Source organism: Taudactylus pleione, unplaced genomic scaffold, assembly GCF_031769625.1.
Source record: "Taudactylus pleione unplaced genomic scaffold, aTauple2 ptg000162l, whole genome shotgun sequence".
Lineage (NCBI taxonomy): Eukaryota > Metazoa > Chordata > Amphibia > Anura > Myobatrachidae > Taudactylus > Taudactylus pleione.
In genome coordinates this window covers 13,174,528-13,246,616 of record NW_028284564.1, presented here as the reverse complement: position 1 = coordinate 13,246,616, position 72,089 = coordinate 13,174,528, and the positions used below count along the sequence as shown (strand labels likewise).

General features: G+C 44.4%; 2 protein-coding genes across 2 annotated transcripts; one reads left to right on the top strand and one right to left on the bottom strand.

Annotated features, from left to right (window-relative positions):
* Window positions 1–16,654: 16,654 nt before the first annotated feature.
* On the bottom strand, window positions 16,655–25,991 carry LYRM7 (LYR motif containing 7). Its single transcript, XM_088475175.1, has 5 exons — window positions 25,766–25,991; window positions 23,958–24,030; window positions 22,590–22,660; window positions 21,717–21,798; window positions 16,655–17,008 (listed from the first exon to the last, which is right to left on the bottom strand). Exons 1-5 carry the CDS (start codon window positions 25,778–25,780, stop codon window positions 16,944–16,946), a joined length of 306 nt encoding a protein of 101 aa, XP_088331301.1. The 5' UTR covers window positions 25,781–25,991; the 3' UTR covers window positions 16,655–16,943.
* An 84-nt stretch (window positions 25,992–26,075) lies between these two features.
* On the top strand, window positions 26,076–40,338 carry HINT1 (histidine triad nucleotide binding protein 1). The gene is made up of 3 exons (XM_088475173.1): window positions 26,076–26,278; window positions 36,551–36,655; window positions 40,007–40,338. Exons 1-3 carry the CDS (start codon window positions 26,168–26,170, stop codon window positions 40,169–40,171), a joined length of 381 nt encoding a protein of 126 aa, XP_088331299.1. The 5' UTR covers window positions 26,076–26,167; the 3' UTR covers window positions 40,172–40,338.
* The last annotated feature ends 31,751 nt before the right edge of the window (window positions 40,339–72,089 follow it).

Here is a 72,089-nt window from a genome sequence, read left to right as displayed (position 1 = left end):
ACTGTGTGGCAAAATGTGTAAGGGGGGAATTTTACTGTGTAGCATAATGTGTACGGGGGGAATTTTACTGTGTGGCAAAATGTGTACGGGGGGAATTTTTCTGTGTGGCATACTATTTATGGAGCGTTACTACTATGGTCATAATGTGTAAGAGGCACTACTACTGTGTGGAGTAATGTGTAAGGGATACTACTACTGTGTAGCTTAAAGATTATAAGGGACACTACTGAGTAGTGTAATGTGAATAAGGGGCACTACTGTGTAGCTGACTGTGAATGGAGGGTACCAGAGTGTGACCAAGCCCCTTCCCCATGAGACCACTCCAATTTTTGTTGAGTGTGTCTGCAGTGCGCACTGTCCCTGTTTACTATATGGGGGGGGCACCAATGCTTTTTCTGGCACAGGGCACCAAAATGTCTAGTTATGGGTCTGGTCTACACAGTGAGGAAATGTTCACTAGTGAGACTGTGGTATGATCTGCTTAATCCTTTGTGATATGTACTTACAATGTCTAGGCAGCATCAACTGTAGATATGGCCCTGGTAATGAGTAATGAGTGAATGTGATGTGGGGAAATAAATGCAGGAGTCAAGAAAAGCTGGATGCAGGACTGAGGAATTTGCTGCCTACATATCTCAGCCTTATTTTTCACAGGACAATTTAATTTAAGCCAGAGGTTCCCAAACTAGGGGGCATATTCAATCGGGCGTGAGGTTTAGTGAGGAAAAAAATGTGCCCCCACGTGCCCAATTTTGGATTACTGTGGGTATGTGCACTCCCGATACCTACGGTATCCTATTTTAAAAAGTGGTTGCGGGCTTTTCAGAGCTGAAAACCCAGTGCCACGTAAAAAACCCAACCAAAAAAAAACCACTTACAAGCCCGGGGGTCTCCGGTGGTCTCTACAGCTCCCAGTGCCCTCCCCTCCATCTTTTCACTGGGGAGGGGGCTGCTGGGAGACTGCAGGGAGGCACAAGGGTTGCTGGGAGATGTAGTTCTCCCAGCGCCCATTACGGGGTGGGGCAGGCATACTTACACTGGGGACGATGACACACACATCAGGGGTCATGCACACACACACTCACTCATAAACACTCACACCCACTGACATACTCACCACAGCTGCAGGAGACCGGGTTCCTATGCTGGATGCAGAAGACATCACTTCGGAAGGTGAATATTACTGACTAAGCTAATTGGAAACCTCCAATTGCTTAATTAGTAATTAGGAGGGGTGCCGCTGGGGTCCCCGAGCATTTCCCGACCTTTTTTCCTAAAATTGTGGATTTTAGGAAAAACTAATCGTGCTCTGGAGGTGCGCAAAAAAAAACCTCCTGGAGCTCAAAAAACCCTGCACCTAATTGAATAGCAAAAATTCTGCAGCTGCAGGAAAACCCAGCTGGTGCGGGATTTTTGCTATTCTCGCCCCCAACTGAATATGCCCCTAGGTCTTCAAGGCACCCAAAGAGTCTAGGGCCCTCATTCAGAGCCGTACGCTCTGAGCAGAGCGCACGCTCTGAATGAGGGCCGCCCTCCATAATTATGGAGCGTCCTCCTGGACGCTCGTATAGCTGTGGGTCACCACCCACAGCCTATACGAGCGTGCAGTTTGATGGCCGCGATGTTCGTTACCATCGCGACCATCGCCACTGCGAGCCGGAGCCTGCGGTTGAGGTTTTCAACCGCAAGGCCCGGAGTGATTTTGGCTCTATCAGAGCCAAAATCACTCCCACTGACATCACTAGTGATGTCAGTGGGCCGGCTTCTGACGGTAGGCGTTCCCTTGGGAACGCCCCCGTCAGGGAGGCACGCCCCCAGCACGCCCACCAAAGGGGGGGTGCTGTCAATCAACATCGACAGCACGCCCCCTTTGATCAGACACAACGAGCGAAGGAAAGTCCTTCGCTCGTCGCGTCTGGCGCATGCGCACAACGGAGCTCCCTCCGTCGTGCGCATGCTCAGTGCAGACCATCGACCCACTTGCGAGCGGACAGCCGCTCGCGAGTGTGTCTGAATCAGGCCCTAGGTTTTAAGGATATCCATGCTTGACCACAGGTGACTTAATTAGTACTTCAGTCAATTTGATTTAACCAACTGTGTCTAAAACCTGAACTGTTGGGGAGCCTTGAGGAACCTCTGATGTAAACATTTCCTCTGCAAATTTGAGGGTGTGGTTTGTTTTGTGGAAGTGGTCTAGGTGGATTAGTCAGTTTTATCCTGATTTTCTTTATTAGGTAATGTTGGGAAGTATGCTCATATATGCTCCTATTGCTGCTACTTCAGAGTCTGTCTTTTTTAAATGAGCACCCAGGATTTCAGGGCACCATGGGAAATGGCAGCTGCAGAGAGATCTTTCAGGACTGATCAAAATAACTCTAGCACTGTAAAGCTGAAGGTCATCTTATCTTATATAAGCAGCTGGTCATAATATAATGTGGGAAAAAATAGAAAACTGGGAATGGAGAAACATTTCAAAGGCTGGTGCATTAATAATAAAGCACCTTTGATGTTGTCTTCTCTATATTTATTAAAACAAACAAACAAAACAAGAGTTTTTAGGGTTAGATGTATCAAACCATCTAAAGAAGAAGAGTGCAGAAGTTGCCCATAGCAACCAATCAAACGATAGCTATAATTTTAAAGAATGTACTAAGTAAATGATAAATAGAAGCTGATTGTTTGGTATGAGCAACTTCTCCACTAGTCTTCTTTGTAAGGTCCAATACATCTCTAACCCTTAACCACTTGCATACAGTATGTCAGATGTTCCCAAACGCAGTCCTCAAGGCTCCCCAACAGTTCAGGTTTTAGAGATATCCATGGGTGAGCACAGGTGGTTAAATCAAATTAAGGTACTAATTAAGAGGCCTATTCATCATTACTTAAATGGCCCGGTAACCAGTGCTCGAAGTGAGAATATTGAAGTGGGGGTATGGATGTTTTAGTTGAAATCCCCCACCCACCCCCTGCATATCACACTAAATACTTCCCTCTCTTACCCCCTGTATCTGTTCCATGTCCGGAGTCAGCGCTGACAGAGTCTGGCTTCTCCTCCCATCCCCCGGCTGGCAGAGGAGCTCTGTGGGCAGATCAGCATCCTCCTTCCAGGCATTAGACATTGTGCCGGCTGTGAACCAATCACGGCACGGACCAGCAGCCAATCAGATGCAGACGCGTGGCTGCTTCTGATTGGCTGCCGGTCAGCAAGCCGTTATCGGCTAGTGGCCGGCACCAAATTAAAATGACCACCTCCGATGATTTTTGAGTCCTTAATTGGACACCGGTCCGTGATTGGTTCACGACTGGCGCCGAGTTTGATGTACTGTGGCCGCATCTGTCATGGTGGCGGGACTCTCACTTCATGCTCGGTCAGGCTAGCGCTGTTTGGAGATGTGTCCCCAGCGAGACACATCTCCACATTATGCTGCAGCTGCTCTTTAGTTCCCAGCGCCGACTAAGTTGGGGCACTGGCTGAAGTAGCGATATGGCATACCGCTGTATACCGACTCACCTCGAGCCCTGCCGGTAACCATGCATATTTAATTTACCGCGCCACTCATCATCAGGGGTATTCGGCAAACTCCAAAAAGTGAAAGTTTTGGAGTTTACCTTCGAGAACAAGCGCCATCTTCAGATGGGGCTTATTCTCATAGCCCTGCTCCTTCCTATGGGATGGAGTTTTGGGGATGCGAAGAGGGATCCGAGTGGATCCCTCCGCCACTTCCTCACTGACTCCCCAATGGCTTTGTGCATGTGTGACCTCAGGAAACCGTCCATGGTGACAAGTAAGTAACGCTGCTATTTCTATAGCTGCGCTACTAATCGCAGTAGTCCCCGCACCAGAGCAATGATGAATTCAGTCACCTGTGGTCAAGCATGACTGTCCTTAAAACCTGTACTGTTAGGGTGCCTTGAGGACCAAGTTTGGGAACCCCTGGCATATTAAACAATGGCACGTTAAACAATGGAGTCTAACCTGGAAACAGAAGCTGAATGACCAGATGGGATGCATTACGAAATCTACAGTCACTATGTGGACAAGAGAAATCCAGCGCCAGGATCCCAACACGGTTAAAATGCTACTTAAAGTATATTAACTGTGCAGGCATTATAACTTTACACATGCTGCTAAAGCTTTCTACTATCTACATAGTTACTATTGACATAGTAAATGTAGACTTATCGTATGTATTCTGATCAGATGTAATCTGCACATTTGAATGAAAATTTAAGGAGCACTATTACAAACTATGGGGTCTAGTTACTAAGCAGTGTTAGGAGACAGAGTGAAAAGTGATGTCTGTGATAAGGTGATAGCCAATCAGCTCCCAACTGCCATCTCATAGGCTGTGTTTGCAAAATGACAATTGGGAGCTGATTGGCTGGCACCTTATCACAGACATCACTTTTCACTCTGTCTCCTAACACTGCTTAGTAACTAGACCCCTATATTTGATTTATTTTTCTTCTTGAAAAGCTTTTATGATAAAAAAAAAAATCCCAGCTGAAAAACTGCAAAGATGTAATATAAATACTGAAAACCTTTTAGAACCTTGAACGTGTGGAGTTATTATTCCAAGCTGGTAACATTTGGTGCTGCTGTGAGCAGGGTTTTGAATCTTTAATGATTTCATAAATCAGAGACTCATGTCGCACATTGTAATGTAATCTGTTTGCTGTCGATGTTAATGTGGTAATTGGTATTTCATTTTCACTTTGCTGGAGAACAGTTTCTAAAAGATCCTCATTCTGATGCAGCTGAAATCTTGAAGGTGAAACAGGACTCTGAGTCATTGTCATTTTAGATAATTGCCTTTTTGTCTGAATATTGTTTATTATTTTGTTACTGGATTACAGTGTTTCTTGTGAACTTGTGTGTAACTATCAAGGAACAAGGCTCCTGTGGTGGGGGAGGGGGGGTTGTCAAATGGCTTCCATCTGTCTGTTTGTCTATCTATCTATCTATCTATCTATCTATCTATCTATCTATCTATCTATCTATCTATCTATCTATCTATCTATCTATCTATCTATCTATCTATCTATCTATCTAAAATTATACTTGCCTACTATCCAGGAACGGTCAGGAGAGTCTCCCGGCTGGAGATATTGTTATGTAGAGTAGTGTTCTGAGCACATGCACAAATGCAAGGAAAAGGCTTACACAGAGACTGCACACGGGTCCTCTCCTCTCATAAAACACATATGCATTATGTATATCTATCTACAGTATATATAGTGAGGGAAATAGTAAGTGGTACATACGCATACTTATTAACTCTCCCGGAGCAGTCAGAGGAGGCCTGAACTTAAAGGGGCTTTCCTGACCTCAATGACATACTGTAGTTGGCCCATTCTCCAAATTCACATTGACATCATATCGTCTTATCCCTGCCCCCTGTAATAAAATGCAGTGAAGCTCAGCTTTGGGGATAGGTACATGATGACGCATAGCCCCGGCTAAAAACTAAAATTATAGTGAATCGTGGCTTATTTAATATATGACACATTCGCTGTGCCACACCCTCTTGCTCACCTCAATGGATGCCTACTCTGGCACTCTCCCAGAGGGGCCCAGAAAATATTGCCAAGTATAAGCATATGTGGGTTCTAGGTTTTTATATTTTGTCTTTTAAACCTCAGGGAAATGCTGCCGAGTGCTGGAAGGTAGCTTACCAATATGTTTGGCTCAAGAAGAAGAACTAAAGGATTGATATAAGAATGATGTGGGTTAAACCTCAAGGCTGGGGGCTGGCTTGTGTGCCAGGCTAGTACGTGGAACTTCTCCACTTTATCTCTCTCAAAGGTTTGATACATCTCCCCTATAGTGAGAGTTTACATACGCTTGGTGTTTTTTTGTCCTGCATTAAGAACTTTGGCCCTCATTCAGAGCCACTCGCTAGCGGCAGTACGCTCGTTCCGAGCGATGTTCGCACATCTGCGCATGCGTACGGATCGTTATACGCATGCGCGAACCAGTCAGTGCGGCCGAAATTCATGTGCTCGCAAAATAGCGAATGCCTGATAATTTGAGTGACAGGATGAGGCGTATGTGGGTGGTAACAGGGGAAGGTGCTTGAAAACGGGGAGTGGAAATCAGAACGCAGGCGTGCTTAAAGGTCAAAACGGGCGTTTTATGGGTGTGCATATTTAAAACAGCAGCGTCATTGACCACGTCACTGGGTTTTTTTTAAGCCAGAACTGTTCGCAAAATTGTGGTAGCAAAAACCAACCACAAGAATAGCGAGCAGTTCATACGCTGGTCGATGTACTCGATTAATCTAATAAATAGCGGACATGACGTATGGTGCGAGCGGCCAGGGGGCGTTTTTAACAAATAAACGAGCGTATGTTTTGCTCGCTCGTTCAGACTTAGAGGTGTGAACAGACTGCAATTTGCGAACGGATCATTTGAATAGCCACCCCTTGTTTTTGAACGAACGACCGCAAATAGCGAACGGCTCTGAATCAGGCCCTTAGTTATGTAATGTTTGATTTACCAAGCCTTTTTGTTATTTTTGATTTTTCTTTCTATCTACTGTACCTGATCTATCTATTAAATTCTACCCGCTTTATTTTAGCTTGCCTTTATTCTCTTTTCTTCTGTCATAGTTACAACCTTTTCTTTTAATTTCCCTTCCTTACTTTTCCTTGCCAAGCCACTGTGTACCCACCCCTGCCAAATTTCTTGACTTGGCCAGCCTCCTGCCAGCTGCACCGTTGGGATGCGGTCATAATCCCGGCAAGTGGGATGCCGGCATTTAGAATACCGGCAACGGAATCCCGACGACTGTCAAACTCCAGCACCCTGACCGGCAGCATCCCGACCGGCGGCATCCCAAAAGGTAAGTAGTGGGGTTAGGGGGAGGGTTAGGGTTAGGCACTGGGGGGGCGGGGTTAGGTTTAGGGTGTGGGGAGTTTAGGCACTAGGGGGGATTTAGGCACTAGGGGGAGGTTAACTTTAGGTCCCTGGGAGGGAGGGTTAGGTTAGGTTAGGTTAGGATGCCTACTGTCAGGTATCAGTATCCTAAGGCTGGGTACACACGTAAAGATTTTCTGTCCAACCATCCAACTAGTTGATTGGTTGGAATGAAAATCAGGTAAGGTATGAAAGCAAATGACAATCTGCAATTTTCTCCCAACGCCGGAAAATGGACAAAAACTGTTGTTTGAACAAATTGTTTAGATCAAACATTTAACAAACTTGTCTGACGACTAGTTTCATCTGTTTTCTGGCATTTAGGAGCAAATTGCTGATCATCATTTACTCCCATACGTTACCAGATTTTCATTCCAACCAATCAACTAGTTGGATGGTTGGACAGAAAATCTTTAGGTGTGTGCCCAGCCTAACCCTATCGGGATGCCAGCATCAGGATTTTGACCACTGGGTTGCCGAGCGCCAGTATCCCGTACCCAACCCGCACCACTAGCCTCAGCATCTGTGACTCCTACATCGGCATCTGACCATGATTTTACTCCGGCTGACTCATCACCAGCTTCGCCATTAGGCCCTTCAGTGTATGTGCAGTACGGTGCACCCATGGCCGATCTCGGGCACCTATCCCCCTGCAGGCTTTGGTCTTATCATTAATAATGCAGTGTTACCACCCACAGCTTATGCGAGCGTCCATGATGGGCTTGCGACGAGACCCTGCGGTAGGGTCTCGCTGCCGCAAGCCCTGGAGTGATTTTGGCTCTATCAGAGCCAAAATCACTCCCACTGACATCACTAGTGATGTCAGTGGGGCTGGACGCCTCCGTCTGGCAGCCACGCCCCCGGCACGCCCACCAAAGGGGGCGTGCTGTCACTCACCATCGACAGCACACCCCCTTTGGTGCGAGACCCCGAGCGACAGCTACCCCGTCGCTCACCGGGTCTCGCGCATGCGCACGACGGAGCTCCCTCCGTCATGCGCATGCGCATTTGGGTACCATCGACCCGCTTGCGAGCGTCCTACGCTCGCGAGCGGGTCTGAATGAGACCCTGTGTCAGCATCAGATGCAGTGCAGGGAACAATACAAGTTCCAGATTGTTCAACTAATTTGAAGCATAACCAACACAGTTGCGGGGTAGCTCATTTAGGGGGATCAGACGAGTGCATGGTGCTCCTGCTGTGGGAGAGGAATTTGTCTCCAGCTCGTAACCTGCAGGTCTGAATCAATTGCGCAGCTTGAACCAATGGCATTTATGGGTTTTGCGTCATCTATAGCGAACAAGGATCTTACATTGATGTATTTGCACTTATGAACCAAGCTAAGAAGGCTTTGAAAGCTGCCACAGCTAAAAGGGGCATGGGGATTGAAGCATCAAATCATACTCAAATTGGTTGGTTGGATTTTATGTGTTTATCTGCATACTATTTATAAACCCATCTTTCCTCAAAGATGTCTAATACAGTCTTTGACTTTAACAATGCGTCTTGCTCACAAGGTCAGAGGTGTTGCTTTTTGTCATCTCTGTTTATGCTGTGGAGGGGCTCACCCTGCTTCCAATTTCTTTTGATTCAGGGCCTGATTCACTACCAATCGCAACTGCGATTGCAATTATGCACGCAGTCTGACTGCGATAGTATGCTATTCCATTGCGATCCCTATGCCATCGCAGCACCAGGGCCTCCATCAGTGGGGGACCGCCGGGCCTCAAGTCCAGGGCCCGGAGGGAAGGGAGAGAGAGGGGGGCCCAGGTTGCAGTGGTGCTACACCACACCAGAAGACAGGGGTGCAGGGAGAATTCAAACAATCATGCCTGTGGCAACAAGCCAGCCTGAGATCGCGGAACAGCAGCCAATCAGGAGTAGCCGCTCCTGATTGGCTGCCGGTCCGCGAACTGTGAGTGGCTCGCGGTCGGCTTTTGAAATGCAGTCAGAGCTGCTGTCTATGAATTCTCCTGGTCTGCCGTTCCTAGCTGCCGGTGCAGCACTGCTGCCACCCGGGCCCCCAATTCTGTAATAGAGTCAGCGCTAATTCTACATTGCACGGTCCTCTCCCCCCTGTTCGAGCCAGCCTTCCCTGCCTTGCCCCCCCTGTTACAACCTTCCCTGCCCTGCCCAAGTCCAGCCAGCCTTCTTTGTACCCACCCTCCCTAGTCAGCCAGCCTTCCCTGCCCTGTGCCTCCCCCCTAGTGTCCAGCCAGCCTGCCCTGTCCCCCCATAGTCAGCCAGCCTTCCCTGCCCTGTGCCTCCCCCCCTAGTCCAGCCAGCCTTCCCTGCCCAGTCCCCCCAGTCCAGTCAGTCTTCTCTGCCCTGTGCCTACCCCCCCAGTCCAGCGAGCCTTCACTGCCCCCCCCCCCCCCCCCCGTCCTGCCAGCCTTCCCTGCCCTGGCTTTTTCTGTGGATCCAGCAGTTTCAGAGTTATATATATATAAAATATATGATCTAGCATGTCAATCTAAAATCAACCACAGCGCACCACCGTCTCTGGAGGGGGAGGGGGGGTTTGCTGCCTATCTTGTCAGTATCGGGTTCCACAATTTCTGATGGTAGCCCTGTGCAGCACTACACTTTACCTTACACACATCCGTAATCCTTAGCAAGACTGCGAAGCCATCGGTAACATCGAGTACCATCGCAGCCTCACGCACACTTGTACAAGCTCTGACCTTACTCAGAAATTGCTAACTTCATTGCATGCTACATAATTTATGCATGCCTATGCAACGGTGTTCGAACACACTGGCACGCCTGCATTACGCAGACCACCCCCCCATCACCACCCACAAATGGCACTTCCTGTCAACCATTCTGCGCAGGGCCGGCTCCAAGGGTCGGAGAACCCTGTGCCAACTCTTTACAGTGCGTCCCAACCACGACCGAAAATGGGAGTGTGGCCTAATTACCATAGGCCATGCCCCCTATGTGACGTAATTTGGAGGCGTGCCCGAACGGCACGCCTCCAAATAACATCAGGCTGGGGAGAGCCTCACTAGCTGGGCTTCCCCCAGCCCTCTCCCGTCACTGAATGGATGCCGTGCGCATGCGCGCAGCATCCATTCATTCTCCGGGTCTGGCACCGCCGCACAGCTGTGGCGGTCTATAACCTCCCGATTTGAGCACCCGCGGGCCACTTCGGCTCACGGGTGCAACAGCGGGACAGTACTGTCCTGCTGAAACTGGGATGTTAGAGAAGGGTGCGCCCTCTATGGGTGGCACCCCTGTTCGACCACACTGGTAGAACACCCCTAGAGCCGGCCCTGGGTCTGCATAGTCACTGCAGTCCCAATCGCAGTGGCCGGTTTGTGCACACGCACTGTGATGCATACGCATGCGCCTGATGCAACAATCGGCTGATTGCATACGTAATTTCAGTTGCGATCGGTAGTGAATCAGGTCCTCAGAGTGGTGCTAAAAAAGGCCCCTTCTCTCATTCATTTGGATGCCTGAATTTTTGTTTTCTGGTTTTCAGTTCAGTTCTGTATTTTTATATGCTTAATGCTGGTTCTCCAAGGAACCTCACATTGGTTATGGAATTTCCTGTTATAGAAAAAGTTGATAAGGAAGTGTGGTTAGATCATGTGTGTCACGCCTGAGGGTTTGTGTTGACTGGAACAGGCGTGGAGCCTGAAGAGGCGTGTATGAAGCTGGGAGATTTGAGCCAGCTCTTCCTCATACTGTATATTGCGAGAAAAGAGGGTGCAGTGTAGCAGTTGATAGTGGTTGCCCGAAGGCGGGAACTGGAATGGAATAACTTTATTATACTGGAACAGTAGCAGATGTTGAACATATCGGACTAGGGGCCCGATTCAGACCCGCTCGCTAGATACGTTTGCACGCAGCCGTCAGCTGCCAAAGTATACAAATCCTGCGATCGCATGCCAAGACATTAGCTCGCCCAGTATGTCTTGGCGTGTGATCGCGGTATGTATTTAGATGCCCACCAGCCTGTCTTAAGACACCCACTTTCCCTTAGTTATACATTTCCTCTCCAGGAAGTGTATTCAACAATCGGTAACATCGGAACCATACGCAGCACTTGTGGCTGACCATACCCTACCGCAAGCACTGCGAGTGCTTCAGTGTGTAATTCAGCCATGTGACGTGTATTATGACACTGCGTCTTAATTATGCACGCCTCTGAAACGGCGTCAGGACGTACAGACAGGCCTGCGTTTGCACCACACCCCCGTTACCATCGACCATCCCCTGTCACCACCAACAAATGGCACTACCTGTCACTCATTCTAGCGGAGCGTCTATGTACAGGGTGCAATTGTTTCCCGATCGCATGGCCTAGTTCATGCACGCGCACTGTGTCTTATACGCATGCGCAGATTACAAACATCGGCAGGCTACATGCAAACGCAGCCTAGCGAGCGGGTCTGAATCGGGCTCTAGGATTGATGATGCAGAATTGAATTGGAACCAATGATGTAGACTTGAATTGGAACTGATGATGCAGAATCGGATTGGGATCGATTGTAGAATCAGTTTGGGACCGGTGATGTAGAATCGGATTGGAACTGATGATGTAAAATTGAATTGGAACTGATGATGCAGAATCGGATTGGGACCAATGATGTAGAATCTGTTTGAGACCAATTATATAAAATCGGTTTGGAACCGATGATGTACAATTGAATTGGAACTGATGTTGGAGATATCGGATTGGACCGCTGTAGGAGATATCAGACTGGGACCGATGTTGGAGATATTGGATTGGGACCGATGTTGGAGATATTGGATTGGGACCGATGTTGGAGATATTGGATTGGGACCGATGTTGGAGATTTTGGATTGGGACCGATGTTGGAGATATAGAATTGGGACCGATGTTGGAGATATCGGATTGGGACCAATGTTTGAGATATTGGATTGGGAACAATGTTGGAGTTATCGGATAGGAACCGCTGTTTGGAGATAGGAGAAAGTTTCTTGGAAATCCAGACTGGAATACAGATGGTAATGGAGACTTGGAAATACCAGCCTTGGAACTGGATAAGACGGACTGGAACCGTGCAGATACAAAGTACCTTGGAGCTCAGCACATAGCTGTAACCTCAGCAGAAGCGACATTATACTGGCATTGTGGGCCAGTCAGGAAATGGAAATATAGAACATAGGGCCTCATTTATCAACGAGTTTATCACTCAAAACAAGAGATAAAACTTGCTGTGTATGATAAATGGTGCCCCAGCCACTCAGCTCCCAATTGTCATTTTTAATACAGGAAACACCATTGGAGCACCATTTATCATACACAGCGAGTTTTATCTCTTGTTTTGAGTGATAAAACTCGTTGATAAATGAGGCCCTCAGAACCTCATTCAGAGTCGGTCGTTGCGGCCGCACGGTCGTATGGGAAAAGGGGCTCGATATGCAAATGATGCACTCGCATGTTGCGTCCTTAAGATCGGATCGTTAGCTGGCCGACCAAGGGGAGGAAGCGGCCGGAAGACAAAAAATACGCCCCCTTCTCGTACGCATTAAGCGTCATCTCCGGGCATATAAGGATTAATCGAGACCATCGGAACTGGTCGTAGAGCTTAAGGTTGACCATACCCTCTCTTAAGCACTACGATCAGGTCAGTGTACAAACCACCCATGTCACGTGTGCCATGACACTACTTTGTGCACTCCCATAAAACGCCGTTCGCATAATTAGGCACGCCTGCGTTCGGATCTCCACTCCCCCGTTTTCAAGCACCTTCCCGTTACCACCCACAAACGCTTCATTCTGTCACTCAAACTACCGACCTGGCTGTGTTCAAGGAGAGAGAAATGTCTGATCGTAGCGGCTAGTTTGCGTACGCGCATTGCGAACTTTACGCATGCGCAGTTCAGCGAACATCGGTGGCGTACGACCGTGCGGCTGCAACGACCGACTCTGAATGAGGTCCTCAGTCTCAAGGGATTGGATGCTGCGATCAGATGGTCTGGGAATAGTGCTCTAAGTGGTGGAGGAGCGTCAGAACCGAGTCCAACATGGCTGCGCCCATTCTGGTGTTCTGGAGGCACAGGGGGCAGTTTCCCCCCCCCATGAGTTTTGTTAGGTGGGTAAAGACTGTATTTTGTCCCCCCAATGATCTTCTACACAAAAGCGAATGTTGATGAATGAAATTAAAATGGGGATGAAGCATTAATAGCTTTATTTGAACTGTTGTCGTTTCTGTTTACCAAAAATGAAGTTATCTTCATGTTTGTTCTGTGTATATTTTCTCCTTGCAAACACTTTTTTTTAACTCTTAGAAGCCTCACTCATTTTGCTATCACAATTTGCAGTAAGTATAAGCAGACACACGAGACCGGGAAGCTGCACTTCCCATGGACTGTTCTTGTAAGTTGTACGACAACAGAACAGAGAGAGCAAATTATTGCGGCCTGTGGGCAGTTTAAAATGTTAGCAGCAATCTCATTGTCGCCAGATGGTAGCACATACCAGATATTATAGCACATGCCATGACAAGTGAGGCAGTGACTATACATTTAACAATACTCCCAATCATATGAGAATAAAAACTAGGTTAATGACTATGAAAAATGTAAATTTTTAAGATGAACAATTGAATTTCTCTGTCTTTCTAACAGCTATTGTACTAATTGGTAGTTAATATGAATAATAATATTTATTTATTAATGTATAAATACATCTTGATAGTAAAATAAACTATGAAACTAGGGTTGGCCAGAAATTAACATAAGATTGGGAGTCTCTGTATATCTACAGTCACTGGGCTTGATTCAGAGCCGCTCGTAAGCGGCCGCTTGTTCGCTCTGAGCGATGTTCGCACATCTGCGCATGTGTATGGGTTGTAATGCGCATGCGCCAACCAGTCAGTGCGGTCGGAAATCGTGTGCTCGCAAAATAGCGAGTGCCTGCTAATTTGAGTGACAGGATGAGGCGTCTGTGGGTGGTAACAGGGGAAGGTGCTTGAAAACGGGGAGTGGAGATCCGAACGCTGGCGTGCCAAACGGTCAAAACGGGCGTTTTAAGGGTGTGCATAATTAACAAAGCAGCGTTATCCACCACGTCACTTGGTTGTCTTTTAGTCTGAACTGCTCGCATGATTGCGGTAGGAAAATGCTACCACAAGAATAGCGAGCAGTTCATACGCCTTTCGATGTACTCCATTAATCTAATAAATAGCGGAGATGACGTATGATGCGAGCGGCCAAGGGGAGTCTTTACAAAATAGCGAGCGCATGTTTCGGACGCTCATTCAGACATAGAGGCGTCAACAGACCGCAAAGAGCGAGCGCTCAATTTATATAGCCAGTCCCTTTTTCTGAACGAGCGTCCGCAAATAGCGTCCGGCTCTGAATCAGGCCCACTGTTACAACGGTCGTGAAATGAGATCCCAAACGTGAGAAAAAGGGACTCCAGGCCCTATAGTAGTCCTTGGCCTTTTGCCCCCCCCCCCCATGAAAATGTTCGTTCCTACTCCCCTGGCAGCTGATAGGAGATGGTCTATGGATTTAAATTCACTTTCTTATTCGGTCATGGCAGTTGCGGTTGTGGTGGTCTCCATATTGAGACAATCTAGTTTCAACTTACCTTGTCGAAGACCTTCCATGGTGCCTTTCAGATTTTGGAGCTGGCCGCTTCAATCAAGTGTGTGGAATAGAAATGCTCATTGTGTAGAGGTCGGTACTTTGCAGGGAGGGGGTTGCTATATTTCATTGATTGCCTGTGAAGACTTCATGATTTGTCCAGTGACTCATTCTCATAATAATGTTGCCATCTGACTGGAGGTGACTGATTCTTGGCTACTTCAAAAAAATGGCACTCCCTCAACCAAATACCAGAATAGTTGAGTTTTGAAGCATTGTGTATATTGTATTGGCCTCTGGCCTCGAGACTCCAACACGCACTTGTTCAGAATTAGTGACGTGATTTCAGTAGCTGCAGTGGGTTTTTCTGTTCCCGAAATCAAATCCTTAGGCTGGTGAAAGTAGGCTAGTTACAGGCATTCCATTCTGTTCGTTCTTTAAATTCTTCTATGTTGCATTTCTGATTTTGTATGTATTACATTTGTTATATTTGTTTTACTTCTGTGACTGTTGTGGGTAATATTCTGTTTGTGCTCTCACTATTTTGTCAGTTTTTTTTAACACCCCTTGTTCAAACCTATTCGGGGCTTTGCTGCTCACCACTGTCAACTTTTAATGGGAGTTTTCAGTAATATTCATTATTTGCTTGACTAGATGGACATAATTTGGCTAATTCAGAAAATGATAATTAAAGTTTTATTCAAAATATCGCAAATGTTCTTTTTGGCTGATCCTCTATTATTCAATTTGGTTCATTTAAATTACATTATATTTTATTTGAATTTAATGAATTCTCTCAATTTTTTCCCCCTCCTCATTTTACGGAACAGGCCTGATTATTTGTATGTTTTGGTCGTTGGCCATTCTTATACTTTTTAGACAGCTAGGTTTATGGCCACAACTGGAGCACCTGTCATTCCCGAGTTTGCCAAAGTGCGTTGGATTCGTTTTAGTGCTAATCTCTGGAATTTCCTTAGGACAAGTTTATTGGAGTTTGTTAGACAGTTTGGACTACCTCATGTTTTTACTATTCATTTGGGTGTAAATTACACTGGAGAAAGAGCTGCTTTAGACTTGACGTGCTCTATTGCCATTCCTGCCATATATTATATATATATATATAGAGAGAGAAGAATTTGGAGCACATACAGTAACAGGTCTCTAACAATTTAAACCTACTCAGGGATATACAGATGTGTCCACAAACATCTCACTTCCTTGTGCATTAAACAGCCCTTCTAGTTGTGCCATGACACGGTAGCGCCTAGCGATTTTTCGTGGAACTTTTTCCCTTAAAACGTCTCTTGTTTGCAAAACAGCTTTTGCTGATTAAAGTGATATGGGGCGTGCCTATATTCTGTGTGCAACTGCGGGTGTATCTGCATGTGCCGCTGACACTGTAATGTGGCATTTTGCATGCAGATACACCCATAGTTGCACACAGAATAAAGGCATATAGGCCGCATATCATTTTAATCAGCAGAAGCTGCTTGTGCGTCCTATTCGCAAAACTTTGCGAATTAGATGCCTTTTAAGAGTAAAACGCAAAAAAAGACGCTTGGCGCTACCAAGTCGCACGGCGCTTACACATTATGTTTAACGCGACTTGTAGTGCACAGAGGTATAATGTATGTAACACATCTGTAGCAGCTACCTAATAGGAATAAGGAAATATATGGGTCTATTTATCATTGGTGGCCAGTAACAACTATAATTATTTATTGTTCATATCGTAGCACTGCATAATAATAAAGTATGTATCCTTCCTTTTGACCCCAAAATAATAGCAGCAGCCATTGTGCAGTTCCTGCTCCTCCGCCTTGTGACATCACACACTTTGCAGTGCGCACCCTAAGAGAAACTATGTGCAGGCAGGCGGCACAGCAGAGGCACTAATGGTGCGTACACACGTAGCGAATTTAAAGAACAATTTGAACAATATCGATACAGTTATCGTTCAAATCGCTCATTTAAAAGGACCCTACCAACTTGCCATCGACCAGCGATGCGCGGCCATGTATGGACGATAGCGATATCGTCCATCGGCCATGCATGCCGGTCAACTTGCTCGATATCGAGCAAGTTACTATAGGGACCCGTGATCCGTTAAGTATGTGGTGTGCTGGGTGATCAATATCAATCACTATATTGGATTTAGAGGCGCGCCATATCAGAAAATCAACCTTTATTCTTCACTAAACATATATTAATAATATCAGTAAACCATAGATTAAGGCAAAGAAAAAAATCTGGAACAAAAAAATTAAATCACAGCATAACACCCAATTTACAAACAATATCCCAGGGATCAATAATAGAAAAAAATTTAACTAGTACATGGACATAATAACATATCAACAAAACACTTTTAAAAAGTTTTTCCTTGTGCATTTATGATAATGTCTCTCAAATGGAAACAAAAATAATGTTGACAAAATGGTTTCAAACATTTGTATGTTATTTCTCTGGTGAATCACAGTATGGTACGTTGTCTAGAAGGACCTCTTGTCTTGGTTGCAGAACTGAAATGGAATGCAAACAAGCATTACTTCTTTTTTATTGTCAAATTTATTTATAGAAAATGTTAAAATAATACAAAAGAAAAAAACAAAATCAACATAAAAGTGATCAAGCAAATCACAGAGGGACAATGAAAAGCAAAACGTCAGGGGGTTCAGGGCCTGATTCAGACCCGTTCGCGAGCGCTGGCAAGCGGGTCGATGTTGGCCAAGTGCGCATGTGCACGACGGAGGCGGCTCCGTCGTGCGCATGCGCGAGACCCGAATAACGACGGCCAAGCCGTCGTTATGGATCTCGCACCAAAGGGGGCGTGCTGTCGATGGTGATTGGCAGCACGCCCCCTTTGGTGGGCGTGCCTGGGGCATGGCTGCCCAGACGGAGGCGTTCCCATGGGAACGCCTACCGTCTGGTGCCGGCCCCACTGACATCACTAGTGATTTCAGTGGGAGTGCTTTTGGCTCTGATAGAGCCAAAAGCACTCCAGGGCTTGCGGCAGACGAGACCCTACCACAAGGGTCTCGTCGCAAGCCCGATGGTCGCGATGGTCTTGACCATCGCGACCATCATTTTGGCCACTCACTATAGCTGTGGGTGGTCACCCGCAGCTATGCGAGCGGCCAGGAGGCCGCTCTTGAATTCAGAGGGACGGCCCTGATTCAGAGCGAGCGCTCTGTCAGAGCATCCGGCTCTGAATCAGAGCCTTGCATGCTAATGGGGAAGAGAGGGACCTTTGTGCAGTTATAGGGGGACGATTCAATGAAATCGCCCTGAGAGCCGGTGTAAGTCTGGCTAAAGGCTACATTTACAGTAACTCCAGACTGTTTTTTTGTTAAAAAAATCAGTGAGTCTGGGTGAGATTGGGCACACTGTGGCAAGATCAGCCTGCGAGAGGAGGTGCTGTTGCCGGCGTTTCCATGCATTTGCAACATCAATTCGCCTCCCCTTGTGGCTAACTTAATTGACTCCATGGTGCTTGCTTGCTGGAATGTAGGGTTCAAATAAAACACATATCATACTACTGCACTTTCAGGTTAACATCCCTGAAGCACCTTGCTGAGCACAAATGACTGCACGTGCAAGACATCAACTACAGACGCAAGTTGTGCACATTATGTCAATTTTCCACCAAGCTATATTATCAATGTTATTATTATCTTTTAGTTTTATCATTTTCTTGGTTCTAGAGACTGTATATGAACCACAACGCAACTTGGAATAAAAAAAAGCTGCGGCCGCTACATTATAGCACTTTGTATACTGATTCAGAGACTCAGTCGCTCACAGTTATACAAGTGTCACATATCAAATTAAGTAGCACAGGTCTGCTTGATGCATCCTAGTTGCATCGCGCCTTAGACGCATTTTTGGAAAAAAAGACGCAGAAAAGACACCAGGGGCTAGCAGAGTCTCACGGGACACATCTGTACAGACTAATACAGACAGTATATAAATTCACATAGATACATAGGGGAAATCTATTACGCTGCCCCTTTTCTTAGCGCTAAGAGACATCCTGCATCTCCGCAGGAGTGTTACGATAACTCACCCCTCTGGCGACCTCTGTCCTGGCTGTATCGCATAAGCCTATTGCTGATGCAATACAGCACTGCTCTCAGCGGACATGCCAAGATGCTGGGAAGCGGTGGCGGTAATGCTAAGTAACACATAGCGCCATCTTCTAATGTTAGAGGACAAGCAACAAAAGCTCAGATTTTCATAGCTTAGTAAGTTCTCTATAATGCTATGATGGCGGTAGCCAGTTGCCAGTTGATAAATTTACAAAATAATTACAGTCTACAGTTATCATAATTACGTAGCAAAAACAAAGGGAAGAGTGTTCTGCTTATACGAGTTTACAATCTCTGGGGCATCTAGGAGAAGAGCGCAGAGACTGCAAAGTTAGGTGGAGGGGTGGTAAACTAGAACGAATAAATTAGATGAAAGTCTAATGGAGTGAGGGAGAGCATTAACCCAGAATTTTAGAATGGGAAGTAATAATCAGGGAGGAGATGGCAATCATCAGCAAAGCGAGGGGGCAGGAAGAAGTGTGTAAGAAAATGAGTCTGGAGAGGAAAGAGGAGAGGTGAGATTGAGAGCTTTTATAGGGGAATAAGGAGTATAATTTTAATTCTCAGTGGTATAGTGAGCCAGTGGAGTGACTCTCAAAGAGGGGCAGCATAGGTAGAGTGACAAGAGAGCAAAATGAGATGGGCAGCAGAGTTGAGGGCACATGGAGAAGGCGTTAGGAAGGCCAGGCAAGTGAGAAAGCGGATCTATAGGATTAGAGAAAGAACATGAAGTTGAGGAAGTCTGCGCAATTTCCTCCAGGGAAGCCCAGCAGGGAGAGAGCACGTTAGGGGAAAGCGGGTTAGTGTAGAGTGCCAAAGTTGGGGAGAGGACCGTCGCAGACTAATGGTAACAGCTGGGGCAGCAGAGTTAAGTCAGTAGCAAGGGCATGGTCCTAGAACAGTGGTTCCCAAGCTATCGTAAATCAGTGTATCAGCCAAAGTTTTTATTAAGTAATGTTTAAAAAAATCTTATTACATTAAGTATATGTTACATGTCATCCTTACATGTCATACAGGCTAAGTTATGTGGTGGTGGACAGGGCTGCACTTCTGCTGTATGTCCACATATTTTATGTTTGGCAGCCACCAGCTGTGGTTTAGGCTATCAGATGGACAATAATTTGATTTGGTCAAGTATCACCCACCCATCCAGATTTGGAACCACTGTCATAGAAGTAAACAGCTTGGTCAGGGCAAGTGAGGGTAACAATGGGACAAAGAAGGGAGTCTAGATAGGAGGAGAAACTGGTTGGGTCAAGGGTGTCAGGAGTCTACTAGTACAATTAGCCTTAGAAGAGGGGAGTGGAATGAAGGGAAGGGTGATGCTGAAGGAAAGTAGGTGTTTGTCAGAGAGAGAGAGAGAGAGGGGGAGCGTTGTTGACGAAGTACAGAGATGAAAGAATATAGTACTAGGTCAAGCGAATGACCATTGATGTGAGACAGGGAGGACCACCATTGGGAATGACCAAACAATAAAGAGAGGAAGAGAAGTTTGAAAGAAGCAGAAATAGAGAGATCGTTTAATGTTAAGGTCCCCCAGGGTGAGGGTGAAAGTGGGACAGGGCAGGAAATAAAGATGTGTAGTCATGATGAGGAAGTAAAAAGGCCAAAAGGTGTAAGTATTTTATTTTGCAAATGCACTTTAATGCAGCTCTTAATTAGATCCTTAGTGTGCAGAATGGGAACTGCTCTATCTGTTAGTAGATATGACCTCATTAGTGACTTATGAGAGACATGGGGGTCTATGTATTAAGCCTTCAAGAGAGATAAAGTGGACGGAGATAAAGTAACAACAAATCAGCTCCTAACTGTAATTTTTCAAACACAGCCTGTAAAGTGACAGGAGCTGATTGGTTGGTACTTTATCTCTCTCCAGGCTTAGTACCCCACAATCACTGCTCTGTCAGTAGACTAGTATATATTGCAGGAAAAATTGTCACTTAACTCAGATTTTCCCAAAACTGGGTTCTCAGAGATCCCTAAAAGTGCATATTTTCCATGTCTCCTTGCTGAACCATAGGATTGTTCCTTACTGGCCAACACATTTTGGGGCCAATTTATCAATGAGCTTTATCATATGCAATGAGCTTTAAAACTTATTGTATATGATAATGGTGCTCCAACCAATCAGCTCCCAACTGTCATCTGTTTGAAAAATGACAGTTGAAAGCTGATTGGCTTTAGCACCATTTATCATATGCAACAAGTTTTAGATTTTGTTGCGTATGATAAAATTTGTTGACAACTGGGCCCCTTTGGTCCAAAGGTCGCACTAATTACTTCACTTTATTTCACATGATTCTGTGCTGATACCAGGAAAACATACATTATTGGATTTGGGAAACACTGACTTAAGCTGCATACACATGTAAAGATTTTCTGTCCAACCATCCAACTAGTTGATTGGTTGGAATGAAAATCTGGTAAGGTATGAAAGCAAATGACAATCTGCAATTTGCTCCCAAACGCCGGAAAATGGACAAAAACTGTTGTTTGAACAAATTGTTTAATCAAACATTTAACAAACTTGTCTGACGACTATTTTCATCTGTTTTCTGGCATATAAGAGCAAATTGCTGATCATCAGTTACTCCCATACGTTACCAGATTTTCATTCCAACCAATCAACTAGTTGGATGGTTGGACAGAAACTCTTTACGTGTGTATGCAGCTTTAACGTTAAACTCACCTGTATACAGATATATAAATTATTTAAACAAATTAGCTGAAAATAGTTAGATAAGAAGCGGTTCTATATTTTATTTGCTTTATGGCTAAATACAAATGTATATATTTTATTGTTATCCACTGTGATGGCATATACGCTATACACCTCACTGGACAGATAAAAATATAATAAATGGCAACTAATAAGACAAACATTTTTTTATCCTGAAAGGAAAATCTCATTATAGTGTGACTAGGTAGGAAAGTATCCCCTGTAATGTATATATTCTTACCTGGAGAGGCAATTTTACACAATCTTCTCTAAGTGCTAGGAACACTATACACTGACATGTTATTATAGGTTTTGTTGTAGCCACTGTTCTCTATAATAATTATAGTTTAGTTATTTCCTCTTTGGTCGCTACAGAGTGGGCACCTTGTTTCTATTCCCTGATGATTGGAAAGTGACTCTTACCTATCCTGTTGGAATCTGTGTGAACGCCCTGGATAATGGTTGTCCTGAGCAGGATATCAACATCGTGCCCTATTTTTAGCAACTAGTAGAAGAAAACAAAAAATCATATAAATATTACCTAATCATTAAAAATATTCAACAGTTGATTTACCTCTACAATAACTGCAAGTTGTAATTGTTCTGTCCTCTCCAGTACAATCTTCCCAACATATTTATATATGTTTTAACATGTGTTATGGATGTACAGCCCAGTACACAGCAACAAGGGGGGCGGGTACTAGTTATCCGGGACTCTCCGACAAGCCCGGGTAACTAGTACCTGACCCGCTCCCCTCCTCAGCGCCCCTGGTTAGGACCTTGAAACATTAAGGTCAGATATGTCCAAACAGTACCAGCTCATTATGACTGCAGCAAACTCTCTATGCGCCCTCACACTAATATAGTGGATAGTAAGCAGTGTTCTCCCCAGAAACATTTCCAGCCGGGTGGGGGCCTTTGCAATAATAAAATGTTTTAAACCCTGACCTAAAAATGATTTAAACTTGAAATAACATTTTATATGTTACTTCTCCTGTTCTTATTAGAGGCCCAGTCATCTGATTATGAAAAAGCTGCAAAGTCTGTAGGATCTGGTCCTTTTTATACAGCTCCCAGATACCGTCCCCACTTGCAGGCTCCCAAAGTGCTGGGTGGTAGGCTGTTTCTTGCCAGGTGGTGCACCCGCAAAAAACACCCTGGGGAGAACACTGGTAAGTTTAATCCGCTAAGTACAGCAACGTCACCAGGTGATAGATAACTACTGCCCTAAACCACTTACATTCAGCATTTGCTAAACTTTATTTCATAGAACAACTTAATAGAGTTGCTTCTTACCTCTGATATTTTTTCATGGGAATTTTCACTTTTGCCTTTCTGGAATTCTTCATTGATTTTCTGTCTTGCAGCTAAAATTAAATAACAAACAAAAATTAAACTCCTCTGTCAGTATTGGTGATATATATATATATATATATATTTTTTTTTTTTTTTAAAGACGTACGTCCAGCACTCCGGACCAAGGAAAACTCACAGGGGTAAATTACTAAAGTGAGAGTTTTTAGAAATGAGTTTTAAACGTGATGTTGCCCATAGTAACCAATCAGATTCTAGCTATTATCTTCTAGAAGGTGCTAGTTAAATGTTAAGTAGAATCTGATTGGTTGCTATGGGCAACATCACTTTTAAAACTCACTTCTAAAAACTCTCACTTTAGTAAATTTACCCCACAGTCTCATGGAGGCATAATAGTCAACGTTTCAGTGCTTTAATCTAAACGGTAGCACTTTCTTCAGGACCAAGGTCCTGATGAAAGTGCTACCGTTTAGCTTAAAGCACTGAAATGTTGAATATTATGCCGCCATGAGACTGTGAGTTTTTCTTGGTCCGGAGTGCTGCACGTATGTCTTTACTATGCATTGTCCCCTGCTCATGCGGGCACCCGACCAATATCTTCTACTTCCAGGGAGAGCCGGACTGTTTCTAAGGAATATTATATATATATATATAAAATCTATATCTCAATTGTATTACTACTAAGTTTACAGTATATATCATAGTGTTACTTAGTTTACAGTATAAAGTCTATATCACACACAGGGGTAAATTTTTCAGCTGTCAATTAAACCTACAAAAAACTGTTTTTAAGCTGTGGGATAAAGCCGAACAACTCGGAATAAACCAACACAAAACACAGATCTTCAAGTGCAACAAATGGGGTTTGCATGGGCAGCAGCTGGCACTGGGACTACTGCCACAAGCTACAGCTCCTCATTTTATTAACGATTAGCCCATATATGATTAGATAGGTCGCCATGGCCTACAGAAGTTCAAACCATCCTGTACCGAAGCTATGAGAAAAGAGAAAGCACAGGTATACAAGTACACTAAACTCAAGATTTAACTTTGCAAAAGCCTTCATGGAACCTTTCAATGCATTATTTGGCTTAAACTTGTGCATTATATGTTAATAATATATGTGTGTGATTCACACTCCATGTATCTTTACTTGTAATATTCCCCCTGCCTGGTAGCTGCCATATTACTGTATATCTAATTTACTCCCCTAAACCAGAAAGACATAAATAGGCAATAGGTCGGCTATGTTTAGTACACAGCCATTACAGCTACTGCTTGTTTGTCTACTATAATAAAGCCCTAAATTTGACATACAGTATATCAGAATGTTAATGTACTGAGGCTTACCTTCCAGGGCCCTGGGGTCATTTTGGAAAACGTGTTGTCTTGTTCTGTGCAATGTTTTGAAAAGTTTCAGAACCTATAAATAAAACAATTACACAACAGATCAAAACTGACTTGCAAGGTAGGATAGTGATACCGTTAAAGGCTGAGGGCCATATTCAATTTCAGGTGAAAAGTCCGTTGCCAGACTTTTCGCCATCATTGGAGGTTTTGGAAGTGAAAACTTATCGCGCTCGTCCCTGCGATTCCCCGTATTCAATTTAATTTTGGTGAAACCGGGACCCGGTGAAAAGGAAATCGCCAGAAAGTCCTGTCATTTTAGGGGAAATCAGCCTGACACCCCCCAAAAGATGCTCTGACATGGGGACCACTATGGGTACCCCCGAATAGCCCTGCTAAAGGTATGTGGGATCTTTAAACAGTCTCAATAGGTGCTGTATAGCGTGTTTGGGAAAGTGGTGAAGAATAGCATTTAGCAACTTTTTTGGGGAAAAATAAGGTGTCCCATCAAATTTGGGGTACATGAAAATGTGTACTAGCATATTTTAAAGTGGCTAATGTGAAGTTTTAAAAATCGTGAAAAATCCACCTGCTGCAACCACCTGCAATCAAAAAAACACCTGGGGCATAATTGGGGACCCCCCATGACTCTATTTCACTAGTTTAGAAGTTTGTCCCCAATTTTTTTCCCGCCCCCAAAATGAAAGTACCTTTTTTGAGGTGTCCTGTGTCCGGCGAAAAGTCGGGAAAATTTAATACGGGGATAAGTCAAACCTGGCGAAAATTATGTAATCGGCGGTAACGGGTTTTCACAGCCTAATTGAATAAGGCCCAGATTGTTTATAAGGAAGAGTAGAAACTGAAATCTCATTCGACCAGTACCTAAGTGACACCTAGCGCACTGCCCGGCTCTCAGACCATCATCCCATATCCCCGTTGAGCACAACACTGCAGACCACCATTTACAAATAATAAGGAAACAGGTGTGTGTGTGTGGCTACTATACTATACGTATAGCAGTCAGATGACACATTATCAAGTAACCATCGTTTTTTTATTATTTTTAAATGAAAACAATTAGTATACGTTTTTGAATAGAATATGTCTGTCTAGCAATGTGCTGCCTTTTATTGGGATATTGGTTCGGGATCATGTGTTGTGGGGCTGCAGCACCATTGACTTTAAATGGTAGTGTAATGTACATTATACTGATGTTAAATGCAAAGTGTACACCATACTTACCTACTTTTAAGCATTTCAGGGAGATTGTGAAAGCAACAAATGAGTGCAGCGGTAAAGTGGGCGTGTACTGCTACATCTGAGAGGCGTGTCATAAAATTGATTTACATCCAAATGTAAATGAGCCCCAAAGCAGTTAGTAAGATCTATGTGTTGATGAAAACACACTGATACTTTTCATAAAATACCAGTAGCCATAGGGATCATTGTTCATTATAACCAATGCAGGGAAATTATACTAATGATCCCATTTAAAAGTACATATCTCTGCTTTAATGGGGGTAAGGTGCAATCAGGGAGATTGTTAGACCCTTCAGGGAGTCTTGGAGATTGTTGCTATGTCAGGGAATCTCCCTGACAATCAGGGAGAGTTAGCATGTATAGTGTACACACTAACTGGAATCTGCATAGAGCTTTGTGACAAGTCCCTACATAAAAGTATCGAGGCTGCAATATGAAAAGGGCTGATGTGAATGAGTACACTGATAGAGCGGTCACCTGGCAGCCTGCACAAGGCAGATATCTCAGTTGGTGTACACTGAGGTCTGGTGCTGCTGCAGCCTCACACTCACCTTCATCTTGTCCATTCCTCACTGTCATCCTCCTCCCCAGGGTCACACCAATCACTACTGCATCAGCGGCTCCCGTGCGGCTGGGCCAATTACAGCACAGCGTGGCAGTTACGCCCACAATGACGGCATGACTCTCTTTTAATTTAGTCTTAACACTTCACCACACACCTAATACCCCTATACCAGTGCAGCTTTCCAGCTAGTGACTGGAGTGCTCAATTGTGCTTTAGTGGCTTGCCCGGCTGTGCCCAAATCCAAGATGGCCGACAGAAGAGCACTCTTAACGGCACTGACATGCGTCGTTTTTGTCGCCGGGCTATGACGTCAGGCCACCCCATAGTCTCCGGTTACAGTCTCTACTCTCCTCCCTAGTGCTCTGCCTGCCATCGGGCTGCTGCAGCCATGGCTGATGAGATCAGCAAAGCCCAGACAGCCCGGCCCGGGGGCGATACCATATTCGGGAAAATCATCCGTAAGGAAATTCCTGCCAATATTTTCTATGAGGATGATCTGGTAGGTGGCGGTGTCATCCTGTCCCTACTAACACATGCTGGGCAGATGTAGCAGTGTGCAGCCATGCAGTGAGACATACGGGGCAGATGTAGTAGTGTGCAGCCATGCAGTGAGACATGCGGGGCAGATGTAGCAGTGTGCAGCCATGCAGTGAGCCATGCAGTGATACATGCGGGGCAGATGTAGCATTAGTAGCAGAGCTATGTAATAATACTGGCCGGACAGATGTAGGAGTGTGCAGCCATGCAGTGATACATGCGGGGCAGATGTAGCATTAGTAGCAGAGCTATGTAATAATACTGGCCGGACAGATGTAGTAGTGTGCAGCGCTGTGTGGTTTATCCCTGTGTGATGTACATACAGCGCCTGTAATGTGCAGAATAACCTTTGCACATGGCTACAGACAGTGATTGGAATAGGCCCAGCTGTATCACCTGTCACTGGGGATGAGCACACATGCCAGGCACTGACAGCTGACAAAGTTTATCAACCTCTTGCTGCTTTTTACACCTCGAATGAGCAGTTCTCACACTTTTCCAGCCCTTAATACGTGTTGCATTCATGCCTCTACCTTCCCAGAGCACCGGTTTCCTCAAAGTAAATCTTGTATATCAGTTATATAGCCTATCCATGATATTGTAATCTACACAATCTTCCTGTAAATTTTGGTCGCAAATAAATGTAATTAAAAGATTTATATTATATTTTGTGATCTCCTCATGTCAGCTGTTTTTTTTTCATCACTACAATAAGGGGCAGGGTCTGCCTCCTATGTGTTAGTGCACAGGTTCTCAAACTCTGTCCTCAGGACCCCAAACAGGTCACGTTTTCCAGGTCTCCTCACAGAATCACAAGTGAAATAATTAGCTCCACCTGTGGATCTTATAAAATGTGTCAGTGAGTAATGCATACACCTGTGCACCTGCTGGGTGACCTGGAAAACATGAACTGTGTTGGGTCCTGAGGACCGAGTTTGAGAACCTGTGTGGTAGTGTACATAGGCTATAAATGTGTCACAGTAGACTGTTGAGTCCAGACAGTGATCAGACTCCAGGGGGTAGGTTTACTAAGCGTCCATTTTGTGTTTTTGGGCAATATTCCGTTGGTTTCACGATCTGCCTATTTACTACAGGCATAACCGACCACATGACCGACCTTAGAACATCGGACCAACTATTGATTGTTTTACATAGACAAGTATACAAACGACAGACTACTGAGCATCTGCTTGCACTCTGACCCCAAACTGACGGCCAACGGCCCAAATAATAGACTACCAACTGGCAGGCGTGTTTGAGTTTCCTCTGTATTGTAAAACTAAAACTACAGTAATGTTACCTTTATACAGGATAGGTACTTGGATATCTACACCGACATTCGATTAAAAATAAAGAATACAATTGAAACTTTTGTCAAAATAGGCTTTTCTCTGCCTGCTGAAATATGTTGTGTGAAACATTGCACAAAACCAGTATAATTAGGTGCGAGTTAGTGCGGCTGTATGCTGACAGCCACATCCCAACACGGGACTAAAGATAGGCGTCGAAATCCTGACACATATCATTAGCCTCACTACTAAATCCTCACACCCGGCTTACCGATTGAAGGTAAACCGGGTGTCAGTGTGTAGCCGCGGGGGGTGGGAGGGTTAGCTTTAGGGACCCCCTGTGGGTACTTATGGCTAGGCACCCCCCAGGGAGGGTTAGGGTTGGGAAAGGGGGGTTAGGCACCACCCCTGGAGGGTTAGGTTTAGGGTACGGGTAGGGGGGGTTAGGTTTAGGCACTAACGGGGGGGAGGGTTAGGGTAGGGAGAGGGGAGGGTTAGAGTACTTACCTAATGCTGTCGGGATTCCGACCCATCGGCTTGCCGCTGTCTGTAATTGATCCGTCTGGCTAAACAGCCGCCGACATTACATACTGATTGCCTGGATGACATGGTGGCAGCAATAACTGGCTATAGAGTAATTAGATGACCAGAAGGTGAATGAAGTTTACTTGTGTGCAGGAGCGACAAACGTAATGATTGGGGAAAGTGGTGATTTGGCTGCAATAAGTAGCTGGACATGTGATGTGAGCCTTGTGCCCATGGCTACCTAGAAATGAAAGTGCATGGTTATAACAGTTACTTCTGTGATGGTGAAAGGGTAAATTTACTTCCACAGGGCGATGTCAGGACGCCCTTACACATATACATTTTATCACAATATGATTAATACAACATGACTAATTGTTCCTTGTATGGAAAATAGAAGCAATGTCCCTTTTATTTGACACAAGTTTTCTATTGACAGATAATTTTTGGTACAACCCAAAATATTGACTAATTATAATTTTCTTCTACTAAAGAATTTTACAGAGTATTATTAATACTAAAAATGTTTCTCCATTAGAGCAGAGGTTCCCAAACTTAGGGCTTTATTTAACGAATGTTGTCATTCACAATGAGTGATTAAACTTGTTGCGTATGATAAATGGTGCTCAAGCCAATCAATCAGCTCCTAACTCATTTTTCAAACAAATGACATTTGGGAGTTGATTGGCTGGAGCACCATTATCATACGCAACAAGTTTTAACACTCGTTGTGAATGATGACACTCATTGATAAATAAGGCACTTTAGGGCCTGATTCAGCATGGATCGCAATTGCAACAGCGTATGGAGACTGGTTGATGGTGCGTATTGGGCATGCAGAGCAGTGTGTGTGGGAGTTAGCATTGTGATCTCTTTGCGATCACTCAAGCAGAATGAAAGCCATCGCAGAGTGAGTGACAGACTGAGCGTTTGGGGGTGGTGACGGGGGAGTGGTCAGAGAACGCAGGCATGTCTGTCCGTTTGAACGCTGTTGCATACAGTAGGTGCGTATAAAGTAGCCACTGTGATGACATATGCAGCTTGAGTACTTACTGCGTGCAACAAGACTTGCAGTTTCTGCAGTAGGTCAGACCTGCTGTAATTGTGCGTGAGGGACCGATGTTACTTGATGTTCAAGATGTATACGGAGGACTGCAAGCTATTACTGATGTTAGATATTGCTAGTGGCGTCTCTATGCTCGCTGTGCGACAGCCTTGTGATTGCATTCATTAGCATGTTTTTACAACAGACAGTGCGTAATCGCTGCTGTGATCACAATAGCGATCCATGCTGAATCAGGCCCTCAGTACTTAAGGCACACTAATAGTTCAGGTTTTAAGGATATCCATGCTTGAGCATTGGTGACTTAGGCCCTCATTCAGAGCCACTCGCTAGCGGCAGTACGCTCGTTCCGTGCGATGTTCGCACATCTGCGCATGCGTACGGTTTTTAGTACGCATGCGCGAACCAGTCAGTGCGGCCGAAAATCGATGGTACGCAATATAGCGAGGGCCTGCTATTTTGAGTGACAGAATGAGGCATATGTGGGTGGTAACAGGGGAAGGTGCTTGAAAACGGGGAGTGGAGATCCGAACGCAGGCGTGCTTAAAGGTCAAAACGGGCGTTTTAAGGGAGTGCATAATTAACTAAGCAGCGTCATTGACCACGTCACTTGGTTTTTTTTAACTCAGAACTGCTCGCAAAATAGCGGTTGAAAACACCAACCACAAGAATAGCGAGCAGTTCATACGCTGTACGATGTACTCGATTAATCTAATAAATAGCGGACATGACGTATGGTGCGTGCGGCCAGGGGGCGTTTTTATCAAAAAAACGAGCGTATGTTTTGCTCGCTCGTTCAGACTTAGAGGTGGGAACAGACTGCAATTTGCGAACGGATCATTTGAATAGCCACCCCTTGTTTTTGAACGAACGACCACAAATAGCGAACGGCTCTGAATCAGGCCCTTAATTAGTACCTCTGCCAATTTGATTTAACTGCCTGTGCTCAACTATGGATAGCCTTAAAACCTGGATTGCTAGGGTGCCTTGAGGACAGAGTTTATGAACCACTGATTTAGTGATATAGCCACAACAGTCAGATTCCACTCATGCCTAGAAAGCCATCCGATTATTTTTTGGGACCCCAGTAGTGGCCCTTGGCTGAATAAATGGGCTGCACCTTAGAGACCATGCATCATAGCACAAAGTGTAATTTACAACTACTTTCTAATACCTTAGGTTTGTGTCTACATTATAAGATGGTAATATAGTAGGTGTGGCTACTGCTACACCAGCCAGTCAGTGAAATTCTTAAGTTCATCTGATACCCATGGATGAGGATATGAGTATGTATGACCCTTACTGAATTGTTGGGTACTGAGTAGTCAAGTAAAGGCTGCTCTTTGTATAGAAGGGCATGGCACATTATATATGTTTGTGTGACTGAGGATTGTTTGGCTGGCTAGCCAGGCTGGTGAGAAGACATCGCCATCTAATCATGGACTATCCTGCTACATAGACTAAAGCTGGCCATCCACCAGGCCAACTTTCCTCCAACCATCCAATGTATGGGAGCAAATGACAATCAGCAATTTGCTCCCAAACACCAGAAAGCAAGAAAAAGGTTGTTCAGGCAAGTCAGTTAAATCTGTTTGATTTAAAAAACTTGTCTGAACAACAGCTTTCATCTGTTTTCCGATGGCTGGAACAAATTACTAATTGTCATTTGCTCCCATGCATTACTGGCTTTCATTCCAACCAATCAACTAGTTTGCTGGTTGGAGGTTAGTTGGTCTGGTGAATGGCCAGCTTATGTGGCTGCACAGCATAATCAACATGAAGAGTACCAGAGAGGGCAGATAACAGGAGGGCTCTAACTAAGATAATTTAGAGCATTAATGTAAATGCCTACTGAGTACTGCAGAGTTTTTCAACCACTGTGCCGTGGCACACTAGTGTTCTGCAACGGTCAGCTCAGCGCACCTGTATTGTAATGTGTTTTATTCTTGAGGAGGCCAATGTAGTGTGTTTTTATTCCTGTGGAGGCCAATGTAGTGTGTTTTATTCCTGTGGAGGCCAATGTGTATGTTTTTTCACACACGCCGCATCGCCGGATGTTGTACCTTGGCAATTTTAAAATCTTGTGGAGTGTGCCTCGAGATGAAAAAGGTGGAAAATCACTGGAGTACTGTCTACCAACCAAACCCTAGTTAGTATAGCGTGGTATGGAATGCTCAGCAGTATTTAGCTTTTGCTACCTAGTCTTTAACTTCGTGTCTGTCTGTCTCAACATAGCTGCTTGCAACAAAGCTAATAACACTCTTGCATACTTACCATAAGGTGACTTCAATATGTTTATTATTGGAGAAAGGCATTTCCATACACAACATGGAGAAGTTCCCCCAAACACCCAGACGTCCAATATTATTTAGCATATCTGATCTGGTCAGGTTTAGTCACACAAATACAATGTATGGGCCTGATGCTCACCTGCACACAAATGCCATTGCAGTGCGATCTCTTACGGAATGCAATTGCAAAAATATACGAATTACTCACTTACTGTCCGGTGCTTGGAGACGCCCACTGAAAGCATCTGAAATGCGTCGCTCTTGCACAAAACCAGAAACATCGGAAGCAGATCATGGGGTCCATCAGCCTTCTGAGTAAGCCTTTGCTGCCGCACACATAGCAGGTCTCCAGACACAGAGGGCTTTCCTGCTGCAAGCAAGAATGCAGTGGATAATTTAGACGCCCAGAAAACACTGTTTAAACGGTCCGAAATGCCTGCGTTTTTTTAACCACCCCCTGTTACCTCTCCCAAACGTTGACTACCTGTCACTCACTTTGCGAATGAATACTCTGTGCGAGCATGATTGCAAAACAATCGCTGCACAAGTGTATTACGGCTTTCATTCATGTGCAAAGGCAAACAATCGCTCAAACTGCATTCTCAGATCTGCATTTCGTGCGGATCTGAATCAGGCCGTATATGTCAACTGTTAGGACTAGATACCAACATTTCCACATTTTAACAATATTAAATGTATCATGATATTTAAATCAGAATAAATGAATGAATTGTAGAAAACACCCCCCCCACACACACACACTAATAGGACATAGCACATTTAATACTATTTTATGTCATTGGAAATGTGACTGTATATATGTTTTAGTCACCCAATATAGCACTTACAGACTGGTACTCACAGAAATGAGGAATAATAATGTAGTGTAAATGGGAGATGTCTGCAGTGAACTGAATAGTGTGAGTCAGTCATTGGAATCTTCGCATAAGAGCATTTCAGAGGAGATCAGGCCTACACTTACCTGTTCTGTAATAATGGGACGAATTCAATTCAGTGCGATGTTGAATAGCCGTGGAAAAGAGCTCTCACAGCTATTCATTATAACGCGCTGTTTGCCTTGTCGGGTATGGGTTAAGTCTGAGAATGCTGGTTCTCACGGCTTAACATGGGTGTTAAGGCGCGGTAACCGGCATTCTTTGACTAAAGTGCCGGTCGCACGGCTGTTAGTGCCACACTAAGCCGGAAAACAGCTGCGTGCCCACCGGCACTTTTCTCGGATTTCTCCTCACATCCCCAGGGGGGTGCGATAAGAAATCCTATAGCTGCCAAAATAGCGCGTTGTATTGAATACACACTGGAGCTCCCTCCTGCGGCTGTTCAACATCGCACTGAATTGAATTCGGCCCAATGAGTCCAGATGATTCTTCTGGTAATGCTGCATATGCAGCTGCAGTTTCTATCTCTATGTGGCTGATATAACACTCCTGATACCTTCATGTCCACTATATACGGGTCACATTGATATAACATATCTGATACACACTGATTACTATGTACACGTCACATTGATATAACACATCGGATACACACTGATTACTATATACACGTCACATTGATATAACACATCGGATACACACTGATTACTATATACACGTCACATTTCTGTAAAACCTCTGAAACACAATTCAAACTAAATACAGGTAAATTTGCTATAACATATGATACACACTGATCACTATATACTGTATAGGTTAGTGATATAGGGGTCTATATACTAACCCTTGGTGAGAGATACAATGGACAGAGATAAAGTACCAACCAGTCAGCTCCTAACTGTCAATTTACAGGCTGTGTTTGAAAATTGACAGGAGCTGATTGGTTGGTACATTATCTCCTTCCACTTTGACTCTCTCCAAGGCTTAGTACATAGACCCCATAATATGATACACACTGATCAGCAATACATGATGGATCTCTATCGGGCATGCAGATAAAATTTTCTCTTGATCTTTGTTCTGGACTCTCATTGGGGTCTATTCATTCTGTTAATTATGGGGGGCTGGGTGGCCCTCAATGAGTATACAACTGAGGCGAGCAGCAGCGATGGATGCAACATTTCCAGCGCAATCCTTCTTCGCAAACCCGGTACTCCTTCCCATAGGAAGTATTTGCTGTACAGGAACAAACACCATCTGAAGATTGTATAAGTTCCTGCAGTCAAACTCCAAATATATAGTATTTTTGGAGCTTGATGAATTTTGGTCCCCATACTAGTGTATGGGAACATCTGGCCACATCAGGGCTGAAAGGTAAGCAAGCGATATCTCTGATTTGTCCTGCGTTACCTTTTATAATGAATGGCCTTGATACTTCATTTATACAAAAGTAAATGAAAATTTCAATTTTCACTTGTTTTTGTGTAACTTCAGTGATGATTACTAGACTTCATTGAGTTATTTCCAATTGCCTAAACATACTTACACATCTGCCATTTTCTTGGAGACCAGCATTGCCTGATAAATAGAGGGGCGCATGAAATTGAGTGAAGATTGTTTACTGTGTAAGTTGTAATGTGCACAGCTGGACATCGGAGCAGCACATAGTGGTGATCTGAGTTTGGGTGTATATGTACTGTAGATGGTTGAACCTTAGATCAGATTCGGATAAAATGGGATGGGCACGGGATGCCGGCGCTTGGGATCCCAGCAGTCAGAATCCCGACCAGGTTACAATCCCGACGCCTAGACGTAAGTTAACCTAACCCTACCCCTAACCCTCCCTCCCTGCAGCCTAAACCTAACCCACCCCCCCACAGCATAACCCTAACCCTCCCCCTAGTGCCTAACCCTCCCCCTGACCAAGTACTTACCATCGGGATATCAGCAGTCAGGATGCCAGCGCCGGTATTACGATAAATGTCGGGATTCCGGTGCCGGCTTTCTGAACGCCGGAATCCCAGTCATTGGGATTGTGACCGCATTCCGGATAAAATTTATAATTCAGGAGCCAGTCGATGAAATCTAAATGCCGTTTGGATCTTTTAAGAGGCCAGCAAAGCTACGCATCCGTTGGCAGTGTTAGTAGTAAGGTACCTGTAGTAATTTGTTAGGCGCATATATACCTGATTGCATTAGACTAACGTAATGTTTTCTGAGAGTTAAATCGACTGTAAAATTAAAAAATAACCCAGCCTAAGAAATATATGAAAGTTATAAAAACATAAAGCATATTAGTTCAGGTAGGGATGCAGTCACAATGCAGACTAGGAGGATTCGATGATGGAATCCCGACACCTGTCAGAATACCGGCACTGGCATTCCGTCCACCGGAATACAAATGTAAGTACTGGGGTTAGGGGGAGGCTAAGGAGTTAGGGTTAGGCACTAGGGGGAGGGTTCTTGTTGGACTGCGTGGGGGTGGAGGTTAAGTTTAGGTAATAGGGAGCCAGGGTTAGGTTTAAGCACTAGGGGGAGAATAGGTTTTGGCTGCAGGGAGAGAGGGTTAGGGGTAGAGTTAAGGGTTAGGTGTCCCGTTCTCAACCTGTTTAGGTATAATTATCATCTGTTATTTATTTGTCACCACAAGGGTTCCGAAGTGCCTTGCAAAAAGTAAGTACTGTACGTAAGCATAAACAGTGCACCCAAAACAATAGTAAAAAAATGCAGAAGACTTAAGGTGCATACACACACAATGATTTTTTGAACGATTATCGATAAACGATAGTGATTATCTTTCATCGTTGAAAAAATCGTTCACGTTCTAAGTTAAAACGATGAGCGATTATCGTTCATGCGCGTTCACGTTTGTAGTTCAGTCAGACTGACCAACTCAACGATTTTCATTAAGGGAATATGCTAAAATCCTTTGTAGTTCCAAAAAATCGTTCATTACATTTAGTAATATGTATATACCTTACATTTATTAGTATTGAGGTGTTCTTAGTTTTGTATATACCCTGTACCACAAAATAATTTGGATTGTGGTGTTCCTAGTATTGTTTTCCGCATGACGACAACACCTAGGATTGTGATGTTCTTAGTTTTATATACATGTTTGTTGTTTGCTTAATTCACAATTTAGTGATATCAGTGTTCTGTATAGTCTACTACAAATTAACGTTCTGTCTTCCCTCTTATATTGTCACATTGTTTATTTATTTTGTCTTTAATTGGGAAGAACCTGAATGTTATCCTGTGATAATGGCTGGTGGACGGGGAGATAATCATACACCCTCTGAGAAAGAGACTGTTGTCTAGAAAGGGGCTAACCTTCTATGCCTACATTTATTTATTATGAACTAACCTATTGTACTCCTCCTCCCCTCCCTCCCGACACTTACCCCGGCTGCATTTCCAGTCCTTTCTCTCTATCGCCCCCTGCAGTGGGAGCAATTTGCAGGGGGGAAGGGTGTATGTGTCTGTCCCTAGACATGTTCCCGCTGCGCCTGTCTGATTTGGGACAGACATTGTAGAATTATTATATCGTTATAATAATCACTGCGACTCTGAGGTAATAACACGCAGTTTTGTTTTATATTGGTGCTTCTCTAAATAAGAGATAATCAGTTGTGTGATCTTCAGTAAGGATGATAAACAGATGGAACCTTAAAAAAATAGAATACACATACTGTAGTATTCGGGAATTAGTTGTTATGTTGACACTGACAACTTGGACAGGATAATGCCGGCAGCATTATGCCGACTCTGTACTAATGTTTAATTAAAACATTTTACCCTTTTGCCTTTAAAGATTATACTTTATCATCAAATAAAATAATTGTGGCTAACAGTAAAAGTGTAACCTTGGACTTCTTTATGAACAATATCTCACGGTTGTTGTCCACTTACATGTACTATATGATGATGACCTATACAGGTGACTAAGACTTTCTGCAGGAATAATAAATAGCACAACATGTAGTAATGATCTTTCCCATTCTCTTCTTTCCGTGCGCCCAATCTGTCTAGACATTTAGTTTGTTTTACATCATCTCTTTATTGTTTTCTAGCTCATGGAGTGCATTAGAACAGAAGTATTCTGTGTGCATTGAATGCCTGAGGTGTGTGTTATTATTTAATATTGCTCTTTTTTTTCTTCTTCTTTAGTGCATCGCTTTCCATGATGTCTCTCCGCAAGCACCAATACATTTCCTAGTGGTGCCTAAGAAGGCTATTAGCCATTTATCTGCTGTGGAACCTGCTGATAAAGATGTAAGTAAAAGCTGATTTCAAATGGGTGAATAACTGGTCTCTCCAAAGCCCATTGAGGGTACATAGCCTCAAGATCGTACAGATAGCAAAAGGATAGGCTAACTTTGATGTATTCAGTTTAAACCAGGGGTAGAACAGACTTCAACAACTAGTAAATAAAACAATAATCTAAAGGAAACCCAAATATACGTACATTATACTATGTGCAATAACTGTTGGATATAAAGAATGAGAAAATGTCAATTAATAGACTTCAAAACCTAATTTTGGTTACAAAATGAAACATAGCAAATAAAAATATTCCCACTGCTGCAAGGTTCATTTATTCGAGACGTGAACAGCTTTGTAATGTGTTCTTCAGTTTTGCACGTTACCTTTCTTACAGTATTTCATTGCATTTCTCTATATATGACATTTTTTGCTGCCAAACATAATCTGGCCATGGTCTGCAATACGGCTATAACTGGCTAGATTATTTCCCCTGGTGAGGAGAATCCACGATAGAGCTTACTGTTTGCAGGTACATTGATCTACAAAACTATAGGGGTGATTCAGAGATGTACGCTAACCCGATGGTTGGCACATATCTCCGATTATAACTGCTCTGCGCCAGCGCAGGTCTGGTACTGCGCATGTGGTTTATGGGTCTGCGATCCCCTACACTGAGCGGCAGCAGACTGTCAGTGATTGCCCTTTCTGGGTGGGGAGGGGGTTGTGACTGCCTCCGTTTCCTAAAATGGGGGGGTGTCGCCACTGTTGGGGTGGAGGGAAGAGGCCAGGATCTCTGTCGGCTGACAGAGATTTCTCTGTTGAGCAACTGCAATCGCCGGCTTGAGTGACCCCATGGTCACAGAGCCGGCAGAGGATCACGCAGATGATGCGATGCGTCCAAGGACACAGCTCGGATCAATAATGCTTGGTGTGACACCTGCTGCATTGCCATATTAGTACTATCGCAGCTTGCTACCATGTTATCAGCTGCGATAGCAAACCCGTCCCCTATGCTACTACTGTATATTACACTGTTTATATCTAGAAAATTTGAGTCTAATTAGACCGGGATGTAGTTGGCATCCCAGCACACAATCCCAGCGCCGCAATGTCGTCGGGTCAGAATCCCGGCTCCAGAATCCTAGTTGCTTCGATCGCGATGGTAAGTATTAGGGTTAGACACTAGGAGGAGGGTTATGGTTAGGCTGCGGGTAGGGGAGGCTTAGGGATAAGCTGGGGAAAGGTTAGGCTGCAAGAAAGGTGGGGTAGGGGAAGGGTTAAATTACTTACCTGCAGGCATCAGGATTTCAACCATCAGGATACAGGTGCCATTGTGTGCGCAGGGATTGTGTACCCAACCCATTAGACCTATTGGGATTCCCAGTAACTGTACAGAGTAGATGAAATATCCATTATATGTCTCCTTTTAGGCTGTTTTTGGTCTTTGGGAGCATTACTGTAGGTTTCGGATCGACCTGAAAATGTGTGTGGCGGAATGAGTGTAAACCTGACTAGTTCTGACCTACTAAAATGCGAGGACCACCTCTTTCTTCGATTTGATTTAGCTTATATTATGTCAAAGGTCGGCAATCGTAATGCCGACAGTTATCAACATCTGAATTGTCCATATAAGAAATTCCTACTTTCTTGGAATGTTGACATTAGGGCTAAGCTATGGGACTGGAGGATTAGGGTTAGGCACTAGAGGGAGGTTAGGCTACAGGGGAAAGGGTCAGAGATAGGAATTAGGGAACTTCTGCTACGTCAGATGTCTGGGCGAGGACTGCTGTGCAAGTGACCACTAAGACCTGGAAGCCGCTTAAAGTTGTTGCTGCCGCCGGGAGCAGGTAAGTGTCCGCTAGACCACCAGAGACCGTCTGTCCACATTCTATCATTTTGACATTTCACCAGTGTCCAAATGATGGATTCCGACCTTATATACCACACCCGTCACACCAGCTGGAGAACATCAGGACTGGCTTTTCTACTTCTCACATTTGTGTGTTTTAAAGCTCTTTTTTAAGATTTGTGATCTGTTTTTAAGAGTGATCCTCCACAGTATGGGCATTTTGAAAGTAGGTGTAAAATTCCTCCCTTTATCAGTACAAATTCTGTGCGCCCACCAGTAGGACAGTGACCATCAACTCCTTTATCCCATCCTGCAACTTGGTTCAGGTGATTGAGCATATATTGTTGAAATACAGAGATCTATAACTGTAAGATGGGAGTACAGGGGGCATTTACTTCCTTTTTATTTATGATAAAACTTCAGGAAGAATTGGTGAATAAATTGAGGCTATGGATTGAGGGGTGGTTAGCGTTCTCTGTGCCTCCTATAAATACCTGTAGAAAAACATGTTAGATGTCTGTATAAATAGATTCCTGTGGTACTCCTGCAGGAAGGGGGTTAGGGAAGACTCTCTATTGAAGGTGACATGGAATAGTGAAAATGTAGCAAGAGTGTTATTATGGAGGACAAGAGGGTGAGCTTCCCATAACAATAGCTACGATATCTAATGCTGGGTATACACTGGCAGACATTTTGGCCGATCAAGTAATATATAGTGTGCCCGTTGGCCAGTGTGTACCAGAGATAAGTCTGTGAACGACGTTGTGCTATTGTGTGTATGAACAACCATCATCTGCCGATCAGTCGATTTGCAGATATATCTTTTACGTGTGTATCCAGCTTAAGACCAGATAGAAATCCTATTTTTGATTTGCCGTTCCTGAGCATTAAGGAAGGCAGATTGAGGAGGTTGATGAAGTATTTGGGGTGAAGAGAGTCAGGAATTATGAATTTGGGTTTCTTGAAGAGTTCAAATGACTAAATCTCTCAACTGCCTTGAAAGATGAAAATGTTTCAATATAACTGATCCAATGTGATGAAGTGAATGTCACATGTAACCAGAGGCGATTTAAGAGAGGAGGGGGCTCTGTGCGGGCCCCCTCCTCTCTGGCAGCAGAGTAGACTCTGGCACAAAGACAGAGTCTACTGCACATGTGCAGGTCTCTGGGAACATGGCGCCTGTGCCACGTTCCTGAAGACTTGCCTATTGTGCATGGGCAAAACACCGGGAAATTGGCCACCGCGCAGTTACATCTCTACACTAATGAGCAGTAAACTGTAAAAGCTGTAGCATTTTACTTTCCCAGATGATTATTCCACAGAGTCTCTGTTTAACAAGATGAACAACAATGTCTATGATTTATGTGGACATAACTGTAGTCTGCCTATCCGTCCACTCTGTGTATCGGAATATGGTTCTTGTCACTTGTATTATGCAGTATTGCTAAACATTTGCATTACTATGTAAATAATACACTGCAGATATTCTAACTTCTTTTTTCTGTATTCAGTTACTAGGACATCTGATGTTTGTTGGCACAAAATGCGCTGCTGATCAGGGCCTGGCAAAGGGCTATCGGCTGGTCGTAAATGAGGGACCAGATGGTGGCCAGTCTGTGTACCACCTTCACCTGCATATTCTTGGAGGACGTCAGCTGGGCTGGCCTCCAGGCTAATAGCCGGCAGTCTACCACATACCAACTAGGCCATCTCAATATGTCCTGTGCGACAAAATGAATTCTATGAATGTCATCCTGCAATATATTGTCATTTGTTCAGACAAGGCTACATCTACTGTGACAATGGAACATGAATAAATAAATAAAATTAGTTTTGTTTCTTCTTTTCGTGTGGAATTTTAACACATTATTTTATTTAACACATCATTTTATTTTAGTTTCCAATGCAGAGTTGTTCTGTGATATTCTTATTTTATGAGGTTGCTGTCTCCTTTGAGTAGCTATAAATCTAATGCTTATGATTCTAGTAGCATCTGTTGCAAATGAGATAAGAAAATTGGTAAAATCACTTTACAAATGACTGCAGTTTGCAGTGGCGGACATCATATTTCAGGTTCTCCTTTGCTGCAGTTAGCAGAGGTTTTATGTGAGATGTACATATACATTACATTCAGTATGTTGCAATCTGTCATCATATTTATTATCATTTTATAGTTAATATTCTGTTTTACTGAAACACATTTATGTTAATGTTTCAAGATTTCTTTTATTGCTATTTAACGTTCCACTAATCCCACAAATTGGAATTTCCAGATATGAATCATGAAGGTAAAATACATTTTCATGTTCAGTGTTACCCTGGCATCCAGCTGCAAGGATGACTTCCCTTTCATTAGAGACAGCTGAAGCTCCTTCCATATATTTAGGCCTGCGTTGTACTGGGATCTCACACTTTTGAGCTGTTGTGTAGTCGCTGGCACTGCCCCCCTGGGTATGAATCCTCAAACCACCGTCCATTTCTGTAATTAATGTTTGCCAGACGCAAGTGTTAAGTTTGAACGCAGCTGTGCCTCAAATTTCAGGTGTCGCATGTGTTCACTAAAAATAGGCAATTGCCAGCATATGCAAAGTAGCAACTATCACAAGTTGCTGGCAGGGCTTCACCAGTAGCAAATTTCCCATATTATGCCAAGGATACATGAAAAGAGGGAAGGAAATAGGGAGAAGTATCTGCACAATGATAATTGTAGTTGTAGAACCCCAATAAAATCGGTGACTAAATAGTTGATTAGATAATGGGGGTGCGGCCTTAAACAACTAGATTAAATGATAGTTTGGGGGAAAGAGTAAAGAATTGTTTGTTGTGGGCGCACAGAATTTTTTTTTTTAAGATAAATAAAATGTAACTTTTATTGGTACATTAAAATAATCCCAAATAGAGGGAAATATACAGTGAAATATAAGGAATTAAAATTATATCAAACAAAACAAACATGAATTATAAAAAGGCAGGTCCACTGATGAGTTGCTAGTAATATAGTGTATGTATATACCTGAATGGAATTGCAAATGCTATAAGTATAGAGCGGCAAAGAATTCTGTCTATATCAATGGGGTAACAAATATAATTAGAAGTGTGTTATTGTTCACACATCTTAGATAAAGACATTGTCTAATCTGTGTCTGAGTATCCCAGTATTATAGTTCACACACCTTGCATAGAGTATTAACCAATTGTATCTGAGTATCACTGCATCCACATATTGTTACATATCCGCATAATAAATGTTGCGGTTGCGTGGAGACAGAGGAATTTATTTAATATCCCAAATTCCCCATTCAGTTGTATGCAATTGGGTAAAATCTCCTTTTATTGTTACTATAGCAGCATGTTTAGCAAATTGTAAGCTTGTTGCTGTTATAAACTGATTGTTGCTGATTCGCATCGAATCGGGTTCACCTTGATAAAGTCGTTGCTTACAGTGAAAACCACTTACTGCCGCCAGTAGCATAACTGTCAGCAGGATATTGTTGAGTTTTAGCAGTAATGAGCTTACTACAGCAATAAGCTTACAATTTGCTAAACATGCTGCTATAGTAACAATAAAAGGAGATTTTACCCAATTGCATACAACTGAATGGGGAATTTGGGATATTAAATAAATTCCTCTGTCTCCACGCAACCGCAACATTTATTATGCGGATATGTAACAATATGTGGATGCAGTGATACTCAGATACAATTGGTTAATACTCTATGCAAGGTGTGTGAACTATAATACTGGGATACTCAGACACAGCTTAGACAATGTCTTTATCTAAGATGTGTGAACAATAACACACTTCTAATTATATTTGTTACCCCATTGATATAGACAGAATTCTTTGCCGCTCTATACTTATAGCATTTGCAATTCCATTCAGGTATATACATACACTATATTACTAGCAACTCATCAGTGGACCTGTCTTTTTATAATTCATGTTTGCTTTGTTTAATAGAATTTTAATTCCTTATATTTCACTGTATATTTCCCTCTATTTGGGATTATTTTAATGTACCAATAAAAGTTACATTTTATTTACTATCTATAAATTTTTTCTGTGCGCCCACAACAATCAACTCTTTACTCTTTCCCCCAAACTCTATGCCAAGGATACATCTCATACACTTACAAACAACCTTGTTTTAAATCATTTGTTTTGCTTGCAAAATACACATTTATAATTCGGCTTCAAAATCTCTAATTTATCGGATATAACTTTCCACCTCATATACAAAACCCCACCACAAACTTGTTAAAATACACACCAAAAACAAAATAGAACAAAAGCAGCTATCAGTGTCAGTGGTGCATTCTTAAACAGCCAAATGCAAGCAGTTTGCCAGTGCTAGAGACGTATAATAATTGTGTATTTTCACCTCAACCACCGACAAATAATGACTTGGACAGGCATAATTGTATCGCAGTATATTACCACTCCCATCACACCTCTCCATATGAAAGCGGCCATGACAGATTCCTTTAAATCTGCATACGAGCATTTGTGTGCGGCCTGTTATCTGGGCATGCATGGAGTTTTCTATGCATTTTGTGCGGAATGGGTATGAAGGCTCGGCGGCTGGCAGCCCGAAGAGAGAAGATCCCGACAGGGCAGGTAAGTACCCTATCCCTACCCCTCTGTTATTGGCATCACATAGCAAATGAGACACATTTGTGATGAAAGAGACGCCCGGCACCAGCCGAGTTGCAGGGAACCCACAGGTCTCGCGCGCCCTGTGTAACGCGACACAAGAATAGATGAGGAAGGACATATCTGTACGCAGCTCAGAAAGACGACAAATTGCCACTGTTTTACTTGCATTATTAATGTTAGATTGGATATGCATTTTACTAGTATTATACGGATTACTGTAGGCTTTAAGAAGTATCTTAACAAAGCAGATGCAGACAGTGGGACATACAGTATCGGGTGTGTTACGAATCCCAAAGACTACTTTGAGCAAGCCCCCCTAGAACCTGGCCTAGCAAGGTTTTCCGCCACTAACAGCCACCCGTTGTTCCCTTAGAACTAAAGACGTTCACCGTTACTTATGTGGCCGCCTGGAATTAAGACTGGGTAGTAGCGGCTTTCGTGAGTGTCTGATGGGATTCAGTGGTGAGGTGAGGAGTTTGGAACAGGAAGTGTCAATGAGGCAACCAGAGACCCGATGGTGTGGCTGGAGAACCGATGTGTAGGAAGGTTTGGTTTTGATAGCCGGCGATGTGGCTTATGAGCCGATTGTGCGGCTTTGAGCTGGTAGCAGAAGTAAGTGAATTGATAGTGCGGCTTTTAGAGCCAATAGTGCGGCTAAGGTGCCGATGGTACAGCTTTGAGCTGGAAGTAGGAGTACGTGTATTTGAGATGTGGCTTTGTGAACCAATTGTGCGGCTTGGGAGCCGGTACACAAGTTAGTGTACTTGCGATGCAGCTTTGAGAGCCGATGGTGTGGCTAGGGAGCCGGTACACAAGGTGGTGTCATTGAGATTCAGCTTTGAGAGCCAGTACACAAGTTGGTGTATTTGAGATGCGGCTTTGAGAGACGATGGTGCGGCTTGAGAGCTGGTACACAAGTTGGTGTACTTGAGATGTGGCTTTGGGAGCCGGTACACAAGTTGGTGTGCTTGCGATGCGGCTTTGAGAGCCAGTGGTGTGGCTAGGGAGCCAGTACACAAATTAGTGTACTGAGATGCGGCTTTGAGAGCCGATGGCAGCACAGAAGCTGCTGGTGCGGCTGGGAAGCCGATGTACTGGCTGGTAAGCTGTAGGCAGCATGGAAGCTGCTGATGTGACTGGGAAGGTGATAACCAGTGGCTAGGCAATACCACTGCAGAACCAGGACACAACGTAGCTAGAAAGCACAGAATGCTGACCATGGAGCAGAGCAGAGAGAACCAAAAGGAACGCTATAGGCGGCAAAAGGCCCGTATGCACAAACAGGAGGAGGAACCAATCATGCCATGCTGTGGATAACACGTGACCTCCTGTGGCGTGCAGATCGCCTAGCAACTGAGGGAACCCGAACAACAGCGTCATGAGAACGTAAACTGCTAGAGGGAGACAAGTTGTGCCCGTGACTTGTAATGGTGCAGAAATGCACTACCGCAATGTAAGGTAATGCAATTCAAAACGCTAATGTATATGGTAACATTAGAACCAATGAATTCCACTGTCAGACCCATTTATATTTGCTTTAAAAACATTAAAACCGAAATGTTTCCTGAAGACTAACATTTTTAATAAAATTGCTACTGTAATAATAATAATCAGCAACCTAAAGAGCTGATTCAGAGTTGCAATAACTCTTGCACTGTGTGCACGGAAGTAATGTGGATTTTAGCTTATATGCTGAGCTGCATACAGTCATACCATGTGCTTGTTCATATAACATCATCAGCACCATGCACTTGTACCAGCCTTATGTTTGGTGCAAGAGATCTGTGTGAAAATAGCCAACAATTCAGTCTACTGGACATATCTTCACTGAATTAGACCATGTGTGTGTGTCCTATTACCACCCACTTACACTTATTTAGCTGTGACTGAGATGCATATTACTCGGAATTGCCCGTAGATGTGTGTGCGCAGTTACAGAGCATGCACATTGCCATCATCAGACCCGACTTGCATGCAGCTCTGATTTGTCCCCAAGATGTCTAGTTACTGGTCTTAAATTGACACCAAAATATTTTTTTAGGCTGGGTGCAGAGTAGCTAAAATAAAAACAAGTAAAATGCAGTTGGCATTTTTTTATAGCTGATAATTTATTCTCAACAAATTCATTTAAAAGCGGTCTCTAGTTAAGCTATATATTTTTATTTTCACAAAAAATGTATAAATTCAAAATGAATGTAAATGATGTATGTATTGATGGCTGTTATAGGGGTGCCAACATTGTTGCAAGCCCAAATTAGGGGCTTGTACACGCCCCTTTTGTGCATATTGGTCTTCCATGGAGATTCATGGTTGAGCTCTGTACTTGGAGCCAGCCCACCAGCTGTTGGCACTCCTGGGCTCTTATGCATGGAGAATACACCAACTTAAGGTGAGTATCTTCTGAACTGGGAGGATCCCTCCACAGACACTATGAGGTCAATTCAATTAGCCATGGGAATTACCGCTGGCTTTTAGCACCCGGGTAAAGAGCTTGGCGCTATTCAATTACCGCCTGCGGTAAGCCTTAAGGGTGCACTTAACTTTCCGTTCGCAACTCAGGAGGATGTCTCACGTGGAATCACAAAATCATGTTTTCCTATTGTAAAGAGGACTTTGTCACCGGAATTTACTGGTGACCAAATTTAAGGAGAGATGCCATAGATTATCATTTTTCCTTGTCAAAAAGGCCCAAAATAAAGTCCACTGGTTCCTCTTCCATTTCCATTCAAACCATTGACCCATATTTAGATGGACTTAAAGACTTTCCACCCTTTAAATATTTTACAGTCATCTAAGCATTTTTCTAAAGTTTTTCACTTTAGACCGCTCAAGAATCTATAGTCTGCACCACTTTTTGCAAATTTTAGCTTTGCTACTTCATAACATTTCTGACACTTGTTGTAGGAATAGCTCAAGAAATTAAGTTTGTACATTTGTTCTTTGTACCATCACTTGTCTATGCAGATGGTCCGTGAAATTCTTGAACATTATCTCCAGGCATATGTGTCTGCATGACAGGGCAGGTTTTACGCACAATAATCCTGTCCACAAGTCTACTAAGAAAATTGAATTCTACATTGGCTGTCATCAACTAACAGTTGCCACTTCATAAGGAATTCCACCTGTTATATCCTCAAGTTACCTGAAAGAAAATGTGATAAAGCCTCATCTTAAAATTTACGCTAACAAGACCGCTATTCCTGTATATCCAGGAGATAAAGTATAGCCCTCCACTAAAAAATCTAACTGAAGCTCCCTTTTCTTAAACTTGCTCTTCAATTTATTGGGCCATAAACGTTTGCATAGAATATTAGACCTGGATCATTTCGATTATCTCTTTGCTTAAGCGTTCCTAATGGTTTCCATTTGTGCTGGCTACCGTTATAATTTCGTCTCCTGGATCGGGAAATAAAAACTGCTCCTTAATGGGTGCAACCTTGAAGCCGCGACCCATCTTGCAGACAGATACTTACTTTAAGCCCTGGAATTATGTTAATTGCAAATGCCATATTTCAAGTCAAGTGAAAAGACAGTAGACTGCTTCTGCCAGGAACTCTGATGTTAGCCAAAAGGAACATTTGCTGAAGTTAAAGTTATCATTCTTCCTCAACCTGCTCTGCTCAAATGTTATTTTCCTGCATTAATAACATAGGGGTCTATTTACTTAGCAGTGTTAGGAGACAAAGTGAAAGGAGATAAGGTACCAGCCAATCAGCTCCCAACTGTCATTTTTCAAACAAAGCCTGTGAGATGACAGTTAGGAGCGGATTGGCTGGTACCTTAGGCAATAGTAATAATAATAGGTAATAGTTTCTCCGGGGTTGTGGCATTACAGCCCGGCTGTTTTGGGTCCGGTGCTGGTTTTAAATATAGGGGGTACCCTACGCAATTTTTACTCCCCTATATTTAAAACCAGGACTGGCCCTGCAGCCTGGTGTTGGTTTCTAAATTACAGTGGAACCCTACTCCTTTTGTTTCCTGTAATTTTAGAAACCAGGACTGGCTGGCAAGTCTGGTCTGGTTAAGCTTTAGGGGGGGGGGGGACCCTATGTAATTTTTTTAACATATTTAACCCATTTTTTTTTTTACAGCTACAACACAAGCAGCTTACACATATCTCACTGATATGTGCAGGCTGCTTGCTCGGGAGAGTTTTGCAGAGAGAAGACACTGCAATCTCGGGTGAGTAATCTCCTGCAAAACCTGCTACTCCCGTTCTGCTTCACCATCGGCCATCTCACTCTCAGCTAAACTCACTTCTTGGTAAATTTGAGAATTTCAGGAGCCTCAAATCACCTGAGTTTCGGTGAAGCTTATCGAGTTGAAAAAAAAGCAAACTCTCCCAGACTTGATTCTTAATAACTTTACCCCCTAGTTTGTGTGCTCGTTTTCTGTGCTCCTTTGTCTCGTTTTGCCTCCAGTGTTCCAGTTGCAGTACTTAGTTGGAGAATTCATTTTCTGCCTGCCCCATTTCATAGTGCTTTGCCCTTCTCAGTTCTGGTAATCCAACCGCTACCTGCGCTACGTTACAGAGCCTCCTCCACCAGCATTCCCAGTCAGCACTGGTACTAGGTTCCCATACCTCAGCGTCTCTGGAGTTGTGTCTGTATACACAGTGGGGTTAAGCTTTTCTTTTTTCTTGGGTCTCCGTCCTCTGCATCATCCTGCCAAGGCAGAGACAATCATGAACAAGTACCCCTTCGTCCAGATTTGTTCCAATATCAGGAAACTACTCGCAAGGACTGCCCTGCACCCAGTCCGGGCCCACTTCCCATCTCGGACGTGACATTAGCCATGTACACTGCCCATATTGTATTAAATCATCACCAAACTATCAAAGAAATATTTCTAACAATATGGATGCAGGATTAATTAACAATATTGTAATTAATATGCATATCCATGTTTACATATATATACTCATTTTTTTATTGCTATTACAACCAGGGGTGTAGGGAGGGCGGTTCCACAGGAGCACGAGCTCCAGGCACCGAAGTCGTCATGCTGCCTGAAGTCGGACTCCGGTAGCTGTAGAACAGCTGACAGCCTGCCGGGTCTGTGTTCTGCTGTGTTGTTTTAGCCTGCCGGGTGCCGTGTTCATGCGTCTGATATCATGACATCACACGTACTAACGTATGATGTCAGTGTCACGCAGGGAGAGAGGAGCGAGCGAAACAAGCCTACGAGGGTACAAGTTTCTAAAGTGACAGCGCTTTAAGGACATGGAACCGCACTCCCGTCTTCATTCCACATCATGTCCAGGTATACAATCGGGAAGCCGGCTGCCGGATTCCCGACTGCTTTATCCCGGCGTGGGATAAATGACCGGCGTCTATATCTAGACGCCTGTCATTTCCCCGATGCCGGGAGACAGGCGCCCAGTATCCCGATTGAAGGGATGCCGGGCGCCGCAAGCGGACAGTCGCGGGGGTGGGAGGGTTAGGTTTAGGGCACCCGGGGGGGGATTTAGGGTTAGGCACCCCCTCGGGAGGGTTAGGCTAGGGGGAGGGAGGGTTATGGTTAGGCACCCCAGGGGGGGACTTAGGTTTAGGCAGCGGGGAAGGGGGGGGGTTAGGGTTAGGCACTTAGAGGGGGGAGGTTAGGGTTAGGCACCCCTAAGGAGGGTTAGGGGGGTTAGGTTAGATTAGTTGATACTTACCTTACCACGATCGGGATTTCCAGCGCTGTTGGGCTTCCGCTGCCGGGCTCTGCTGTTTTGTCGGGCTGCCGCTGTCGGGATTCGAACTCCCAGCCATGCGGCCGCCGGGAAATCATACCGATTCCCATGTCCAGGTACATTAACTGAAGGATCTATACACAACCCTGGTGTAACAGGGAACTGAAGTGACGGGGACTTGTGTGACATGGGGCAGGAGGATGGAGTAACGGGGCAGGAGGCCGGAAAGACAGGAGGCTGGAAAGACATGGGGCAGAAGGCTGTAGGGGACACAGGGCAGGAGGTAAAACAGGGCATTAGTCTGGTTGAACTTCTGTTGTATGATGAAGACATTGGTTACATTCCTACACAAACAGGCATCTTCTGGACCATCTGATTTCCTACATGAAGAGTGAATACTGACTGACGACACTGTCTGCCCAGGGAGGATCAATCTCTTTAGAGGTTCCCCATTGCAGAGAAACCACCATATAGGTAAGATGTATTTTTATTAAGTACACACAAAATTGGATTTTATTAGTGGAATTACTGAGTGGGTTGGAATATATCTAACCCACTATGCCCCATTTCAATACTGCCCCTAATGTTTATTTTTACTTCCCTTTAATTTAACTCCACATGCTGGACACGCCTCCTACCAGGCAAACTTGAGGGGGTGGGGGGGGAGGGGGCACCATGGCACTCACATGCTCCGAGTGCCCTGGCCACATGCTACACCTCTGATTACAACACAACTTAAATAATAACTTTTTGGGCACAATGTGCCAATTAGGGAGACCAAACTCTGGATCGGCGGGATCCCGGCATTTTGGGCTAACAATGGCCGGGATTGAATCCCGGGATTGGAAGTTTATAATCCTTGGATTCGGGATTGGCCATAAATGTTTTTTTTTTTTAACATGCCGGACAGTGCTGAGCACCTCCAGCTGAGTGCTCAGACGCTGCCTGTTGCCCCCTTCCCCCGGCTTGCACTGCACGGCGTGATGCGAGGACAGAGGTCACGCTGCGCAGCGCCGGTTGGAGGATCCCACCCACCTACCCCTGTCCTGGCTGGTTGTTATTGAAAGCCAGGAGCCCTGCACGCCGCCCAGAATCCCCACCACCCTGTAAGTAACTGTGGATGCTGGGGGCATTTTTTTTTTTAGAAAATGTCCTATCCCGGCATTTTGTTTTTTTCAATTCTGGGATTGAAAAAACGGCCCGGGATTGGCCTCCCTAGTGCCAATTCCATCAATTCAAAATGCTTCTCTTTTTAACAATAATGGTTTCAAACGGCCTCTAGGTGGCAGCCTATCCTCTTCTAATACCTTCCAGCACTACTGAGAAATATTCCTGCTACTGAAAAATTGTTGCTAAACTGAACTTTCAGGTTTCTTCATCTGCATGAAAGGTTCTAATGTTAGATTTACGCTCCATGAGCGTCCTTTTTACAGTCCTTGATTTCTGGCCCAGGATCCATTTTCACATGGACATTTAAAAAAATAAACAGCAGCTAAATTCTCACATGTCGCATACTGTATACTGTTAATGTTATTACTACAGTACATATACTGATATGCTGATGAAACAAATGTCCTAATTATGCCCACAATTTGTACAATACTGTGGAGGGTTTTCTTGTAGAACTATCCAGTATTTATCCAAGATCCTTAAAATATTTTTATATTTACAGACATACCTATTTACTAATAAATGGTATCCTAGGATCAGAATTTGATGCATTTTTATTTGTATTAGCAAAGATTCTCGATGTAACTCGCTGACTTCATATTTTACTGATAGAGATTTATCATTTTCTTTTTGTACAAATTAATCCACAATCTTTTCAGTTTTTCGCTCTAACTTTGCATCATATGCTGTAATCCCCTGCACTGACTTTTTGGTAATCCTCTGGTACCTTCTGTGGAATGAAAACTATCAAAATGTTACATCAAATTATTGTCTGTAGGTTTATATCTGTCTGTATTTTCTTATCCTCTACCTCTATGGCAGTGATTTTCAACTGTAATCCTGAAGTACCCCAACAGGTCATGTTTTCTGAATTTCTGTGTGTTACAGGTGGGATTACTGACTCCGCAAAATAGATGAACTGACTTGTGCATAATTAAACAAATCCATAAAACTTGACCTGTTGGGGGTACTTAAGGATTGTAGTTGATAAACACTGCTCTATGGAAATCAATAAATCTAAAAATGAAGTCTAATGCTGGGTACGTTAGATATATTGGGCGTTCAATTGAACGGCTGATATATCGTGTGTGCATCGGCCAGTTTCTACCAGCGATATGTCTGTGAAGGATGTCGTTCACAGACATACCGCGTCGGCTGTGCAGCACAGCCGATGACCAATATATGTGTATGCACTTACCAATCGTCAGATAGGACGTCATCTACAGTAGCTGTTCAATGTTCTACTATTGTGGAAGTCCTGGTTTAAGACAAACAATGGGCCTAACTGATAGATGTACATAAACCCAATGTTTACCCACATCTCCGATATTTTGAGATCTGCACATGTGCAGAAGCTGCACTGCGCATCTGTCAGATCTGGGGCTGCGATGTTGCTTGCTGTGCCCCAAATGCTGCAGCATGAATGGCATACTGCTGGCGTTTAGGGGCTACGCTGATGCGGTGACAGGAAGAGTTACAGAAAACAGAGGCATGTCAGCCTCATTTCTAGGTGTGCTGAAGCCAGTGGTTTCGTCCTTGGATGCAGTTTCACTGTCCCTGGCTGCGTGATTTCACCTAACATCCTCAGTAACCTGAGGGTTACACAGATGTCCGATGGTAACGCAGTTGATCCGATGCTGCGTCCATCTCTGAATCAGGCCCAATGTCCTGTAAGTAGCAATCAATGAACTTCGCCAAAGTAATGTTTTATGTATAAATATATATCTGATAAAAGAGAGCTGCCTTAGAGCCTTGGAATTACATGGTTAAACTATCTGCAATTATCCTAGGAACATTTCAAGCGAGGCTACAGATACATTGAGCTGTCAGAGTAACTGCCACCAGGGTGGAATACTGTTACAGTCATACATTATACAGTTATAAAATGAGATAATTAAAAAATAAGATGCAGTGTATTCATCTAATACATTTATATCACAGAGGAATTGCATAATGAGCATGGAGGCTCCACAACTGCAACATTTACACATTTGAGGACATGAGAACATTTCTAATAAATGACAATGGTAAAACTAGCAGACTGTAGAACAGTAAATAGAAGTATATTATACCCACGGTGACAAGTATTCCTGTCCTACCTTCTAATTTACATTTCAACATTGTTATATACATGTATTTACATATTTGATAGTGACCACAGTGCTGACCTATTATCTTAGTAGGCGCTGGCTACTTATGTTTGTAGTGTGCCCAGCCCATAGATTTGTGTATTACTACAGAATAAAAAATATATTGGTGCACTGCTTTATGTGTTGTGTGTGGTACATGTACAGATGTGTCCTCATACACCTCAATATGCCACGCAGAAGGATCTTGTCTGACATGAGTGAGCCACCAGGTCCCGAGCTAATGTGCTAGTGCCGGGTGTCTTTTTTGCCGAAAATGCATGTAAGTCACAGTGCAATGTGACTAGGACTCACCAGGAAACTGTGCTGATTAATATCATATGTGAAACTCTGTGTGCACCTGAGACTGTATATGAACGGAACTTGAAAAAAGCTGCGCCCGCTACATTGTAGCACTTTGTATACAGATTAAGGGGTCTATTTATCAAGCAGTGAAAAGTGTGGAGAAGTGGACCAGTGTAGAAGTTGCCCAGAGCAACCAATCAGCTTTGAAGTAGCATTTATCAAGTACAGTCTATAAAATAATAGGTAGGAGTTGATTGGTTGCTATGGGCAACTTCTTCACTGGTCCACTTCTCCACGCTTTTCACTGCTTGATAAATAGACCCCTAAGAGACTCAGGGGTCTATTTACTAAGCAGTGTTAGGAAACAGAGTGAAAAGTGATAAAAAAGTGATAAGGTGCCAGCCAATCAGCTCCCAACTGTAATTTTTTCAAACACAGCCTGTGAGATGACAGTTGGGAGCTGATTGGCTGACACCTTATCACTTTCTTATCACTTTTCACTCTGTCTCCTAACACTGCTTAGTAAATAGACCCCTCTGTCGCACACAAATATGCAGATCAAATTAATCAGCAGAGTCTGCTGGTGCATCCTAGTCACATTGCGACATAGACGCATTGTCAGCAAAAAAAAGACACAAAAACGACGCCTGGCGCTAGCAGAGTCTCACAGGTCCTGGCGCCGAGAGGAGCTTTTTAGCATGACTGCAGCAAAGATATATAAGGGCACATTTGTATGGTGGTAAAATAATGACGATAAAGGCAGGGGTAGATTTACTAAAGGCTTTACTAAAGGTCGATTTTAATCGATTTAAAATCAATCAAAATCGATTCAAATTGATGTTAGTGTTTCTGGGGCTTAATCACATTTACTAACAGATAATTATTTTTAAGTATTAGTAAATGTGTGATTTAGCTTCAAACACAACATCGATGTTAATGGAATTTAAAATCGACCTTTAGCAATTTATACCCATAATAGTTAGTGAATTGGCAAATAATATTTGTCTTGTAAATTGCACTAAAACAGGAGAAATTACTTTTTTAATAAATGTATAATGTTACACAAACAAGCCCTAGAATGATGTAGTTAACAGTCCAAATGCAGTAGTATGCTATATAATACTCTGTGATGTGATTATATAGATGGCAATTCCTCATGTCAGAATTGCATGGAGTGAGTATACTGGGTACCTTTCCTTCTTTGGTCGCCTGTGAACAACGAATAGAAGATTGCCTGATGGTACTAATGATTGTCTTTTACCTGTTGTAAATCGGAGCTCAGGACAAGTCATGTTATTTCATTCCTTTTGTGGCTACCCAGTTTTTTCCTCTTAATCAGTGGTGTGATAACTGCCTTCCATGCAGTATAAAGCCTCACTAGTAGTCCAAGGGCTATGGAATTATATGCTTCACTTGTTGGAATAAAATTAGTCTCAAACATTTCCTTTGAAAACAACAGGTTTGTGTTACTGCACCATATGCCAGGCTTGCAGTGTAACGAGTAACACCAGCACAAAATCCATCTAAATCTGTGACAATATTTGAATCCAACAATATAAAAGAGCACATGGCACATGCGAAACCAGAGATGTTGTCTACCTCATGAAATGTCCTAACGGACTACAGTATAAAAGCCACACACTAAGGGACCTGAAGACAAGAATATCAGAACATATTCAAACAGCGGTGCTGAGAGGCGGGAGGGGTACTAATTACCTGGGCCAAGGCTTGTTGGAGGGGCTTTGCAGGGGCGTGGGTCAGCTGCTGCGTGAAACAAACATCTCCCTTTGAAGTGCTGCTGAAGTGGACAAATGTCCCACTTTACAGAGCGCAGTGCCATGCCTAATGGAGCAGGCGTTGGCATGCCCCCCTGCATACAAAAATCCAGTACAAAATGGAAATGCCTAGCATACCAGACCACTTCACCAAATTGCATAACACAGGTCCATCTCTTTAATAAAATTCATAGCGCTCACAAAAAGTTGAAAAAGTATGGCACAGTGGTGACTATTACCAGGGCTGTAACTAGGGTAGTGTGGCCGGTGCCCTGGCACAGGGCACCACAGGGCAGGGGGAGCTGTTTGGGCCTGTCAAATTTCCTTTTATTATCATTCTCACTTGTAGCTTCCTCTTATTTCATCCCCAGCATCTCCTGGCCTTCCCTATCTCTTCCCTGGCCCTTCCCCATGAGGCCATTCCCCTTTTTTGGGTGCATTATGTTCCTTTGAAAAATGAGGGTGGCGCCAATGCTCTTTCTGGCACAGGCAGGGGCAGATTGGGCCACCGGGACAGTGGGACAGTTCCCGCTGGGCCGGTCCCATGAACCCCTCTGCCGGGCCGGCTGTCATCGGCTGGCGGGCCATGCCAATTTCTATGTGCCGGGCTGCCGGCCGCGGCACTTCCTGTATTAGCGTTACGCTGTGGTACGCCAACAGGAAGCTGTCATCTGCTTCGGCTAGCAGGCACTTCATAGTGCCGTTAGCCAGAAGCAGTGCAGCATGCGGAAGTGCAGCGGAGTCAGCGTCTGGAGCGCTTGTACTCCAGCCAGGACACTGCGGGGGGCCCGGTTAGAAGGGGTGGTCCATTTTTGCACAAGACCACCCTTCAGCTGTGCGGGCAGTGGGCAACACCGGTCAGGACTCAGGAGCTGGTCATGATGCCGGATTTAGCAGAGGACGGGGCGGTTCCTAATCCTCCTCCTCAGCTCCCCTGCCCAGCGGTACTCCAGCGCAGTCTGACAGTCATCATACAGCGATCTTGGACCCTGCAGCCGCCACACTACTGTCACAGCAGGACCTGGAGCTCTAGGTAAGAGGCCCAGGTGTCCTACTGTATGTGCAACTAGATTCACTGACTGCCTGTCCAGCTGTGATGAGACTACAAGTCCCAGCACACTTTGTCAACTGAATGTGCTGGGATTTGTAGTGCCATACCAGCTAGAGAGGCTCTGAAAAGACAAGTGTTATATATGTATGTTACATACTGTATGTATGTGTATGTATATATATATATACAGTCAGGTCCATAAATATTGGGACATTGACAGAATTTTCATATTTTGGCCTCTATTCACCACCACAATGGTTTTGAAAAGAAACAAACAGGATGTGCTTTAACTGCAGACTTTCAGATTTAATTTGAGGGTAATTACATCCAAATTGGGTGAACGGTGTAGGAATTACAACAGTTTCAATATGTGCCTCCCACTTTTTAAGGGGCCAAAAGTAATGGGACTATTAACTCAAAAGCTATTTCATGGACAGGTGTGGGCTATTCCCTCGTTATTTCATTATCAATTAAGCAGGTAAAAGGTCTGGAGTTGATTCTAGGTGTGACATTTGCATTTGGAATTAGTTGCTGTCGACTCTCAATATGAGATCCAAAGAGCTGTCACTATCAGTGAAGCAAGCCATCATTAGGCTGAAAAATCAAAACAAACCCATCAGAGAGATAGCAAAAACATTAGGTGCGGCCAAATCAACTGTTTGGAACATTCTTAAAAAGAAAGAATGCACCGGAGAGCTCAGCAACACCAAAAGACCCGGAAGACCACGGAAAACAACTGTGGTGGATGACAAAAGAATTATTTCCCTGATGAAGAAAAACCCCTTCACAACAGTTGGCCAAATCAAAAACACTCTCCAGGAGGTAGATGTATATGCGTCACAGTCAACAATCAAGAGAATACTTCACAAGAGTGAATATAGAGGGTTCACCACAAGATGCAAACCATTGGTGAGCCACAAAAACAGGAAGACCAGATTAGAGTTTGCCAAACAACATCTAAAAAAGCCATTACAGTTCTGGAACAGCATCCTATGGACAGATGAGACAAAGATCAACTTGTACCAGAGTGATGGGAAGAGAAGGAAAGGAACTGCTCATGATCCAAAACATACCACCTCATCAGTAAAGCATGGTGGTGGTAGTGTCATGGCGTGCGCATGTATGGCTGCCAATGGAACTGGTTCCCTTGTATTTATTGATGATGTGACTGCTGACAAAAGCAGCAGAATGAATTCTGATGTGTTTCGGGCAATATTATATGCTCATATTCAGTCAAATGCTTCAGAACTCATTGGATGGTGCTTCACAGTGCAGATGGACAATGACCCGAAGCATACTGCAAAAGCAACCAAAGAGTTTTTTAAGGCTAAAAAGTGGAATGTTATGCAATGGCCAAGTCAATCCCCTGACCTGAATCCGATTGAGCATGCATTTCACTTGATGAAGACAAAACTGAAGGGAAAATGCCCCAAGAACAAGCAGGAACTGAAGACATTTGCAGTAGAGGCCTGGCAGAGCATCACCAGGGATGAAACCCAGCGTCTGGTGATGTCTATGCGTTCCAGACTTCAGGCTGTAATTGCCTGTAAAGGATTTGCAACAAAGTATTAAAAAGTGAAAGTTAGATTTAGGATTGTTTAGTTTGTCCCATTACTTTTGGCCCCTTAAAAAGTGGAAGGCACATATAGAAACCGTTGTAATTCCTACACCGTTCACCTGATTTGGATGTAATTACCCTCAAATTAAATCTGAAAGTCTGCCGTTAAATCACATCTTGTTTGTTTCATTTCAAAGCCATTGTGGTGGTGAATAGAGGCCAAAATATGAAAGTTCTGTCAATGTCCCAATATTTATGGACCTGACTGTATATATATATATATATATATATAGATATATATATATATAAACACACACACACATATCTAGCCAGTACTCCACTCCACAATAATGGTACCTGCCCACATGCCCACCTAGATGCTCTATCTCTATCTAAATAAAGGAGCCCCCTCGATGTCCCTGCTCTCAACCCCCCTGTAACTCCCCCTCGGTGTCCCTACACTCACCATCCCTGTAACCACCTTGGTGTCCCTGGCCTCACCCTCCCTGTAACTCCCCCTCGGTGTCCCTGCTCTCACCATCCCTGTAACTCCCCCTCTGTGTCCCTACCCTCAACCTCCCTGTAACTCCCCCTCGGTGTCCCTACCCTAACCCTCCCTGTAACTCCACCTCGGTGTCCCTACCCTAACCCTCCCTGTAACTCCACCTCGGTGTCCCTACCCTAACCCTCCCTGTAACTCCACCTCGGTGTCCCTGGCTTCACCCTCCCTGTAACTCCCCCTCAGTGTCCCTGCCCTCACTCTCCCTGTAACTCACACTGTGTGCCTGTCACTCAATCTCAATATTCCTGCCACTCATACTCACTGTCACATTCACCTTTGTATCACTCACACTGACCCTCAATGTCCCTACACTCATCAATTACAGTAGTCCTGCCAGTCACACAATCACTCAAGCTACATACCACACAAACACCCACAATGTTACCATCACACACTCATCCTGGCACTCAAACTTAATAACACACAAACACCATCAATGTTCTCCATTACAAAAAATGAGCAGGAAAGAATGTCAGAAAGGAAACAGACACAGACATAGAGGGCAGGAGAGCGAGATAGGGAAAAGTGGAAGACAGGAGGGAAGAGAGAGAAAAAGTAGTGGGATGAGAAAAATGGAGAATATCAGAGCGAGAGAGAAAGTGTGGAGGGAGAAAAGAAATATGATGAAAAGACGGAGCCGGAAATGAGAAATGGAATAAAAAGGGGGAAAAGGGGAGGAGAAGCAGGGGGCAGAAGAGAGAGAAAGGGAGAGTAGCAAAAATAAATACATTCAGGCAGCATCGTGGACAGCAATAGCTTAAAAAATAAAAAGAAAGCCAGGCAACGCTAACCATTACCTTTAGATTGTGTGTGTGTATGTATATATGATTATGTTTTTAAATGTACATTTTTGTGTGGATGTTTCTTTGTTATAATGTGTATTTTGGGAAGAGAGTAATAGCCGAATCCACACTAAATTTTAATGCACACACGCAAGATCCACACTGGGTTCTATGTGAAAAAAAGTAAAGTGAAAAGCGTCTTAAAAACATTTTTTTTGTCCAACTCAAAATCAGGTCCAATGAGGAGGGATCCCGCCCCCCCTCGATAGACCCCAACTCCTCAACAGGCCATGCCCCCATTAGGGCTGCTTCCGTAAGTTTCCCGGGCTGGTTTTTCAACCCAATCCGCCCCTGGGCACAGGGTACCAAAAAGTCTAGTTACGGCTCTGACTATTAGCACAGATTTCTAGTGCAGAAACCCGCATGCCCAGTACAGAAATGCACATTTTGCACTTCTTTGTTGGTCTTACATCCAACTGTACAAGAATTCCATTGTATAAGCTGCACACAGGCTGTATGACCAGCCCCAACTATATTTACACAGGTCCTACCAACATATTGTTTCCCCCACAGACAGAACAGTAAACATATAAGTATGATCATGTACCCTGCTATAAATGCTGTGCAAAACACACAGCATTGATAGCAGGGTAAATACAGGATTTCTTTCCAAATGTTTGATTTCAGAATAAGGGCCGTATTAAATTAGGTGCGAAAAGCTGTTTTCACACATTTTTTTTGCAAAAATTTTGCCTGAAAATGTATCTCCGTATCCAATTCCAGACCACTTTCGCCAATGCGAAAAATCAAGGCACTGAAATAGGCGAAACTTTTTCTCCACAGAATAGCAGGAGAAAAAAATAGCAAAATCTATATTTTTGGGTGCAGATGTTGGGAAACCACTCAGAACCCTTGGTACACCCCCCAATGGACAATTCACCACCCCCAAAAATAAAATAAATTGCAGGAAGACCCCAAAAAACGCCTTTGAAATTTGGGGCAAAAATGATAAAAGAGGGGGAACAACTTCAAAAACTAGCGAAATAAGCTTCTGGGGGTGCTCTAAGAAGGGGCCAAGTGTTTTGGGATTGCAGGTGTTTGTATGACAGAGGAATTTCACTTTTTCGAAAACTTCACTTTAGAGACATAAAAATATGGTAGTACCCAGTTTCAAGCACCAATATTTGATGGAACTACTTATTTTCTCCAAAAAACACTGCTTTATGCCATTCTTCCGCACTTTTACCAAGATGCTAATAGCAAACAATTACCACCACTTAAGTACCCTAACCACTTCAATTAGGGCTAATACTAAACTACCATAATGATTTCCGAAGTCAGCCCATCTTTTTCTGGGGTACAGAGTGATTCCCCCAATTCAACATGCACTTTTCGCCTGGTTCACATTCGCTGGGTCCCGTTTTCGCCTGTTTGGCAATTGAATACGGAGTAAATTGGGACCGCGCACAAATATTTTCGCATCCAAAACACGCGAAGGCGACGAAAAGTCCGGCAGGCGGAACTTTCTCGCCGATGGAAAACTAATTGAATATGGCCCTAAGTCTGGCCAGCCCATGAATTAGCTATAGTCTGCATCATACAGAGTGAAGTGTCAGTACATACCTCCAAACTGTGGTCGGTACATTTGCGCCTGAGAAAGCACACTCTCGTAAAAAGGGGTAACATTCCACAATCCATATGCCTTGCTCTCATTGCTCCCTCCAGTCCATAGATCTCTGATTTCCCCCTCCACAGCTCTTTCACTGCCCAGTCAGTCAATAGGTCCTCTACACTAAGTAAGACTGTAAGCTCCATTAGGCAGGTGCTGATGTATACATTATATGTAAAGCGCTATGTAATATGTTGCACTATATAAATATAGAATAAGAATAATAATTACCAACCAATAATTTCAAAACTAGAGCACTTTGCAGCCACATTACAATTAACCTGCATATTTTATATTTTAATCGTCATGTCATTAATTCCTAGCATGCAAAATTGTTTTCCAAAAGTAGCAGAAAACAATTAAGAATAAGGTTATACAGCTATATTGTAGGTATAATGGGTTTTAGTTTCTCACAAGCTTTGTTTTTTTTTACTGTACTGTATTTGTAACAGGACTAGTACTGATTGGAGGCCCAGAGCACGAGTATGTACTGTATATCAATATAAAGTTCTGTATTATGGAATAAGAGCTTGTAGGACTCTAGATACAATAATCAATATACAACCCTCTAATTGACAGTCCCTACAAACAACCCATTTCCTTCTAGTACACCACAAAATCTCTTTACAATGAAGTACATTATCTGTCTCTCTATATGCTCAGAAACAAAATGAGTAACTATGTAGTGTGTTTGCTATGCAGTATTAAGTTGTACAGTATGATCACAACTTAAGAGGCGATTCAGAGTTGTGCACAAGATGGCTGCAGGTACGACCACACTGCATGCTTATGAATCAGGGGGTCATTCAGACCCGGTCATTAGAGCCGATGCGCTCGGACCGGGTCGATGGCCCCCCACAGAGCATGTGCACGACGGTGCCGGCGCCGTAGTGCGCATGCATGAGACCCGCTACGACCGACAGCGTCGGTCATAGCGGGTCTCGATCCAAAGGGGGCGAGCTGTCGATGTTGATTGACAGCTCGCCCCGTTTGGAAGGCGGGCCGGGGGGTGACAGCCCAAACGGGGGCGTTCCCATGGGAACGCCTACCGTTTGGGGGCGGCCCCACTGACATCACTAGTGATGTCAGTGGAGAGCTTCAGGCTCAGACAGATCCAGAAGCTCTCCAGGGCTTACGACAAGGGAGACCCTACCCTAGGGTCTCGTCGTAAGCCCCGATGGTCGCGATGGTCTTGACCATCGCGACCATCACCTTAGGCGGTCGTAAGGCTGTGGGTGTTAACCCACAGCCTTACCACCGCAAAGGAGGACGTCTTGAAAATTCAAGAGGTCCTCCCCTCATTCAGACCGACCGCACGCTCTGTGCGACCGGCTCTGAATGAGGTCCTCAGTGTGGATTTCATGGGTGTGGATTGATAGACAGTAACTAGATAGACAATCAATAGACACCAAAAGGTAGAAAGTGAAAGGTCAACAGGGCCAAAAATTGACAGGGTCAAAAGGTCGACAGGTAAATGGTCAACGTGGATTTAGCTCAATAGGGATCACCAGGATCATAAAGTCAACATGTAAATGGTCGATATGGACTTAAGTCAACAGGGTCAAAAGGTTGACAGTGTCAAAATGTCAACATACAGATGGTCGACACATGTTTCTTCGTTATTTATTTATTTTTTTTAATTTGTTTTTATTGAAGCAATGCACATGATTTGCAATGCAAATTTACATGTATGGGGTCTAAAAAATTCGGACCCAGTAAATAAGTACAACATAAGACGTAATGATTAAATCAACAGCAGTGACAATTAAACAATGGACCTGATTCAGCGCTGAGCGCTCGCAAGCGGGTCGATGGTGGCCCAGTGTGCATGCGTACGACGGAGCCGGCTCCGTCGTGCGCATGCGCGAGACCCGGATAGCGATGACCAAGCCGTCGCTCTGGGTCTCGTACCAAAGGGGGCGTGCTGTTGATGTTGAGTGACAGCACGCCCCCTTTGGTGGGCGGGCCGGGGGCGTGGCTGCCCAGACAGAGTCGTTCCCATGTTTGAGCCGAAAGCACTCTTGGGCTTGCGGCAACGAGACCCTACCACAAGGGTCTCGTCGCAAGCCCGATGGTCGCGATGGTCTTGACCATCACGACCATCTTCCTGGCCACTCGCTATAGCTGTGGGTGGTCACCCACAGCTATGCGAGCAGCCAGAAGGCCACTCTAAAAAAACAGAGGGCCGGCCCTGATTCAGAGCGTCCGGCTCTGAATCAGGCCCAATATGTCTTTCTTTTTGTAACTACATCTTACAACAAATGGGTTTGCTAAAGTATTAAAATACATACATAGTAAATTTTTGTTTTTTCCTTTTTGTCCTTTAACTAAACAAAACAAAACTACATCTATCAATGTAAATAGAGATTTGAGTAAATTAGACTTAAATGAAAAGGAAAAGAAAATTTGCTCGCTCCTCTCTCCCCCCCCCCACACACTCATCTCAAACTGGTAATCGGCGGGACACCCTCTATCTCTTGTGAAAGGTACCATGATGTGTATCGTAGAGATTCCTGAATTTGGGTTTGAATACTTGTGGAAAGAGTTGTAATAAAACTTTCCCACATTTCAAAAAATCGATCATTTTTCATCTCTTTTTCCTGTACCACCTCCACCCAGGCCATACGAAATAAATAAAATAATTTTGTTTTAAAGAGGGAAAGGGTAGGAGGCTCTGAATGTATCCACACCTGAAGAATTGACTTACGAGCGGCAGCACTGACTGCTAACATTAGGCGGCTACCTCCTTTTGTATTTCTAGTTACTCTTGGGAGAATCCCAAACAAGGCCCATTCAGGAGTCAAAATCATGTGATTAACTAAATGGTCTTTAGAGTAATTTAGTACTTGCAACCAGAATCTGCGAATTATTGGGCATGACCATAAGCAGTGAAATATATCAGCTTGATATATTTTAACCCTAATCCTAACTCTCCCCCTAGTGCCTAACAATAACCCTCCCCCTGGTACCTAACCATAACCCTCTTCCTGGTGTGTAACGTCTGCCAAGTGCTTAACCCTAGCCCTAAACCTAATCCTAATAAAAATCATGAAAAACCACGTGTCTGCCTTTTTGTTGTCAACCATTTGACCCTGTTGACCATTTACATGGTCACCTTTTGACCCTGCCAATCATTTATATGTAGACCTTTTGACCCTGTTGACCATTTACTTGTCGACCTTTTGACCCTGTCGACCATTTACCTGTCGACCTTTTGACCAAAAGCTGCATACACATGGGATGATCTGTACCACCAACGACTTGAAAGAGATATTTCAGAGATCTTTTTCAGTGAAGTCATCCTGCCACATCTCTGAACAGGCAAAGTTGACAATATCATGCAAGTTGGCCTGCATGTACGGACGATCATAGATATCGTTATCGTTCATGCAGGAACGCACATCGTTGGTCATTCACTGCATAAAAATTAACAATATGAACGATATATCGTTGAACGATATCGTTATCGTTCATAGATATCGTACCGTGTGTACGCACCGTTAGTCCCTGTTGACCTATTCACTGTCTACCTTCTGGTATCTATCTACCGACTGTCTATAGTTACTGTCTATCTACCTTCAGGATACCAAAGTTAACTTGTATTCAAAGTTGACTGCAACAATGGATCCTCTTGTAAAAGTAGCCATCATTACTATCAGAGCCCATGTGTGGTGCAAGAGATCCATCTAAAATCAGATGAATCTCTTTCAGTGCTGACCTCAGAAAGCCTGCACTTTTGCCTGCACACCCACGACAATTATGCTACACGTGAACACCCAGTTGAGCCCCTTCAGCAGCATGTGAGATGCAAATGAGATAAGTAGATATCTGAATCACATGTAGAAGTGTGAATCGCTAAAAATATAGTTATCCGTCTACAAAAAAAAACTTGCGAGTTTCTCTGAATCAGTATCTTTAGGATAAGAATAGAGTTCAATACTATAATTGCCAAAATTCCAATATCACGGTCAGGCCCGGCGACAGTGGGGGCATCGGAGTGTACTGCTGCTGCCTGCATTGCTGCTGCAGTGATCAGCAGGGTGCAGGCATGTATGGGGCCCCTGCTGATCACTGCAGCAGCAAGTCCAGAGGAGGGGGCATGGGGGCGGGGGGCAGCAGGGTGCCAACACTTACTACTAGCTGCTGCCGGGGCTCTCGGAGAAGCTCAGCACTGTGGTGGGGGCGGGGCTGCCTGATGTCTCCTCCATGTCTCAGCCAGTGATCCGAGGAGTCTGATGTAAGTGGAACTGTCTCCTCAGATCACTGGCTGAGAGATAGGAGTCATTAGACAGTAGCCCCACCCCCACCACAGTGCTCTACCTCTTCCCAGTTCCGCCCAGCAGCAGCAATCTGACCAGAAGGAGGACTCAGCAGAAGCTGCCCAGGAAGCTCGAGCAGGAGAGGTAACTGCAGCCTGGGAAATGGAAGAGCACAGTGTGGGATGGGAGAACACACAGGGGCCTGATTCAGAGCCGCTCGTAAGCAGCCGCTCCGAGCTATGTTCGCACAACTGCGCATGCGTATGGGTTGTAATACGCATGCGCGAACCATTGATTTCGGTCGGAAATTGTATGCTCGTAAAATAGCGAATGCCTGCTAATTTGAGTGACAGAATGAGTCGTTTGTGGGTGATAACAGGGGAAGGTGCTTGAAAACGGGGAGTGGAGATCCGAACGCAGGTGTACCAAAAGGTCAAAATGGGCATTTTAAGGGTGTGCATAATTAACAAAGCAGCGTCATCGACCACGTCACTTGGTTGTTTCTTAGCCTGAACTGTTCGCATGATTGCGGTAGGAAAATCCAACCACAAGCATTGCGAGCAGTTCAGACGCCTTTCAATGTACTCGATTAATCTAATAAATAGCGGAGATGACGTAGGATGCGAGCGGCCAGGGGGCGTCTTTACAAAATAGCGAGCGCATAGTTTGTTCGCTCGCTCAGACATAGAGGCGTCAACAGACCGCAAAGCACTCAATTTAAATAGCCGGCCCCTTTTTCTGAACGAGCGAGCGCAAATAGCGTCTGGCTCTGAATCAGGCCCACAGTGTGGGATGGGAGAGCACAGTATGAGAGGTGGGGATGGTAGAGCACAGTATGGGATAGCACAGTGGGGTATGGGAGAGCACAGTGTGGGATGGGAATGGGAGAGCAAAGTGTGGGATGGGAGAACACAGAGTGTGGGATGGGAGAGCACAATGTGAGAGGGGAGATGGGAGTGCACACTGTGAGAGGGGGGATGAGAGAGCACAGTGTGGGATGGGGGTTGGGAGAGCACAGTATGGGATAGCACAGTGGGGGATGGGAGAGCACAGTGTGGGATGGGATCACAATGGTGAATAGGAGAGCACAGTGTGAGGGGGATGGGAGTGCACAGTGCGAGAGGGGGGATGGGAGAGCACAGTGTGGGATGGGGGTTGGGAGAGCACAGTATGGGATAGCACAGTGGGGGATGGGAGAGCACAATGTGGGATGGGATCACAATGGTGAATAGGAGAGCACAGTGTGAGGGGGGATGGGAGTGCACAGTGTGAGAGGGGGGATGGGAGAGCACAGTGTGGGATGGGGGATGGGAGAGCACAGTATGGGATAGCACAGTGGGGGATGGGAGAGCACAGTGTGAGAGGGGGATGGGAGAGCACAGTGTGGGATGGGGGATGGGAGAGCACAGTATGGGATAGCACAGTGGGGGATTGGAGCGCACAGTGTGGGATGGGATCACAATAGTGAATAGGAGAGCACATTGTGGGATGAGGTATGAGAGAGTATAGTGTTAGATGGGGGAGCACAGTGGGATATGGAAGCACAGTGTGGGATGGGGAGCTTATGTGTAAAAAAAATAAAAATAAAAATATCTATATATATATATATATATATATATATATGTATATATATATATATATATATATATATATATAAAATATGCTTATGCAAAGGAGCTAATACCAGCCTCCATGCTGCTTAGGTTAAGTCCTTTGAGAATCAAGTAGCCGGCGGAGTCAAGCCAGCACCGAGATGAGAGGATCCGGCGCATGGCGAGCTGAAAAGAAGACACACAAGCAGAGTCACTGTGGCAGGCATGCATAGAATAAGGTAAGTGTGGGGCATGGAGGGAAACTGTGGGGGTTCAGAGGTTCCCCAGAGAAAACACATATAGGCATACCTCGCAACTGTCCCTCTTCTGGCGGGACAGTCCCACTATTCAGGTAGTGTGACACCCACGGGCCGCAGTGTCCTGCGGTGGGAGGTGTTGGAAGAAATCTATTTTACCACTGATGTGCATGGCATCTCTTCACTGTGCAGGGAGGGCAGACTCAAGCAACTGGCCTGTTTCTTCCAGGGACCCTGGAATGGGGGGTCCCTAAAGGAATGAGTGTACCGGGCTCCATCATTTCTGTTGCCGGCCCTGGTCACGGTCACCTGTATTTGATCCGAATCGAGACCCTTGGGTCTAGTTGAAGCTGGTTGAAAGCTGAAACGAGGTGCTTTAATGAAACTTCTGCTCATCTAATATTACCAGTAACAGAGTAGCACTGGGAATAGGGAATGACCCTGGACTGAAATTAGGAACTGGAATCCACCAGAATGAGACCCTGGCACTGAATGTGGTGAACTCAGCCTCAACACTTGATTCCAGGAACTAGAGACTGGCACCCACTACTGTAGAAACTCAGAATCAAATTGAAACTAGACTGGAATCAAAAACTAAGAACTGATACTAGAGGTGGGAAGCTCAGACCTGTGCATCCATACCCATATCTTCAACGCACTCACCAGCACAGAACTGGAAATGGAACCTGAGACTCAGCACTTGCCCCAGATACCAGATAACTCGGAACGCAGAGACCAAACATCTACACAGAGTGTGTGCTAGCAGGTGGACCTGGAAGAATGTAAGTAGCGAGACAGGGGCTAGATGGAGGCAGAACAATACTGAGGATGGATGCAGGGTGCTAACGCAGAGTCCTTGCTGGAAAAGAATCCCTGGATGGAATGAGGAATCCTTTGTGAATCAGCAGCAGCGTAAATAAAAAGAAATGTTCCACAGTGGTGCTCATTCAGTTTCACACAGAGTGTCAATCACCAGAACACATGTGACTCCCAACAAATTTAGAATCCCAGTTCTTAAAAAAAAATACACCTGAAACCACTGGCAGCTCCGAGGTGGGGCGATTGAGGCAATCACAACCCCTCCCCCTCCCAGCAGACAGAGCAGCATAGACCCGGCTGCCACAGGATAGCGCTCCCCATCCCCATAGCAACCAGTATGTCACGCTGCTGCAGGCATAAGGGGGTAGAGATCTGGGCACTATAGCATGACTTATAGCAGCAGCAGGTGTCCTCTGGCTGTGTCTTTATGCAAGAGACGAGGAGCGGCGGCCATTTTTCCTAGTACCAGCCCCCATCAGAAAGTATCACAGAAGCATGGCGGGCTTCCTAGTGTGATCCTTGGTATTCTGGCAGCGGATGCATCAATGTCACAGTGGTTACTGGGGCCACTGCCACCTCCAGTGTGACTGCGTCACCTGCCTGTAGAGTCTGCCAGGGAAAGAGTTACCCGGATCCCCCGCTCAGTCTATGCTGCTGCCAGTGGATGATCAGGCTGGATGGGGCAGTGAGATGTGTGTCCTACTGGGAAAGTAGGCTCCAGGCAGTGATCAGGCAGAACAGCATGGACAGATAGGAATAGCACATGAGGAGTGGTCACTGGGACACCAGACACATAGGACATGCATGTTCAGGCTCTCAGGGTGCGATCTACATGAACATGTTTCATATATGTGTGTGCTCTCAGAGCCGTAACTAGACTTTTTGGTGCCCTGTGCCAGAAAGAGCATTGGCGCCTCCCCCCCCCCTTATTTTTCAAATAGTGACATCAGATGCGCACTCGGAAAAGGGCTATGGCCTCATGGGGAAGGGCCAGGGAAAAGATAGGGGATGCCAGGAGATGCTGGATATAAAAGAAGAGGAAGCTACAAGTGAGGATGATAATAAAAATAAAATTGACAGGCCCCCAACAGCGACCCCTGCCCTGCGGTGCCCTGTGCCATGGCACAGGCCGCACTACCCTAGTTACGGCCATGGGTGCTCCTATAACACCTGTCCTCATACATTATGTATACATGAGGTCTGGTAGCTTTGCCTCTAGAGAATTGGGGGATTTAGAGAAAATCTGAGGGTTCACTGCAACGGGAATGCACATGCCCTGTCCAACTCCTGGCGGTCCTGCTCCTGCATCCTGGACCCTCACTACTCCATCCTTACTCACTACCTGTCAGCCTTTATACCCCCTGCGAGGAGTCGGGACTGGAGAAAGGAGGAGTCGGGACTGGAGAGGGGAGGAGTCAGCGCTAAACGGTAAGTGTAGATCCGCCACTGCCTCCAACATGTTTAGTGGATTTCTTACATGACAATGTGGATTAGTACTGCAGTCTCATATCAGTTCCCAATGTTCTTAAATCTTTATTCTTTTACTTGTGGGAGAAATAAAGAGTCACTGCAAATTAAAATTGATCTCCAAACCAGCTCCTGAGCTGTTACTTTTGAAATCAATACCTTAAATAAAGAACAAATGGAAATAGTTCAACATGGTATGACAAAAATAGTCACACTTTATTTACAAAGAACACTCACATGTAGGTGAAAATCCCCTGGAATCCTTTGCCTGTCTGGTATCACCACATCTAACCTTGCCTAATGGATGCTTCTGATGAAGGACTAAGAAGTCCGAAATGCATTCAGCTGGTGACGCTGTACCTCTGGATGTCTGCTGAGAAGGGAGTCCCCTTGCTTACCTGGGAGTGCTGAGACTGGTTCCGGGGACCTGGGTTCTGCACCTATACCATCGGGCCAGGTTAGATGTAGTGATAATAGACGATGTAAAGAGCAATAAAACAGATGAATGTAAAGGGCAATAGAACTGTATCATGTATTGTTATCAGGGTCTGGCGATCAGGCCAAATTGGGTAGGTTGTAGTGTACTATGCTTGCATACAATGTTCTGCTTATATAAAAGCTCATTTAAAGCTGGACATTTTTGTGCCACAGGAAAGATACAATAAACAATGGGGTTGATTCTGAGTTGGGAGCAAAGTAAAAAAAAGCAACTTACTCCACCTGGACAAACTATGGCCCTGATTCAGAGCCACTCGCTAGATGCGGTCGCTCGCTCCCAGCGTATGCAAATCCAGCGCATGCCCAGTAAGGTAGGCGATCGCACAGCAAGGCATTAGCACGCCCACTATGTCTTGGCGTGTGATCACTTTGTGTATGCAGACACCCACCAGCCATTCATAAGACGCCCACTTGCGCACGTCATCTCCTGGAAGTGCATGAAAACATTGATACATCGAGCACCATCGGATGTGCTCGCAGCGCTTGAGGTTGACTATACCTTGCCGCAAGCACTACGAGCACTTCAGTGTATAATTCAACCAGGTGACGTGTACTATGACGCTGCCTTTTAATTATGCACGCCACTGAAACGGCGTTAAAATTCTCAGGCACGCCTGCGTTCGCAACTCCACTCCCCCGTTTATAATGTCCAGCCCCTGTTACCACCCACAAACGGCTTGACCTGTCACTCAATCAGCTGGGCAGTCTATGCTGGGCGAGCGAATACTTCCCGATCGCTCACACTAGTTCACGCACGTGCACCGCGATACATATGCATGCGCACATTGCAAAACATTCCTTGCTACAAGCGATCGCTTGCTAGTGAACGGGTCTGAATCAGGCCCTATGTTTCAATGCAAGGGGCGCAAATACATACATTTTATTTTTGCATGCAGGGTAAATACTGGCTGCTGATGCATGCAGTCTACAAATGCTGGACAGCTTTATTATTATACTGCAATTTAGATTTAAGTTTGGACACACCCCTCCAAAATCTAAATCTATATGCATATATTACCTCTGCCCGGGTTGGGTATGGAATGCCAGCAGTCGGGATCCCGGCAGTGAGAATTCCGACACCAGCAACCCGACAAGGCTAGCATACTAACACTTGTTGTTTGGTATGCTAACTCTCCCCCTCTCCCTACCCTAACCCTCCCTCCCCGGTGCCTAACCCTAACCTCCACCCCTAGTGCCTGAACCTAACCTCCCCACCCCCACACTCTAAATCTAACCCTCCTTCCTAAGTGCCGAACCCTTCCCTGAGTGCCTAACCCCCACCCTCCCCCCACCCCGCTACTTACCTGGGGGACTGCCAGGAGTTGGACAGTTGGACAGCTCCTAACTGTCATTTTTAAAACACAGCCTGTGAGATGGCAATTAGGAGCTGATTGGCTGGCACCTTATCACTTTTCACTCTTCACTTTTCACTTCTCCTAACACTGCTTAGTAAATAGACCCCACAATTACTTGCTCTTTCTTGTTTTGCTCCCAACTCAGATTGAGCCCCAGAGTGAGCTATGAAAAAGCAGGGTTATTTTATAACGCACTGTAACACGAGTGTTGTATCTGCTGTTTGTCAGCATGAATACTTACAAAGATGTATAGTAGTGCTGTGTTCTGAACTGTTATATAACTGTCTGCTAAGCAAATAAAATACAGCTATTATCATATCTGTATCTGTATGATTCCTGGGAAATAAGGTACAATATCAAACAAAATAAATTCAATTTGATAAATATAAATCTAAGATGTATCTGTGAGAACAATCACTTCAAAAGATAAATAAAAGTCAAATACCGAAATGATGGAACAATTATTGTCCTGTTATCAAGAACTCTGGAATCAATACTGAAGGGTGATTTGGCAGCACCCTGTTTTGTACACTCTACAGGAATTAACATCAGAATTCCATATTAGCCTCCTTGAAATAGATACAGTATCATATTTAGGAGGCAGAATGATACCCATTATCTATATTATGGATCTATGTTATGGATATTGAGTTGGACATTCTGAATGACTTATTCTTATTGTTTCACTTTCTCTATAATTTCCCCATGGAATGAAAATATAAAACGAGGTGCTCGTCTATGAGCTGGAGTTGCTTATTTATTAAGTCTGTGTATTAGGTGGCTAAATTCCAGTGTACAAAGTAAGAGGCCCACACCTGTAATACTTCAATCTTTGGAGCACAGCTATCAACTACCAAGCGTCACAGCCATGAGAATTAACTGTTTGACTGCAGATAGTACTATTTCATGGCACACACTTACTTGCAGGTGCTATGCAATGGAACTCATCACTGCTAACACAAGTCTCTTTGACCTCTTTCCAGGGACCTTCATTTAAAGATATGCTGTAAGTAAAAGCTCATTTTGTCCTGGACAGTTATCTGCCACTTCATTCTGCATGAGCAGTGTTTATTGGGATAATTGTTCCAGAAAGTGATCAGTAGTTTGCCTGCGGTGATCTCTCATAATATACTTTATTACTCCCAGTAGCTCATATGCCTCTGTAGTGTATATATATATATATATATATATATATAAACAGCACAGAAAGCGGCACTCGGAGGGTTTGTATAAAGATGCAAAATTTAATCAGTCAGTCATCGACGTTTTGGGGTAACCTACCCCTTCTTCAAGATGCCAGGTGGCACTGGTGAGCAGCAGATTCTGTATGGGGCAGGACAGATCCACCCACACAGAGTAGAGAAGTATTGTGGGAAGATGTATAATGGCTGCCGGATAACCAGAGCCCAGGTGAGGCTGCTGGTGGACACAGCCAGACAGTCCAGGTGGGGCTGCAGTATGAGGGAAGCAGACCAGGTGGTCAGGATCACACTGCAAGGAGGCAGGCAGATCCATATACCTCTGACACTGTCCTTGTGAGAGGCGGCAGCCAACAAGCTGAGAAAGCTATACCAGGCCAGGAGGCCAGTGTCCAGTCCTGCATGTGGCAGGAAGGACCACAAATCTCAGAGACTGTGAGAGACTTTCATGCAGGTTAGCTGCTTCTATAGAGATAGTTCAAGAAGCGAGCTAGCGCCCTAAGAAAGGGCTAGGATGTTTATTATTTTATTTCTGTTTCCTGAAGTTCATGCTGAAGTAGAAAGCACCATTTTTCATTTGTTTCACTGGAATGCAATGTGTGGACTCTAATTCTGCATCTAATCACTGCAACACTAACACCAATCTACCAAGCTAATAACCCCAAGTTGTCACAATATATATATATATATATATATATATATATGCATCTTCATGAAAAAAGCTTGAGGTTTATTCAATCACATATTAGCAATTGAAAGCATGTCGACGTTTTGGGTCCCACATGACCCTTTGTCAAGACCCAGACACCAGAAT

Excerpts from the sequence above, each read along its gene's own strand:
- HINT1 (XM_088475173.1), top strand. The coding sequence starts at position 26,168 with ATGGCTGATGAGATCAGCAAAGCCCAGACAGCCCGGCCCGGGGGCGAT. Across the intron at positions 26,279-36,550 it reads TTTTCTATGAGGATGATCTG|TGCATCGCTTTCCATGATGT; the intron begins GTAGGTGGCGGT and ends CTTCTTCTTTAG. Across the intron at positions 36,656-40,006 it reads TGGAACCTGCTGATAAAGAT|TTACTAGGACATCTGATGTT; the intron begins GTAAGTAAAAGC and ends TTCTGTATTCAG.
- LYRM7 (XM_088475175.1), bottom strand. Across the intron at positions 21,799-22,589 it reads CCCATGAAAAAATATCAGAG|TTGCTAAAAATAGGGCACGA; the intron begins GTAAGAAGCAAC and ends TTCTTCTACTAG. Across the intron at positions 17,009-21,716 it reads CACAGATTCCAACAGGATAG|TTCTGCAACCAAGACAAGAG; the intron begins GTAAGAGTCACT and ends ATTCCATTTCAG.